Source organism: Narcine bancroftii, chromosome 4, assembly GCF_036971445.1.
Source record: "Narcine bancroftii isolate sNarBan1 chromosome 4, sNarBan1.hap1, whole genome shotgun sequence".
Lineage (NCBI taxonomy): Eukaryota > Metazoa > Chordata > Chondrichthyes > Torpediniformes > Narcinidae > Narcine > Narcine bancroftii.
This window is the reverse complement of record NC_091472.1, coordinates 216601722-216673810: the sequence shown is the minus strand read 5'-3', so window position 1 is coordinate 216673810 and position 72089 is coordinate 216601722. Positions and strand designations below refer to the sequence as shown.

Sequence of the window (72089 nt, the reverse complement as noted above, 5' to 3'; positions counted from 1 at the left end):
ATACAGCATGGTTACAGGCCAGTTCGGCCCACAAGCCCTTTTACACCCAATGGACCAACAACCCCCTGTACATTTTGAATGGTGGGAGGAAACCGGAGGAAAACCACGCAGTCACGGGGAGAATGTACAGAGTTCTTCTGGACAGCGTGGGATTCGAACCCCGGTCCCGATCACTGGTACTGTAAAGGCATTGCGTTACCCGCTACTCCAACTGCGCCATCCACGGGATCTTAATCTCTTTAATTTCATTGTTCTACTTCTCAGATTCTCATTGCAAAGATCTTCATTGTAGACAACCACCACAATTGGCTGCTCTGCACCCACTGCAATTATGTTGCAGCCACCATACCCACAACAGCGCTCTACGCATGCGCGGGCTCCATGAGGGGGCGACAGTGGAAAAACAGGCTTTGGCACAGAGTGTAGGCCATGCAAAAAGCTCCCTCTCCTGTATGTACAAAGTAAGGAGTTTGCTTCACGTTACTCTCAGTCGTCGTCTTGTTATTTCAGCACGTAACAACGAACACCCATCTTCCATTCTGGGGTAGATGCACTTCTCGGGCATTGTGCTTTAAAGCAGGAGTTATTGAACTGTTGGACTTCCTGTTCATCAAAATTCCGTACCCTCTCTCAATTTTGTTCGGAGATGCTGCATGGTAAAAGGTCCTTCTGGCCCATGATCCTTTACCAACATAATGTGGCTAATTAACCTGTTAACCCCATACATGTTTGGAACGTGGGAAGAAATTGGAGCATCTGGTCTTGGGGAGAGCACACAACCTCCTACAGGCAGTGCTGGATTCGAAACCAGGTTACTGGCACTGTAAAAGCGTTGTGCTAACTGCCACAGTCACCACGGCGCCCATTGCTTTGCTTTGCTACCCTTTTCAAGATCTCCTTTATTTCTTCATAAATATTTGCGTATTTCTAAATTCCCTGAACTGACCATCTGAATTATTTAGGTGTACGAGATGGGTAAGATGTGATTTGGTTCAGGGAGATGTGAGACTTTGACAAAAGGGCATGACAAGCTAAATTAAACTTCCAGCATCGTGGCTTTCCCTCTACCATCATCAACCTGGCCCTCACCTGCATATCCTCCATTACCTGCACACCTGCCCTGACACCCTCCACTCCCACACTCAACAAGGACAGGATTCATCTTGTCCTCACCCACCAGCCTCTGCATCCAACACATCCTCTGCCATTTCTGCCGCCTACTACGTGATCCCACAACCAACACGTATCCCCTCTCCTCTTTCCTCCGCCTTCCACAGGGACTGCTCCCTCTGTGACTCCCTTGCCTCTCCTCCCTCCCAACCAATCATCCCCTACTATCATCACCTGTCCCTGTGGCCACTGGAAATGTTCAACTTGCGCCCACGCCTCACCCCTCACCACTATTCAGGGCCCAAACAGTCCTTCCAAGTGAAGCAACATCTCACTTGTGAATCTGCAGGGGTCGTCTACTGCATCTGGTGTCCTCTACATCAGAGAGACTGAGCGTAGACTGGGAGATCACTTTTTGAGCACCTCAGTTCTGTCCGCCACAATAGCGTGGATCTCCCAGAGGCCACCCATTTCAATTCTCCATCCCGTACCCTTTCTGACATGTCTGTCCGTAAATTAGACGAACAACATCTCATCTTCCAACTAAATACCCTCCAGATGACCCTCCAACCCACCCACCCCATCTTCCCTTGTCATCTCTGCATTCCCTGTCTCCTTTCGCACAGACATGATAACTTCTCACCTCGTCCCTTATCACATTCAATTAACACCGTTTGTTGGTCTGGATTCCTCCCCCTATTGTCCGAATTCTGAGACTTTCAGAGATTTCCGGCTTCTGGCTCATTCCACTTATTCCTTGAAGAAGGGCTCAGGCCCGAAACGACAGCAATAGATCTTTGTCTCCTATGGACCCTGAAAAGACCAGCTGAGTTCCTCCAGCCTTTCGGTCTGTTTTTACTACAATCACAGCATCTGCAGATATAAAGGGGAGAATTGTGTCTTCCAACATGAAGGTTGGTGAATCTATTTTAAATTTCGGCTAAATTGGAAATTTTCCCCAGGAGCAATGTCTTTTTCTTTGAAGTATGATATCTCATACCTTTGCAAGGACTCAGCACAAAAGCAATAGACCATGGACTCAGAGCCCATTTTTGCTTATCTGATGTGGTGAGCAGGAAAGATTGTGAATCAAGATTGATGAAGTGTTACAAAGAGATGCACGAATATGTGTCCAGCAAGACTGCCTTTATTGTAATCCACAGCTGAAACATCTTCTGATTTAGTTCCAAGATTTGACTGTTTGCTGTTTCATCATTATCTTGCTCCTTGCCATTTAAATCGATTATCCTTGGTGTTAAAATGGAATAAATTGAATTACTTGGTGATATATCATATTTGCCAGGTGTTCGCTGTGCTTCGGTGTTGGTGAGAAGGCTCTGGGTTCTAGACTAATACCTAGTGAAGCAAAAAATGCCCTGCAGAAGCTTGAACATAAACCAGAAAATGCCGGAAATACTATGAAAAGTCAAAGTTCAGATTTATTTTTAGAGTGCAGACGTGACATCATGTATAACCCTGAGATTATTTTCCCTGCGGGGCAGGGAGAATTTCTACTTATAGGTCATGCTGTACTCAAGAAAAGAGAAAAATCCAAAGAACAAAATCTAAACAAACCAACTATACAATACAAAAAAATTAATATTCAATAATAAATAGCATGGAAAGTAAGAGTCCTTAAATGAGGCCCTGATTAAGTTTGTTGTTGAGGTGTCTGATGGTGGAGGGGAAGCAGCTGTTCCTGAACCTAGTGGTGCAAGTCTTGTGGCACCTGCACCTCTTTCCTGATGGCAACAGCAAGAAAAAAGCACATGCTGGGTGGTGTGGGTCCTTGACAATCGCTGCTGCCCTCCGACGGCAGCGTTCCCCTATGTCTGCATAGCCGGAAATATGGACATCATCTGTGCAGAGAGAAATAATTAATGTTTCACGTCAATGGCTGTTCATCAGAAGAAACGCGAAATGTTAACTCTGTTTATCTCTCCACCGATGCTGACTGCCCCACTGTACATTCCCAGTATCTTTTTTAATTACATCTGGACTGAGTCTTAAGTAAGTGCTGCACTGTCGGAATTTTTATTATTTGGATAAGACTGTTTTCCATGTGAACATGGAAGATATTATGACTCTATCCAAAAGAGCAAGGGATTTCTCCTCAATTAGGCACAAGTTATAGAAACTAAGGGGGCATTCACTAGAATTCAGGGAGGTCTCATCAAGTTTATTGTCAGCTGATTGCACAAGTACAGCCCGACGAAACAGCGTTCTCTGGTCCTCGGTGTAAAACATGCAGACACACAACCAGACATAACACACATACAGCCAAACAATACATCAACAGGACAATTATTCATATATGTAAATAAATATCATTTTCTAAATGTGAACATCTCGGATGGTTAGTGGGAGCAGTTCCTTTGGTTATTCAGGATTCTCACTGCCCATGGGAAGAAGCTGTTCCTCAGCCTGGTGGTATTAGCTTTGATACTCCTGTATCTCTTCCCCGACTGCAGCTGCTGAAAGATGCTGTGTGCGAGGTGGAAGGGGCCCTCGATGATTTTGCATGCCATCTTGAGACAACGATCCCGGTCGATCACGTCAATGGGAGAAGTGAGACCCCAATGATCCTTTCTGCCGCTCTTATGGATGGAGCTCTGATCCATTTCACACTGTGGATGCAGCCAGCCGGTTGTGGTTTTATAGAGAGACATCGAGTTCTGCAGGCCCTTCATGTCAGCAAATTTAGTCCTATTTGCTTGCATTCATCCCATATCCCACTGAACCTTTCCTGACAGTGTATAATGGAATATAAAGAAGCAGAAGATCATGGAATCAATGACACTTCCTAGACCCAATGTGCACCAAGTCTCTGGGCATTCTGTGGAGGTTTAAACTGCGTGGTAATGGCCTCCACCATGGATAGGATGGTGCCATGGATAGAATGCCAGCAGACCCTGTAAACATTTCGCCCATTGGGAGCCTGGTTCAAATGATTCATGCAATTAGGCTAAATTATGAAAAAAGTTGCCATTTTATTAAAGTTTTCAAGATTTTTCAAGAAATTCACAACCCAGATAGACAGAAACTATTTCAAATGGCTAATGTATCTTGACTGATGATCAACACACAGGGATGGATTAAATTGTTGTGGATTGGGACAGCATGACATTGTGGGCTGAATGGCCTATACTGTGGTGTAATATTCTATGTTCTATATAAGAAATCCCCTTTGCTCCTGCCCGGTTCGGGGCCGCCGCCGCCTACCCTTCGCCCGGACCAGGGCCGGGTCCGCCGCTGCTCTCTCTGTCCCCGGACTCGGTCGAGTGAGGCAGGCGGAGGCCCCGATCCGGGCAGAGAGTGGGAGGCGGCGGCCCCAGTCCGGGCACAGAGAGAGCAGCGGCGGCCCCGGCCCCGGTCCGGGCGAAGGGTAGGCGGCGGCGGCCCTGATCCAGGCAGGAGCAAGGGGGAGACGGCGGCCCCGGCCTCGGTTGAGTGAGGCAGGCGGAGGCCCCGATCCAGGCAGAGAGTTGGAGGTGGCGGCCCCAGTCCGGGCACAGGGAGAGCTGTGGCGGCCTCAGCCCTGGTCCGGGCAGTATGGACCGACCTAGGAGGGGAGGCAGACCCCTCCAGCCTGGGTAAGAAACCTGCATAGGAGAAGGCCACTCCGATATAAAACCTACGACCCAAGGACCTCGCTGCCACGTCCCAGCTTGCTTGGCCATGGCACACTAACCATGGGTGTAAAGGGTGGGGCCAGTACTGCGCGCACTGCACTCCACCTAAAAGCTCCTTTGCGCAGGCCCAAGGACAGGTCCACGTCCTCCCCCTCCACGTCCTCCCCCTCAAAAGATGCTCACAAACTCAAGCTAGCATGCTGGAACATCAGAACCATGCTAGACAAGGCTGACAGCCACCGACCTAAACGTCGGTCTGCCCTCATTGCACATGAACTCCTCAGACTTGACATCGACATAGCCGCTCTCAGTGAAGTCCGCCTGGCAGATGTAGGCAGCCTCCAAGAACGCGGCGCGGGCTACACACTCTACTGGTCTGGCAAGCCTTCAGATGAACGACGCCTATCTGGTGTAGGCTTCATGGTCAAGAACTTCATTGCCTCCAAACTCGAAAACCTTCCGACAGGCCACTCGGACCGAATAATGTCCATACGACTCCGCCTTCAAAACAAGCGTTGCATCACCCTCATCAGTGTCTATGCTCCAACCCTCCAGGCGGAACCAGCAGAAAAGGAAAAGTTCTACACTGACCTGCGCAACCTCATCCAAAGCACCCCTACAGCCGACAAGGTTGTCATCCTTGGCGACTTCAACGCTCGCGTCGGCAAAGACTCAGAAACCTGGCCAGGAATCCTGGGCAAGCATGGCGTCGGCAAGTGCAACGACAATGGGCGCCTCCTGTTGGAGCTCTGCGCAGAACAGTGGCTTGTCATTACAAACACCCTTTTTCAGCAGAGGGACAGCCTTAAGACCACCTGGATGCATCCCCGATCCAAACACTGGCACCTCCTGGACTACATCCTGGTGCGAGAAAGTGACAAACGAGATGTGCTCCACACCAGGGTCATGCCCAGCGCGGAATGCCACACTGACCACCGGCTGGTTCGCTGCAAACTCAACCTTCACTTCAAGCCAAAGCCCAGGAACAGTAAAGCCCGCAGAAAGAGGTTCAATGTTGGAAACCTGCAGTCAGACGAAGTGAGAGGAAACTTCCAGGCAAACCTCAAAGCAAAGCTCGACGATGCAACCCACCTCAAGGACCCGTCCCCTGAAACCCTCTGGGATCAGTTGAAGACTACCATACTGCAATCCACTGAAGAGGTACTGGGCTTCTCCTCCAGGAAAAACAAGGACTGGTTCGACAAAAACAGCCAGGAAATCCAGGAGCTGCTGGCAAAGAAGCGAGCTGCCCACCAGGCTCACCTTACAAAGCCGTCCTGTCCAGAGAAGAAACAAGTCTTCCGTCGCGCATGCAGCCATCTTCAGCGCAAACTCCGGGAGATCCAAAATGAGTGGTGGACTAGCCTCGCCATACGAACCCAGCTCAGCGCGGACATTGGCGACTTCAGGGGTTTCTACGAGGCTCTAAAGGCTGTGTACGGCCCCTCACCCCAAGTCCAAAGTCCACCTCAGCGACAAGATCTCCATCCTCAACCGATGGTCAGAACACTTCCAATCTCTTTTCAGTGCCAACCGCTCAGTCCAAGATTCCGCCCTGCTCCAGCTCCCTCAACAGCCCCTAAGGCTAGAGCTGGATGAGGTCCTCACCCAGGATGAGACATATAAGGCAATCGAACAACTGAAAAGTGGCAAAGCAGCAGGTATGGATGGAATCCCCCCAGAGGTCTGGAAGGCTGGCAGCAAAACTCTGCATGCCAAACTGCATGAGTTTTTCAAGCTTTGTTGGGACCAAGGAAAACTGCCTCAGGACCTTCGTGATGCCACCATCATCACCCTGTACAAAAACAAAGGCGAGAAATCAGACTGCTCAAACTACAGGGGAATCACGCTGCTCTCCATTGCAGGCAAAATCTTCGCTAGGATTCTACTAAATAGAATAATACCTAGTGTCGCCGAGATAATTCTCCCAGAATCACAGTGCGGCTTTCGCGCAAACAGAGGAACTACTGACATGGTCTTTGCCCTCAGACAGCTCCAAGAAAAGTGCAGAGAACAAAACAAAGGACTCTACATCACCTTTGTTGACCTCACCAAAGCCTTCGACACCGTGAGCAGGAAAGGGCTTTGGCAAATACTAGAGCGCATCGGATGTCCTCCAAAGTTCCTCAACATGATTATCCAACTGCACGAAAACCAACAAGGTCGGGTCAGATACAGCAATGAGCTCTCTGAACCCTTCTCCATTAACAATGGCATGAAGCAAGGCTGCGTTCTCGCACCAACCCTCTTTTCAATCTTCTTCAGCATGATGCTGAACCAAGCCATGAAAGACCTCAACAATGAAGACGCTGTTTACATCCGGTACCGCACGGATGGCAGTCTCTTCAATCTGAGGTGCCTGCAAGCTCACACCAAGACACAAGAGAAACTTGTCCGTAAACTACTCTTTGCAGACGATTCCGCTTTAGTTGCCCATTCAGAGCCAGCCCTTCAGCGCTTGACGTCCTGCTTTGCGGAAACTGCCAAATTGTTTGGCGTGGAAGTCAGCCTGAAGAAAACTGAGGTCGTCCATCAGCCAGCTCCCCACCATGACTACCAACCCCCCCACATCTCCATCAGGCACACAAAACTCAAAACGGTCAACCAGTTTACCTATCTCGGCTGCACCATTTCATCAGATGCAAGGATCGACAATGAGATAGACAACAGACTCGCCAAGGCAAATAGCACCTTTGGAAGACTACACAACAGAGTCTGGAAAAACAACCAACTGAAAATCCTCACAAAGATAAGCGTATACAGAGCCGTTGTCATACCCACACTCCTGTTCGGCTCCGAATCATGGGTCCTCTACCGGCATCACCTACGGCTCCTAGAACGCTTCCACCAGCGTTGTCTCCGCTCCATCCTCAACATCCATTGGAGCGCTTTCATCCCTAACGTCGAAGTACTCGAGATGGCAGAGGTCGACAGCATCGAGTCCACGCTGCTGAAGATCCAGCTGCGCTGGGTGGGTCACGTCTCCAGAATGGAGGACCATCGCCTTCCCAAGATCGTGTTATATGGCGAGCTCTCCACTGGCCACCGTGACAGAGGTGCACCAAAGAAAAGGTACAAGGACTGCCTAAAGAAATCTCTTGGTGCCTGCCACATTGACCATCGCCAGTGGGCTGATATCACCTCAAACCGTGCATCTTGGCGCCTCACAGTTCGGCGGGCAGCAACCTCCTTTGAAGAAGACCGCAGAGCCCACCTCACTGACAAAAGGCAAAGGAGGAAAAACCCAACACCCAACCCCAACCAACCAATTTCCCCTGCAGCCACTGCAAGTGTGTCTGCCTGTCCCGCATCGGACTTGTCAGCCACAAATGAGCCTGCAGCTGACGTGGACTTTTACCCCCTCCATAAATCTTCGTCCACGAAGCCAAGCCAAAGATATAAGAAATGGAGCCAGGTCCTCTAAAAGGGAAGTTAAGAAAATTTCCACATGCAAAGGGTGGTAAACATTTGAAAATCTAATGATATGTCAGAAGGACTTGACAGATTAGGAGAATGGACATTGGAAGTAACCAATAAAATATAATGTTGGAAAATGTATGGTCATGCAGTTTGGTAGAAAAAATAAATGAGCAAACTATTTTTAAAAGTGGGGGACTGTTTGAATGTTGAAAGGCGTGGGCACAGTGGATGTAGAAAGGTTGTTTCCCATGGTGGGAGCATCTAGGACAAGAGGGCACAATTTCAGGATTTGAGGGCGTCCGCTTAGAAAAGATGTGTTGGAATTTCTTCAGCCAGAGTGTGATGAATCTGTGGAATTTGCTGCCACAGGCAGTTGTGGAGACCAGGTCATTGGGTGTATTTAAGGCAGATATGGACTTGATTAGCCAGGGCACCAAACATTATGGGGAGAAGGGCGGGTAGTGGGGCTGAGTGGGAAAATGGATTATCCCATGATTAAATAGGGGGGAGACTCGATAGGTTGAATGGCCTATTTCTGTTCCTATGCCTTCTGGTCATGGTAGTCAATACAAAGTCCATTGTTAATTGGTTATCAAAAATAATAAAAGATACAAAGGAATATGGAAAATCTACAACAGTGCTGTACTGATCTCCTATTTGATAATTCCCTTAATAATCAGGGCTTAATGTCAGTTCAACCTGTATTTACAACATTGTAACAACTGACTCCACCAAACTTAATGCAATAATTATGCTTTGTGCTTAATATATTTAATAAAAACAAAATAAATTGAAAGATACACCACAGCAAAAGGCCCTTTCAACCCATGAGCCTGTTGCCCCTCCCCCAATGGACCAATTTACCTTCAACTCCCATACGTTTTTGAAGGGTGTGGGGAAACCAGAGCACCTGGAGAAAACCCTCGCAGACACGTAAAACTCCTTACAGACAGCCGAAAACTGAGATATGTGCATCCCACGTGACATCTCATTTCAGAAGGAAGAAACAAACAATGTAAATAGGTGAACATGGCACCCACCAGAGGTGGCCAAACTTGCTTTACCTGAGAGCCACGTATGATAAACTTCAGATGTTTGAGAGCCATGGCAGTCATGTGATCACAAGCCACGCCCGCCAACACCATCATTGTGATTTCCGGCTTATACGGATTCCAGTCTCAGCCAATGTATTTCTGTGAGCCGCGCATTGTATGTCAATGACCCGTGTGTGGCTCGCGAGCTGCAATTTGAACACCCTGGTTTACACAAAAATGCTGGAGAAACTCAGCAAGTCGTACAGTGTTCTTCATGTTGCTAAGATAGAGATACATAACCAACGTTTTGGGACTGAGCTACACCACCTTGAAGGATTCCATGGTCAGGATGTTGAGACTTAGCTAAATGTGATCTCCAGGAAGAGAGCAGGGAATGTGACCAGAATCTCCTAACTGGCATTACAATTTCAGCGATGGCAGCCTTGTACTGTGAATCAAAGAATCAGAACTTATTGTCATTAAATTCAATGTTTTGTGGCAGCATTGTAGTGCAAATTTCATGTTAGAACCATCTTACAACATTACTTCTTCTTTGGCTTGGCTTCGCGAACGAAGATTTATGGAGGGGGTAAAAGTCCACGTCAGCTGCAGGCTCGTTTGTGGCTGACAAGTCCGATGCGGGACAGGCAGACACGCTTGCAGCGGCTGCAGGGGAAAATTGGTTGGTTGGGGTTGGGTGTTGGGTTTTTCCTCCTTTGCCTTTTGTCAGTGAGGTGGGCTCTGCGGTCTTCTTCAAAGGAGGTTGCTGCCCGCCAAACTGTGAGGCGCCAAGATGCACGGTTTGAGGCGATATCAGCCCACTGGCGGTGGTCAATGTGGCAGGCACCAAGAGATTTCTTTAGGCAGTCCTTGTACCTTTTCTTTGGTGCACCTCTGTCACGGTGGCCAGTGGAGAGCTCGCCATATAACACGATCTTGGGAAGGCGATGGTCCTCCATTCTGGAGACGTGACCCATCCAGCGCAGCTGGATCTTCAGCAGCGTGGACTCGATGCTGTCGACCTCTGCCATCTCGAGTACTTCGACGTTAGGGATGAAAGTGCTCCAATGGATGTTGAGGATCCAATGGATGTTGAACATTACTATAAAAACATTTAAATAATACTGCACGAAAAGAAAGGCAGTGTCTTTGGTTTATTGACCATTCAGGAATCTGATGGCAGTGGGGAAGAGGCTGTCCTTGAGTCACTGAGTGCTTGTCCTTAGGCTCCTGGGCATTTTCCCCAATGGTAGCAGAGCGAAGAGGTTGTGTCCTGGGTGATGGGGTTTTTGAGGATAGAGGCTGCTTTTTTAAGACTCTGCCTCATGTAGATGTCCTCAATGGAGTGAAGTCTGGGTGCCTGTGATGTTGCTGGCTGAGTTAACCACCCTCTGCAGTTTATTCTTGTCCTGAGAGTTGGAGCCTCAACACCAGGCAGTAATGTAACCAGCCAGAATTCTCTCCATGGTACACCTAAAGAAGTTTATGAGAGTCTTTGGTGACGTACCAAATCTCCACAGAAACCTCTCAAAGTACAGCCTCTGGCGAGCCTTCTTTGTGATTGTATCAATGTGGAACCTCCAGGGCAGATCCTCGGAGATGTTGACATCCTGGAATTTGAAGTTACTGAGCCATGGATGAGGACTGGGTCATGTTCTCCTGACTTTCTTCTCAAGTCCACAATCATCTCCTTGGTTTTGCTAATGTTGAGTGCAAAGTTGTTGTTGTTACACCATTCAACGATCTGATCGATCTCTCTCCTGTACGTTTCCTCGTGTAATAATCCATTAAAAATTAAACATACATGATATAATTCATCTTTTGTCTGCCATAACACATTGTTCATCGGAACTTGAGCAACTAAGTTACAAGGAAAGGCTGAAAATATTAAATCATTATTCCCTGGATTGTCGGTGAACGAGCAGAGATCTGATAGAGGTATGCAAAACTCTGAGGGTTGTAGATCAAGTAAATGCAAGCAGGCTTTTTCCACTGAGGTTAGGTGAGACAAGAATGAGCTGACATGGGATAAGGGTAGAAGGGGAGATGTTTAAAGGGAATATTAGGTGGAAACATCTTCATGTAGAGACCACTGGGAGTATAGAATGAGCTGCCAGCTGAATTGGTGAATGCAGGCTCAATTATAGCATTTAAGAGAAATATGGACAGGTACATGGATAGAAGGGGAGGTTTGCAGGGATATGGTCTGGGTGCAAGTTGCTGGAACTGGACAGAATAATAGTTCAGCACAGACTAGAAGGGCTGAAGGGCCTATCTCTGTGGTGAGGAGTTCTATTAAAGCCCAATACTAGGTGGGTTGTGACTGCAGATTTTAAAAAGAACCTTGGGTACAAATATCACAAGCTCCATTATGGATTTTTCAAAATTTATTGGAAATAGGTCTGTTGGCAGTTGGCAGATAAAGTTAGGAGTATTTGAAAGATATGTCCAGGGAGCTACAGAGCTTCATGCTAATAGAATAAATGATAATGGATTCTGCACTGAAGGAGAATACGAAAGTACAGCTTCATACGAAATATATATTAAGTAAATACAATGGGTTTCAAAAAGGAAATCCTTGTATAACTGATTTCCCTGAGTCCCTTGAAGCAGATACAAAGGGCAATGCAGTTAATGTAATTTTATTCTGGATTCCAAAACGGTTTCACGAAGGTCCCACAAAACTGGCCAGGTGAATGATCCATGAGCAAGGCGTCAGAGGCCAAACTGCGCACAGCTCACTGGTTTCAAGGTGGAAGGCAGAGAGCAGGGATAAAGCACATATATTCATTCAGGGTGTCAGGAAGATTCCCCCGAGGATCAGTGCTGGGGGGAAGGAAACCATTGATTATATGATTGATTATGACTTGGAATCAAACATGGAACTTGGGGACAGATTAGATGCATGAAGGATGTTCCAGTGAATGGGAGTTCAGGTCCAGGAGCCAAAGGGAAGCCATTTAAGACTGGGATAAGAAGAGATAATGGTTAGCGTTGCAGTTGGAGCAACAGTGTTACAGCGCTAGCGACCTGGCACCGTCTATATGTTCTCTCTGTGTCTGTGTGAGTTTTCTCTGGGCTCTCCGCTTTTCTCCCACCCTTCAAAATATACGGGGGTGGTAGGTCAGTTGGACGTAATTGGGCAGCAAGGGCTCATGGGCCAGAAAGACATGTTACCTTGCTGAAAAAAAAGATGGTGAACCTATGGAATTCTCTACCACAGATGAAGCCAAGTTGCTAAACATGTTGAAGAATATTGAAGGGTGATATGATCATGTCTAAGACTGAGGATTATGGTGAAAGAGAGCTGAGCTGGGTCAAGTGGAATGGGTCAAAAAGCCAACCTGCTTCGACTTTCCATCTTTCTGTAGCAGCAGATGAAAGGGACTGGTCAAGGCTGAGTATGTCATTTGCAAAACAATTAGTGAATGAAGTTCAACCCAGATCATTTCCCATTATGATCTTTTTTTTTTATAGTGAATAGGGTGATTATACATGACTTAGGAAATAAAAATCCACATGAGATAAGGGGCAAAGAATTGCAGAAATACACTCTCTCTCTCTCTCTCTCTCTCTCTCTCCTCTCCCCTTCATTCCCTCTCTCTCCTTCATTCTCTCTCCCTCTCTCTCCTCTTTCCTTTTCTCTCTCACTATCTCTCTCATTCTCTCTCCCTCTCTTTCTGACCCTTATTCTCTCTTCCTGTCTCTATTTTTCTCTCTCTCTCTGTCCCTCATTCTCTCTCCCTCTTTCTCTCTCTGTTCTTCTCTCTTTGTCCCTCTCTCTGTCCTACATTATCTCTCCCACTCTCTCCCTCTCCTTCATTCTCTCTCTCTCCCTCATTCTCCCTCTCTCTCCTTTCCTTTTCTCTCCTTCATTCTCTCTCTCCCTCATCATGTCTCCTAATTATGCTTCTAACCCTCACTAACCCCAATTGGACACTTCCTTAAACATGTTACCAGCTCCATGACGTCTTGCCCACCATGACAGAATGGAGGATGGGGATCGAGGTTGAGTGAACAGCAACCATCAAGTATCGAACAACTTTGCAAAAGGACTATCTGTACTATTGCAAGTCACTTCCTTTGCACTAGTGTCACTGTGAATAATTATTCTGTATTATGTAATTTTACACTCTATTTATTTTTTACCTTTTCTGCTCATGAAAGTCAGAATTTTGTTACATTGTACAATGAGTATGACATTCACCTCATTATTGTTACCATCAATGATTACATTCCCAACCCTCAATGGCTTGATGTCCTTAAATGTTCCAACTCAGCCATCCCCCTACTCTCCCAATCCCCCTTCCTAACATGTCGCACTCCCCCTGCAGGCCTCCAAATTGTGGAGGGCCGTGGCTGTCACTGACCATTACCTAGTTGAAAGACACATCACCTGCCAATCAAGGTTTGGCTCCACCCCACCCTGACCATTGGCCCTTTTAAGTAGCTTTGTACTTGGCCTTGGGGCATTGCTGCAATCAATTAGACCTTGCTGGCACCGAGCCATTGGGTCCCTGTAGATTACCTGAGCTAGACTCCCCAGCCTTCCAGTACTATAAAGGGTGCCATGAGCACTTGTCTCTCTCTTTTTTTGCCATCTTCGAGAGACCTCCCTGCTTCATTCCAGGTTGTGTACCGTGGAACAGCGTTGGAGAAATCATTTGGTAAGGTGAGTATTAATAAAGGGTTGGGAGCATCTTAGTTAGTGTCCAGGGTAGCATAGAGCTGTGCCTGCACTGAGTGAAGGGGTGGCAGGTATTGTATTGTTTCTTTTCCTTGATTGCATGCAACAGCACTGTGTACTCTAGTTCATTGTTTTGTGTGTGTGTGTGTGTGTGTGTGTGTGTGTGTGTGTGTGTGTGTGTGTGTGTGCACGTGCATGTGTGTTTGCATGTATGTGTGTGCGCATGTGCACTTGTGTTTGTGGGCACGTGCCTTATCACTGTTATGATCTTCCCACATGCGTCTTCTGTAAGTAAGGTCATTTACTGTCAGACTGTGTTGAGAGTCCTTACTTTTGAGGCTCCTTGAATCTCTTCCCTCACTCACAACAGCCTCGCCATCCTCAACCCAACAGTCCTCACACTTTTGTAGATTTGTCTGCACCAGTTATTCAAGGGTGGACCTAGCCAAGGAAAGATCGTTGAGTATGTTTGTCATGTAAACAAGATGTCTTCGGTCTTGAACATTGTGTTTCAGAAACAAAGTTTCAACCCATCCTTTAGACCAGCTGTTCTCAACATGAGGCCCTATGCCCGCCCACCACCCCGCCACCCCCCAAACCCTCCCACCCTGGGGATCACAGCACATGGAAGTAAAATGCTGGTTTCATTTTCACCTCATGTAACAAATATTTGTTCTGTTTTTTTTTATATATGTCGAGAAGTGCGGAAGAATCCAAAATGACTGCTTCACAGGGAAGGGGGCCCATAAAGTTTGAACAGAGTCCTGGGAAGGGAGGGTGCATAAGCCAAATAAAAAGGTTAAGAATGGCCGCTTTAGGGTATTTCAAGGCCATTAAGTTGCCTTCCATTTTCCTTGCTTTCTACCTCTGTTAGAATGCTGTGTGAATACGGTTTTGAATATTGGGACTTAATGGTGTTGGAAACGTTGGGACAACGCAAGGAAAATTGAGGGAATACTTCAAAAACTCTCAACGATTCATCTGTCGGGTAAAGATAAATGATTTTCCTCTATTTTCAATGTTTTGATTAATCAAATTCAAATTATATTTACACATTTAAAAATTCTTACACTGGTTTATTTTATGGAGGGATCCAGTCAAGGGGTTTTTCAGGATTAGAAATCAACTGTTCAGGAGCAGAAAAATGTTGACACGAGATTTGTGGAAAACCTGAAATTTTTCTTCAAACTGTTATTGATGCCTGAGGGATGAAAATACAATTTTGGAACTTAAATGTATAGACCTTTAAGCGTTAGCTTCTCAAGAATGTTCCATCATTTAAAAGTTTAACTGTTTTTATCACTGCCAAATCTGTTTCATTTTCACATGCTGAGTGGCAAATAGCAATTCTGATAGAGTGGCTCGGTTCGCACAACACTGTTACAGCGCCCACGACCTGGGTCCGAATCCTACGCTGTCCGTCAGGAGTTTGTTCATTCTCCCCGTGTCTGTGTGGGTTTTCCCCGGGGGCTCCGGTTTCCTCCCACTCTTCAGAATGTACTGGGTTTGTAGGTTAATTGGTATATTTGGGTGGCACAGACTCATGGGCTGAAGGGCCTGTTACCATATGTCTACATGTAAAAAAAAGTTACTCAGTTATCCGTGCATCTGATTTTCATAGCAGGGGAGGAGTCCATTTGGGCAATGGACTTTGTACCAGTTCTCAAAACGTTCCCATTAATCCCAATTTTTGTGCGCATGCCCTCGAACTCCACCCGTTCTCTTACAAGGTCACCATAATAACCATTTACAGCACAGAAACAGGCCAGTTTGGCCCTTCTAGTCCATGCAGAACAACTTCTCCCACCTAGTACACTGGCCCGCACGCAAGACTTTAATGGCTGGAAGTTTTCCATGAGACTCCACGAAGTCTCATGTGAGAGTCTGCCTGTCAGCTGATCGTCCTTGGCCCCGATATATGCGGTTGTCACTGACAACTCGCCTTGTCTGTCTGAGGCCATGGCTATCTGTAACCCAGCTCACAGTCTGAGAATTTCAGAAAGGAGGGAAGCACAAAGGCAATTACGCTGCGGATTGACTGAGCAGAAATGATCAAGGCCTTTGAAGCAGGCGCACTTGAAGCAGGAGGGAAAAGATAAATGTAATCAAAACAGTTTTCCTGTTTGGCATGTTTTGGCGGCATGGTTAGCATAACGCTGTTACAGCACCAGTGACCTGGGTTTGAACCTGGCGCTGTCTTTAAGGAGTATGTACACTCTCCCCGTGACCTGCATGTCTCTTCCCCCTTCACTAAATTTTAAAAATTTAAATTTAAAATGCACCCACATCAAGTTTGAATGATAAATCCTGGCCTTCCTGCCCCTGCCTTCTCCTGAGTGACAACATGCTCACTAGTCTTTTCCTTTGCTTTGGACCCAACCAAGGGCCTAATCCTCTCTTCAATGCTGCATAAACCGCAAGGCTGCTTGAAACAACTCCAGCTGCAGCAGCCCCCTGTTCCATATATGAACAAATGTAATGTCACAGAGTTCAAAGTCGCCGCAACACACTTCTGGCAACGTTGACAGTATTCCGCCCTCTATCCCGTTCAGATAGCACCTCGAATTTAATATTCTCAGTTTACTGTTCAAAATGGTCTCATTTCCCCCCCCCCCCCAGTTGGAACTATTAGCTTTGCAAGCCAGGAGATCGCTGCACGTCGACATTAAACTCAGACCTCTAACACGATTCCTTTTTGCTCACCATCTCACAGCCATGGCTTCAGAAATGACAGCCCTGAAAATCGTGGTGTCACGAACCATGATGAACAGGGAAGGAGGTATGGATTGTCTGTTCGGGCTGAAAAAGCAGTCGGATCTGATCCCATCTTCAGTGCCATTTCTGTGTCCCCCTGCATCTCATCCAACTGATTTATAATGTGACAGTTTTTCCCTTCTCAAACCAACCGCTACTGTCCTCTGAGAGGAAATTCTTTCCTCAGCTCTCCTCTGATTCTTCCACCAATTAATTACTTTAAGCATCATGCTCCTTGGTTTTTTTTGACTGTTATGGAGGGAAATAGATCCTCCTAATGACTGTATCTTGGGCCATGCTTCTCAATTAGATCTTCCCTGTTCCAAACAAAACAACCTCACTGACGCCCCATCAATAATCACAAAAGACGGGGAGGAGTCACGTGATGGAGTAGTGGCCGGACGGTGAACTCCAGCCCTCTCCAGAAAAGTCGGGAAAAACAAAGGAAAACACAAAGGCACAGAAATAAAAGTTAAAGAAAAGTGAGTATAAAGGTGGAAAGAAGATGGCGACAAAAAAAGAAAAATCAAAATCAACGGTAAGAAGAGAGGAAGAGAAGACAACGGAGGAAGAAGGAGAAGGCCTTACCTGTTCGAAGAGGCCCGCTGTGGAGAGAGAAACCCGCTTCCTCAGGACGGTAGAAATTGGACTACAAAAATGGCTCGCTGAGCCGAGTAAAAGTGCGCAACCGCGCATGAAAAAAAACACACCGACGGGAGGGGGGACCAGCTGGGGAGTCGATCTCCACAGCCGGCAATGACAGCTGCAGAACACCTGCAGCAAGAAAAGAACACAGAAGACAATGGAAACAAGAAAGAAGAGAAGAAAAGGGCAACAAAGAAACAACAGATGGCCAACCCAGAGGAAGAAGAAGAGGAAGAGTACAGTGAAATAGAAGAAGAAGGGAAAGGCAAGATAAAGGATATACTTTCTCTTGTTAGAGGATACATGGAGTCATTTAAAGAATGGCAGACACAGGAATTTAATGATTTAAGAAGAAGAATAAACAACACAGAAAAGAAAATGAACAAAATAGATATGACCTTAACAGAAATGGGAAAGAAAATGGACAAGATGGAAGAGCGGGCAGTAGCAGCAGAAATGGAGGTAGAGGACTTAAAAAAGAAATTGGAGGAATCTAATAAAAAAGCGATAGAGACACAAGAACTGTTAGCTCAAAAAATAGATATAATGGAAAATTATAACAGAAGAAATAACATAAAGATAGTGGGCCTTAAGGAAGATGAAGAAGGCAAGAATATGAGGGAGTTTATAAAAGACTGGATCCCTAAGACCCTAGGATGTCCAGAACTACAGCAAGAAATGGAAATAGAAAGGGCACATAGAGCATTGGCCTCTACACCACAACCACAACAAAAACCAAGATCTATTTTAGTAAAATTCCTAAGATATACTACAAGAGAAAGGGTACTGGAGAAGACAATGGAAAAAGTAAGAGAGGGCAACAAGCCACTGGAGTATAAAGGGCAAAAAATCTTCATTTATCCAGATATAAGTTTTGAACTCCTAAAGAAGAGAAAGGAGTTCAATACAGCAAAGGCGATTTTATGGAAGAAAGGGTAAAAATTTATACTAAAGCATCCAGTGGTATTGAAAATATTTATTCCAGGAAAACAAAACAGACTATTCTCGGATCCAGAAGAAGCACGAAAATTTGCAGAACAACTACAAAATTGACGGAGAGATGAAGACGTGTAATGAGAATAAAAATGATCACGATTGATATGCATGTGGGTAAAGAGGTATAAAAGTGTATAGGTATAATATGCATACGTGAATGTATCGGTACTTAGAGGAAAATATAGATAGTATAGACAAGAATTAACAAGGGAAGGTAATGGAATAGAGAGAATAAGGAGGGAATTAAAAGAGTGACCTTTGTTACATATGAAAAGTGAAATCTTTTCTGGGGGGGGCTGGGTGGGGGGGAATAGCGGTCACTGCAAAATCAGTTGATGCTTGCGAGTGAATTCGCAAACCCAAATGGAGAGGGGAGATGTGGTTGTCCGACAAGGGATAAAGGACAACTCAGGAGGGGAAGGGGAGATTGGGGCTAAAGAAGTTATAAATAGGAGAATAAGGAAAAGGTTTGAGGTTTTAGGAATGTTGTCTTATAAAGGGTTTAAAGTAAGAAAACAGAAATGGAAAAGGAGGAAAGGTAATGATGGAAAAACGGAAAGGGAAGATAAACAAAGTATAAAATGGCTACGTTGAACTATATGACTTTAAATATTAATGGAATACATAACCAAATTAAAAGGAAGGAACTGCTAAATTTACTGAAAAAAGAAAAAATTGATATAGCATTTGTCCAAGAAACACACTTAACTGAATTGGAGCACAAGAAATTAAAGAGAGATTGGGTAGGACATGTAACAGCAGCATCGTATAATTCAAAAGCAAGAGGAGTGGCTATATTAATTAGTAAAAATGTGCCATTTAAAATAGAAGAGGAAATAATAGATCCAGCAGGGAGATATGTAATGATAAAATGTCAGATATATTCGGAGTTTTGGAATCTACTTAATGTATATTCACCTAACGAAGAAGATCAAAAGTTTATGCAAGATATCTTTTTGAAGGTAGCTAATACGCAAGGGAACATACTAATAGGAGGGGATTTCAACCTGAATTTGGATTCAAATATGGATAAAACTGGGAAAAAAATTAACAGAAAGAACAAAGTAACCAAATTTATAATTAAATCAATGCAAGAAAGGCAACTTTTGGATATATGGAGGAAACAAAACCCAAAAGAAAAGGAATATTCATATTACTCGGCTAGACATAAAACATACTCAAGAATAGACCTATTTTTGTTATCAGCTAGTATGCAAGATAGAGTAAGAAAAACAGAATATAAAGCTAGAATACTATCGGACCATTCACCCTTAATATTGACAGTAAAGCTAGAGGACATCCCTCCAAGAATGTATAGATGGAGATTAAACCCCATGCTACTTAAAAGGCAGGATTTTAGAGAATTTATTGAAAAACAATTAAAAATGTATTTTGAAATAAATACGGAATCAGTGAAAGATAAGTTTATACTATGGGATGCAATGAAAGCATTCATTAGAGGGCAAATAATAAGTTATGTAACCAAGATGAAGAAGGACTATAATCAGGAAACAGAGCAGTTGGAAAGGGAAATAGTAAATATAGAAAAAAAATTAGCAATGAAGGAAGATACAACTAAAAGAAGAGAATTGGCGGATAAAAAAATAAAATATGAAACATTATAAACATATAAGGTAGAGAAGAATATAATGAAGACAAAACAGAAATATTATGAACTGGGTGAAAAAACGCACAAAATCCTAGCATGGCAGCTTAAGACAGAACAAGCAAAGAAAATGGTATTGGCATCAAGGAAAAAAGACAAACAAATTATATATAATCCAAAAGAAATTAAGGAAAACTTTAGAGAATTCTATGAACAATTATACCGAACTGAAAACGAAGGGAAAGAAGGGAAAATAGATGAATTTTTGACTAAAATTGAACTACCAAAACTACAAATAGAGGAACAAAATAAATTAACAGAACCATTTGGAACAGTAGAAATACAAGAGATAATAAAAAAATTACCAAATAATAAGACACCAGGAGAGGATGGACTCCCAATAGAATTCTACAAAACATTTAAAGACTTATTAATTCCGCCCCTCTTGGATGTAATCAACCAGATTGATGAAACACAAAGCTTACCAGATTCATGTAAAACAGCAATAATTACAGTAATACTAAAACAAGGGAAAGATCCACTCTCACCAGCGTCATATAGACCAATATCTTTACTAAACACAGATTATAAGATAATAGCTAAACTATTAGCAAACAGATTAGCAGAGCAGGTACCAAAAATGGTAAATTTAGACCAAACTGGATTTATCAAAAAAAGACGCACAACAGACAATATTTGTAAATTTATTAACTTAATTCATGCAGTAGAAGGAAATAAAGCACCTGCAGTACCAGTTGCTTTAGACGCAGAGAATGCCTTCGACAGAGTAGAATGGAATTATTTGTTCAAAGTATTGCAAAAATTCAGTTTACCGGAGAAGTATATTAATTGGATTAAAGCATTATATAAGGGACCGTTAGCGAAAGTGACAGTAAATGGACATGTATCAAAACAATTTAACTTAAGCAGGTCAACGCGGCAGGGATGCCCACTATCACCTTTATTGTTTGCGTTAGCTATAGAACCACTAGCAGAATTGATAAGAATAGATAATAATATAAAAGGAATAAAAATAAAAGACAAGGAATATAAAATCAGTCTATTTGCGGACGATGTTATAGTGTACTTAACAGAACCAGAACTATCAATAAAAGAATTATATAAGAAATAGAAGGAATATGGAGAAGTGTCGGGTTACAAGATAAACATAAATAAAAGTGAAGCAATGCCTATGAATATGCGGATTTCTCAAAATTTAAGAAGGAATCTCCATTTAGATGGCAAATGCAGGCAATAAGATACCTAGGTGTACAAATAAACAAAAATCTCGGCCAATTATACAAACTCAATTATTATCCACTAATGAAAAAATTACAGGACGATTTAGAGCATTGGAAAGATCTACCACTAACACTAATAGGAAGGATAAACTGTATTAAAATGAACATTTTTCCAAGGATATTATACTTATTTTAGGCATTGCCAATACAACTGACAGAAAAATTCTTCAAAGAGTTAAAGAAAATAATAAGGAAATTTTTATGGAGAGGGGGGAAACCGAGGATAGCACTGGATAAATTAACAGAAGGGTATAAACAAGGAGGCTTACAATTGCCAAACTTTAAAAATTATTATAGAGCCGCACAATTAAGATACCTATCAGATTTTTATCAAACAAGGGAAAAACCAGACTGGACGAGATTAGAATTAGATAAAATAGGGGAAAAGATACCTGAACACATATTATATAAATGGGATGAAAAATTGGTACAACATAGAACTTCTCCAGTATTACATCATCTACTCAATATTTGGAAGAAGATTCATGTAGAAAGAAATAAAACAAATTATCAATTACCAAAACTAATATTGACGCAAAATAAGTTACTCCCTTTTACAATAGATAACCTTTCCTTTAGAGAATGGGAAAAAAAAGGGATTAAAAGAATAGAGAATTGTTTTTCAGAAAGTAGATTCTTATCCTTTGAACAAATGAGAGATAAGTACAATATAACTGGAGATACAGCGCTGGCATATTACCAACTGAGATCCTACTTGAAAGATAAATTAGGAAGCAATTTGAGTTTGCCAGAGGGATGTAACCTTGAATATGTGATTACAGATACAATGTTAATCAAAAGATTTATAACAAATATGTATATTAAACTGCAAGAAAAAGAGAATGAGGAAACAAATGGTAAAACTAAACAAAAATGGGAACAAGATTTAAATATAAAGATAAAAAAGGAAACATGGGAGAAATTATGTTCTGGAACGATGAGAAATACAATAAATACGAGGCTACGTATGATACAATATAACTGGCTACACAGACTATACATTACACCTCAAAAGTTAAATAAATGGGACCCAACAGTATCTGATAGATGTTTTCGATGTAAAAAAGAAATGGGAACAACAATTCATGCAATCTGGACATGTGAGAAAGTAGAAAACTTTTGGGAAGATCTCAATCAGATATTAAATAAAATAACAGAAAACAATATACCAAAGAATCCAGAGATCTTTCTTCTAAGTAACATAAAAAACAAAGAATTTGGAATTGATTTGGAGGATGCACAAAAAAGATTTGTTAAGATAGCCCTAGCCGTAGCAAAAAAATGTATTATGTCAACCTGGAAATTGGAAGATAATCTGAAAATACAACAATGGTATATAGAAATGAATAAATGTATTCCATTAGAAAAAATTACATATAGTTTAAGAAATAATATTGAAATATTCGAACAAATATGGGAGCCTTACATTAAATACAATAGCGAAAACCTACCGGGGACAATCATTACCTAAGTTGATGGAAGGAGAAGGAAAGAAAAGAATGGACTAAGTAGAATTTCTGGTGTATTTTTGTTGAATGACAACATTATCTGACTGGTTTAATGTAACCTAGATTGTATACCTAAAATGGATGTGGGGGGGGGGGTGGGGGGGTGGCTTGGGAGGGGAGGGGGGGAGAAAAAGTCACTGTATATGTGTGAAAAAGAAAAAGTGTGTAGCATGGCTAATGTGATTTATGGTGTGAAAAATAAAAAATTTAAAAAAAAATCACAAAAGACTGGCATTGTGAAACTGATAGGGCTTTTGTTATCTGGAATGGCCGTCAACCTCATTGACTGATCGAGGTGGAGTGGAATAGGGAGCATGCACAGAGCTAGAGGTAGGATCAGTCTCGGGAGATAGCAGCGGTTTAACACTCCCACCTTATTCATTCGTTGCTCGCAGACTAAACCTCTCAGCTCTGCAACATCCTCATAAATCTACCCCCCCCCCCACCACCCCCCACAATCCAATAGTGCAACCACAACAATGTTCCCGTGATGTGACTGCACTCAAGCCGTAACCTAAATGGAAATGTGTACAGTCCCAGCACAACCTCCCGTCTTTTGTGTTCTTGGCCCAGGCTAATTAAAATATTAATATTACAGGGCCATATAAATACACACACACACACACACACACACACACACACACACACACACACACACACACACACACATGCACTTACACACACACATACACACACACACTCGTGAACGCACGCATGCACCCATACACACACACGACGCCCCAGCCACCTTCCCACTCGATCCCACCCATCCGAACTCCCAACACCTTGAGCGTCACAGGTACTTACTGAGGTCAACAGTTTGACCCATGTAAAAGTGGAACGACCCCCCCCCCCCGCCTCCCAATTTGACCCGAAAATGTGGTGTAAAATGTTGAACGATGGGACAATACGCATTTTATTAAATAATATTCCATAGAATTCCACAGTATAGATTCACATCACAAGTGGGGCAAACGACAAGAAGCTCGGACAGGGTCAAGGATAAAGAAATCATTATAAAAGCTGAGCAAGTGGCAGAGAGATGGAGAAAGGAAATTCTGGAGCCGAGGGCTCCAGCACCTGAACCATTGCTGACAGTGAGTGATTGTTGTGTTTTCTCTCTGGGTGATCTTATCAGTAAGACAAGCCTGCGGGAAGGCAGCAGCAATTTGAAAGCTCCACTATCCTTACTCTCTAATTTTCAACAACAGTGAATAACAAGGAAACTTGAAACCTTCTGAAAAGAAAATTGGCCTTGTGCTGGCTGGCTCCACATCTCATTCTGTAAAATAAAATTATAAAATAATTTTTTTTTACATTCTGATCCAAAAAAATGCCAAACTGTGGCCCATTTGGAAACCTCTCTGTCATCAAAGAAGGTCATTGCTAAATTTTATCTAACATATTTTTGTTGCTACTTAACCAAAAAAATCAAATGGCAGCGACCAGGGAGAACGGGGGGAGAGGAGATACAGCGCTGCTTAGCAGGGTTCAATCACCCATTCTTGATGCCGGTGGCAGCCCACAGTAGCCTGTTGAAGAAGCCGATGGTGTTTTGAAACTAAAATTTTGCAACCGTGGGTCAGCACCCAAGGTGGTGGTGCCGGTGCTCAGAAGCGGCCAAGAAAGGGTTGCAGACTCCGGGGTGGGGGGGGTGGGTGAGCAGCAGACCACCCCAGGGCATCAGAAATGGGGAGAGCCCACCCCATTGAGAAGGTGAAGTGGAGGAGATAACCCGATGGGACGAAGGCTGAGTGACCTGCCCAGCGTGCATGCAACTTGTGGCCGGGATGCCCGCACGGGCTGTGGGGTGTTGGAGATTGGCTCGTGGGAACCAGGTTATCAAAGCCGGGATTCAAGAGGGTGCCGAGGACAAGAAGGTTTCCTGAAGGCCCTCGGGTGCTGAAGACTTCCTGATCATGTCAGAGATTTGGATCTTGGGCTCGGGTCGCAGCTGCAGAGGCTGTGGGAGCGCTGGAGGCGAATCCATGGACACTCAGTAACTCTGAAGGCACTCTCTTTTGCCTCTCTTTCTCTCATACTGTAAATGGCAGTCAGAGGGCAATTTCGTGTAATGTTATATTTTCTGTACCATTACTAGACAGTAAAGGACTCTGGAATCTTGAATATTGAATCTTGAACCAAGTAAATGACACAATTCAGTTAAAGGACGCTTGGCACTTTCAGCAGGCAAGAGCACCCTCTGCTGTATCAGAGCGACTTTACTTCAATTCTTGCATCAGAAATGTGCTTGCCGTCAAGACTAAACAGGGGAGACAATTCAACCCCTCAGTCTGCTTCACTGTTCAATTGGACGGAGGGAGATTGGCGTTATATGCAGGGCATAACATAACAGAACAAGAAATTGGAGTAAGAGTTGGCCATCCGGCCCGTCAAGCCTCCTTCGCTATTCATCTGACCCATGTACTCAGCTCCACCGACTTGCCTGTTCCCCATAACCCTCTCAGTTCACCTACTATACAAAAATCTACCTAACTTTATCTTAAAGATTCACCATTTTCTGGGAGAAGCAGATCTTCCTCATCTCTGTTCCCCCACCCCCCACCCCACCCCCCCCCCCCCCCGCCGTCTTGAGGCAATGCCCCAAATTCCTGTCTCACTTACCAGTGGAAATAACTTTGCTGCCTCTATCTTAACTATTCCTGTCATAACTTTATATCACTCTATTGGACACGCTCTCATTCTTCTGATCCCAGGCATCTCAACCTCTCCTCGTAGGCCTATGGTTGACAAGCTTTGTCTTTCCACTCACGTAGCACCTTAAGTAATCCCTTACGAACTACAGAGTTAGTGCTCTATGGTCACTGTGGTGCAGCAAGCAGGCACAAAACACAGGAAAGACTGTACTACAGGGTTTAATCCACTTGAACTCTGTACACAGTTGTAGTATCTTGATGGCTCCACGAGTGTGACTGGCCCGGGAGGGGCTGGCTCAAGTCTATATAGAGGTTGGTGATTGACAGCCAGCAGGTGGAGTCGGCCTCCCAGGTTGTTTACATGAAGGTACAGAGGTTGCCCCCTGCAATAGGCTGGTGGGCATGTGGCCCAGTGCTGTGGTTGTATCACCACAGTTAGTAAGGGATTACTTAAGGTGGTACGTGAATGGGGAAAAAAGGTTGAGAATCACTGTCATATGGTATCCCCCTCATCTCTGGAATCAACCAGGTGAACCTCCTCTGCCCCACCTCCAAAGCCAGTGTATTCTTCCTCAAATCATGAGACCTAAAATGTATACTGTAATCAAGGTGGAGCTCTTCCTTTTAGATAATCGTACCTTTCCCTGTACCCTGCATCTTGTCTTTGGAACATTACACCTGGCACTCTTTGAATTACTGTAACATTGCAGGTGCTGCTCAACGGGGTTACAATGGGGTTTCATTCTAGCAAACGTCAAAAAAAGTCATGTCGAAAAAGAATACAGGTATACCTTGTATAACGCTGGTGATGCTGTATCAGTCCTCACACTGATCCTGCTGCCCCGCTCTCTCCCGACAGCCCACTATCAGTCCCCACACTGATCACACTGCCCTGCCTTCTCCCGACCGTACTGTCAGTCCCCACCTTGATCCCACTGCCCAGCTCTCTCCCGACAGCACTTTATCAGTCCCCACACTGATCCCACTGGCCAGCTCTCTCCCAACAGCACTTTATCAGTCCCCACACTGATCCGACTGCCTAGCTCTCTCCTGACAGCGCTGTGTCAGTCCCCACACTGATCCCACTGCCTCATTCTTTCCCGACACTGATATATCAGTCCTTTCAACCATTCCGCCTGACGCAATAGAAGTGTTTGACCAAGGAGGCTACAAAGAATTCACCTCAGAGGAATTATCAACATTTATGGGAAAATCAGCGATACTTGTGATGTCCTTACTTTAATGTATCACATGAAAGTCAATAATAAAAGTCACACAAAACTTTGGGAAAATAGTAAGTCAAGCCATCGTAAGTAGGGGAGCACCTGTACATCCTGCACTTCTGCTTCATTATGGGTCTCCCTGCTCCAGTTATGTTCACATTGACTTACCTGGATGGCATGCAGAACAAAGCTTTTTTTTTACTGTACCTCAGTACACATGACAATAACAAAAAAAAGAGCCACAAATGTCAATATATTTTTACTTTAATCTTTGGATACAGTTATTCTTGACTTCCAAAGTTGGATATCTAAATCTCTTTCCTGTCCACAATTTTCAGATTGTCATCATTTAGAAAATTGTTAATTTACTCTTCAGTGCAGAAGGTCTCAAGTTCCCACTTTGAACTCGATCTGTGGTGGCACAGTTCTTTAATTTAACTGCCATTTACACAGCATTGACAATGGTTAACTCGAATCGATAATTCTCCACTCCTTCAAGGGTTGTTACCAGATGAAAAGCTGAGATTGAATGCAGCTCCCCGTGGAGTGTTCCGTATTTCTTTCTGCCAATTGGAAAAAAATTAATTTATTTTTGTACTCTGCCTTCTATTTCTGAGTCAATCCACGTCCAAAGGCAATTCCTAGCTCTCTCATATTTAACAGGGGTTCTGCAGCTCACGGAAAGTCGCCGTGGGGTGCCATTTTTTTCAGCTAAGGAGCTGATTGTTGACCAGGAAGGGAGGTGTACAATCCAGTGATCATTGGGGGGTCAGAGGTGGAGAGGGTGAGCAAATGCAAGTTCTTGGCAGTCGTCATCTCAGAGGATCTTTCCTAGACCCAGCACACCAATGAAGAAAGCACATCGGCGCCTTTACTTCCTCGGGAGTTTGTGGAGCTTTGGCATAACACCGGAAACCCTGGAAATTTCTACAGAGGGGTAGTGGAAAGTGTGCTGACCAGCTGCATCACGGTCTGGCGTGAGGGCGCCAATACCCCTGGGTAGTGGACACAGCCCAGGATGTCACAGGCAAAACCCTTCCCCCGACCCATCGAGAACACCTTCAGGGAACGCTACCATTGAAGAGCTGCAGCGATCATCAAGGATCCACACACTCTTTTCTCGCTGCTGCCATCAGAAAATAGGTATCGGTGCCACAAAACTTGCACCACCAGGTTCAAGAACAGCTGCTCCCCCTCCACCATCAGACTCCTCAATGACAAACACAATCAAGGACTTACTTAAGGACTCATACTACTGCACGTTATTGATTTTTTTAAATTCTCTCTGTATTGTACAGTCGGTTTGTTTACATTTGTTATCTGTTTACAGCTCTTTATTTGTTTCCTTTTGAGTACAGTTTTTTTTTGCACGACCAATAAGGCTTGCCCCCAGGAAAATGAATCTTGGAGTTGTATGTGATGTCAGGTCTGACATACTACTCTGACAAGAAATCTGAATCTGAAATCTCATTTGCTGACGGCACTTTGTGTTATATCTTGATACTTCTCTTTGGGTAAAGAGGTGACCAACAAGCAAACATACTGCCCTGAGAAGGAAGGGTCTGTATCCAGCAGGGAAGGTGGCCCATAATGTATTTATTGACTTGCAACAGTTGTCTTTTTTCTCATTATCACAACATTTCCTCATCATGGAACTCCTTTCACACTAAGCTGTCACACCATAAGCTGTTAGGGAAGCATATAACGTAGAACATCACAGCACTGTACAGATTTAGATTTCTGATTTATTGTCAGAATACATTACCTGATATCACATACATCCCTGAGGTTCCTTTTCTGAGAGAGAATTACCGCATAGTGCAAAAATACTTCTACTCAACGCACATATGTAAAGTAATAAAGATGTGTAAACAAACTGAGGGAATTTTTAAAAATCAATAAAGTGCACAAGTGACAGTCCTTGAATGTGTCCTGATTGAGTTTGTTGTTGAGGGGTCTGATGGTAACTGTTCTTGTACCTGGGGGTACGAGTTTTGTGGCACCTGGACCTCTTTCCTGATGGCAGCAGCGAGAACAGAGCATGCGCTGGGTGGGGTGGATCCTTGCTGTTTGCTGCTGTTCTCCGATGGCAGTGTTCCTTGAAGTACAGGCCTTCGGCCCATGATGTTGTGCTGACCCACATAAACAGCAAAAAAAATGCACTCCTTACCTCATAATCCTCTATTTTTCTTTCATCCATGTACCTTTCTAAGATTCTCTTAAATGTTCCTATTGTTCTAGCCACTGCCATCACACCTGGGAATTATGCGAAAAGTAAAACACAATGCTAGAGAAACCGTGTACTTTAGAAAGCAAAGGTAAAAGAAAATCAAAGATAAAGATTAAAGAAAACTTGCCCCTGAGTCTCCCCTTCTTATGAGCCCAAAGGACTCTAAAACCCAGCAGCAGCAGACATTCACCAAGACAAGTGGTTTTTAAAACAAAATTGTCTTTAATCAACTTTAAACATGAGAACAAAATCAAACCTTAACTTATCTCTATAATTCTTTGGCTTGGCTTCGCGGACGAAGATTTATGGAGGGGTATGTCCACGTCTGCTGCAGGCTCATTGGTGACTGACAAATCCGATGCAGGACAGGCAGGCACGGTTGCAGCGGTTGCAAGGGAAAATTGGTTGATTGGGGTTGGGTGTTGGGTGTTTCCTCCTTTGTCTTTTGTCAGTGAGGTAGGCTCTGCGGTCTTCTTCAAAGGAGGTTGCTGTCCGCCAAACTGTGAGGCGCCAAGATGCACAGTTGGAGGCGATATCAGCCCACTGGCGGTGGTCAATGTGGCAGGCACCAAGAGATTTCTTTAAGCAGTTCTTGTACCTCTTCTTAGGTGCACCTCTGTCTCGGTGGCCAGTGGAGAGCTCACCATATAACACGATTTTGGGAAGGCGATGGTCCTCCATTCTGGAGACGTGACCCACCCAACGCATTTGGGTCTTCAGCAGCATGAATTCGATGCTGTCGGCCTCTGCCAGCTCGAGTACTTCGATGTTGGTGATGAAGTCATTCCAATGAATTTTGAGAATGGAGCGGAGACAGCGCTGATGGAAGCGTTCTAGGAGCCGTAGGTGATGCCGGTAGAGGACCCATGATTCAGAGCCGAACAGGAGCGTGGGTATGACAACGGCTCTTTATGTTTATTGACTTGCAACAGTTGTCTTTTTTCTCCCTCAGACTCAATGAATGTTAAATCTCACTGTGAGGCAGAGTATAAAGCCCTTCAAAAGGTAGTGGACACAGCCCAAGACACCACAGGCAAAACTCTCCCCAACATCGAAAACATCTACAGGGAAACGCTGCCGTCAGAGAGCAGCAGCAATCATCAAGGACTCGGACCTGCCAGCACACGCTCTATTCTTGTTACTGCCATCAGGAAAGAGGTACATGTGCCACAAGACTCGCACCACCAGGTTCAGGAACAGCTTCTACCCCTCCACCATCAGAATCCTCAATGACAATTTCAATCAGGGGCTCATTTAAGCACTTGTAAACTTTATTGATTTTTTAAAATTCCCTCTGTATTGCACACTTTGTTTAAATTCTGATTACACTTCTTTGTTTGTTTACATTTTAGTACAGTTTTTTTTGCACTACCAGTAAGCGGTAATTCTGCCTCACCCGCCAGGATAAAGGATCTCAGGATTGTATGTGATGTCATGAATGTAAATTGGAAAATCTGCTCGTCCCAATGTGCAACATCATGTCCAATGTTCCTTCCACTTAGACTTCAAATTGCAGTGTCCCATCCCTAATCTGTGGCTTTTTCTTCAGAAGACCATGCTTGACGTTTTCTAATTATTTTATCTACCTTTGCCATAAATGCTAAATTTTGCTCATGTATGACTAATGATTTTTTATTTAAAAAGATGGTGGGGGGGTGTTTTATTACAATGACATTAAGTTGAATCTTCAATCTTGAGTGTAGTGCAAGACTGGAAGGAATTTCCTTCATGTAAATTTTGGAAACTTTCGCCTCAGTTTCTGCACAAACTCCAGTCATTGGAGACTAACTTCACTCCTCTTCCTGGCAACTCCCTCAGACTCAATGTTAAATCTCACTGTGAGGCAGGTTTATGACCTCAGAACCTCACCACTAAACACTGGACAATAAACGTTTTCAAGATTTGATTCCCGAGGGGAAAGAAAATGGAGGATTGTGATAGACAACTTCAAGGTGAACACAAAGATCATTTCAGATTTGCTTTATCACGTAGGAAGTTGGAGAAACGTTAAATTAGCTTTTATTGAATTTAGCATGCTTAATTACATAATGACGCTGACATATTGTGTTAGCTCGACTGACCCAAGAATGATTTTGCGTTGATTTTCATTTGTACTCAGCATCTGATGCCTCTCGTGTCAGTGCCCGACAATAGTTGGCCGGCATCGATGGATTCCAGTCGCCCTGATATCACTTTTCCACGGTGGCAATGTTCTGGTGGAACCTTTTACTGTGCTCATCACTGACTGCAAGTGTGAATACAGAGAATTAATTTTCGATGGCATGTTGCATGTCATGGATTTGAATGCTTGAAGTAGACTTAAAATGTGACAGGAAATCACAAAGATAGGTTATATCTAAAAAAAGGTACACGGTAGGAAAATATTAAGGCAATTTTCATGATCAGCAGCCCAAAATCCATAAAATACACCCAAAAGTGTTCAGGAAGCAAATTCTTTGTTCTCCAGTGTAATTGAATTGAATTGTTTATTGCCATATACAGCAGAAAGCTTGGTTTTGCATGAGGAAGCATTCAGGAGGGAGAAAGATCAGCTCATTGAATGGTGTCCCACCAACAGCCTGCACTCAATGTTAGCAAAACCAAGGACATGATCATGGACTTCAGAAAGAAGTCAAGAAAACACGATCCAGTTCTCATCAAGGGCTCAATAATGGACAGGGTCAAGAACTTCAAATGCCCGGGTGTCAACATCTCTGAGGATCTGTCCTGGAGCCTCCATGTCAATTCAATCATGAAGAAAACTCGCCAGCGGCTATACTTTGTGAGGATCCTGAGGAGATTCGGTATGTCATTGAAGACTCTCGAAAACCTCTACAGGTGTACCGTGGAGAGTATTTCGGTGGGTTGCATCACCATCTGGTTCGGAGGTGCCAATGCTCAGGAGGGGAAAATTCTCCAGAGGGATGTTAACTCGGCCTTCGACATTACAGGCACCAGACTTCACTCCATCAAGGACCATCTACACGAGGTGGTGTCTTAAATAAAGCAGCCTCTATCCTCAAAGACTCCCCACCACCCAGGCCAGGCCCTTTTCACTCTGCTACCATCGGGAGCCTGAAGACGAGCCATCCAACAGCATAAGGACAGCTTCTTCCCCGCTGCCATCAGATTCCTGAATAACCAATGAACCAAAGGCACTGCCTTAATTTGATGTTTTGTCCACTATTTTGATTTATTTTTTGTATGGCATTTTATTTGAATATTTGCACTGAGATGTAATAAATTCTGATTCCAATTCTGATTGGTACCCCTCCACCATTAGTTTGTTTACATTCTGATTGTGATAGCCCACACACAGCAGGGAGAACAACCATGGCATATTTTCCTACCATCCTCATCAGTCTTCTGCTTGTTGACTAGTACAGGCTCTTGGTTAATCAGTGCCTTGTTTCTTCATTCTTTCCCTGACCTCAAGTATCTTGTCCTTGTGTCCTCCAATCCTCATCAGTCAGAGACACTTTCGCAGTTCAAAGTCCAAATGTTTCGTCAGAGTACATGAACGATTTCACCAGGGCTGTCACAGACTTTATCAAAACAGCTGTGGATGAGTTTGTGCCCAGAAAGCCAGAAGTTTACAATCCAGTGATCACTGGGGGATCAGAGGTGGAGAGGGTGAGCATATTTAAGTTCTTGGGACTCGCTCTCTCAGAGGATCTTTCCTGGACCCAACACACCAATGAAGAAAGCACGTCAGCGCCTCTACTTCCTCAGGAGTTTGTGGAGGTTTGGTGCAATATCAGAAACTCTGGCAAATTTCTACAGAGGTGTGGTGAAAAGTGTGCTGACTGGCTGCATCACGGTCTGGTATGGGGGACACCAATACCTCTGAGTGTAAAGTCCTGCAAAAGGTAGTGGATATCGCCCTGGACATCACAGGTAAAACCCTCCCCACTATTGAGTACCTCTGTGGGGAGTGCTGCCATTGGAAAGCAGAAACAATCATCTAGGATCCACCCTGCCCAGCACACGCTCTGTTCTCATTGTTGCCATCAGGAAAGAGGTACAGGTGCCCCAAGGCTCACACCACCAGGTTCAGGAACAGCTGCTACCCCTCCACCATCAGTTTGTTTACATTTGTTATTTGTTTACAGTTTGTTTACATTGTGTACAGATTTTTTTTTGCACTTCCAATAAGTGGTAATTCTATCTCGCCTGCAGATAAAAGAATCTCAGGGTTGTATGTGATGTCGTGAATGTACTCTGACAATAAGTCTGTAATGGCATCACATACGGCCCTGAGATCCTTATGCCTGTGGGCCAGGTAGAATTTCACATCACTGTAACTGTACTCAAGAAGAACTTTACTCCCCCAAATCTGGCTTCGTGAACACCCCAGATGCCAATCACTCCATCATTGGGCCCCAAAATGCCCAACACTCTGGAATTTCCATCTTTTAACTTTTATACCTCCTGTCTCATTTATACGATCCTCCTTAAAACTGTCACAACCACCAAACGTTTGATAATCAAGTGTAATAACTCATTTTGCAGTGTGACGCCAAATATTGTTTCCTGCAAATTGCCTTGGGACTTCTTATTGTGGTGAAGTGTCTTTTAAATGCTAAGTATTATTGTTGTTCCTTCATCTTCTGATCTTGTATCGATTTCTCTTTCCTTTTATCTCTGCCATCCATATTTTAGAGCCAGTAAGTGCTGAGGCAGCGGGTCTATTCTGGCTGCGTCAGCACCATTGAAACTGCAGTCAAATCTTTTCCAATCATGCTGACTTTCTTTTTATCTTTCTCATCTTGTTAACTTGAATTATGTCACTCCCCTCCGTGGAGGATGAGAGGTGCTGATTTAACGCAATTGGCTCTGGACTGCAGAGCCAGTCTGGCTGCATCGATGTGTGGAATGGTAGCAGGAACTCGATGCAGAGGATCATTGCATTGGCCGTGAAGCTTGCTGGGCTGAAGATGCTGTGCGCTGGATGGAAGGGTCTTCTTGAGGCCTATTTAGACAGCATCTACAGATGAAAGGGAGGTTTCGGGGATCATTTTGGCTGCTTTAATATTGATCTGACCTGATGCTTTGCAGCTACCATACCTCAAGCTCATGTTGAACATGAGTTACCAAAGCCCGATTGGGAGTGTGGTGGAACATGGTAGTGCAAATGTGGCCTGCCTCCGACTCTGTAACTCCCCTCCCCACAGATTCCCAATAAAGGCTGGTAGACCTAGTCTCCTCCCTCCATACCAGCCTTGGTTCCAGACCAGCAGCATGTTGATATGCCTGATATTTCTGGATAATAAAGCCTTTAATCACTCACTTCGTGCCTGCTTGTGGTTATTGATTGTGCTACAGGGAGCAAGGTCAACAGCAATGGTAAAACAAGGGAGGAATGAGATTTGACTTCCGTCACACTCTCCATCACTTCAGAATGTTCTGGAACACTTGCAGCTAATCAGAGAGATGGATTTTTGAGCAATGGGGTTATGGGGAACACGTGGATAAGTGGCCAGATCAGCCACAATCTTACAGCTCCTGCTCCTGTCTCTTAAGTTCTTATTAAGGACTTCTTGAATGGAGGGCACTGTTCTTTCCACTTTTTAGGCATTCCTGAGAGAACGAGGATGATTTGTTTCCTCTTGGGCATAGAGGCTAGCGCAACACCTTTACGGTGCCAGCGATTGGGACCAGGGTTTGAATCCCGTGCAGTCTGTAAGGAGTTTGTTATGTTCTCCCCTTGTCTGCAAGGGGGCTCCAGTTTCCTCCCACTGTTCGAAACATAAGTTAATTGGGTGTAAATTGGTTGGCGTGGGCTCGTGGGCCGAAAGGGCCTGTTACTGAGCTGTATGTCTAAATTTAAAATTTGGCCTGCTGCGTTTCTCCATCATTGTGTTTTTACTTCAACCACAGTTTCTGCAAACTGTCATGTTTTACTTGCAACTTGTAACATGCACAGTCCTAAATTGTGCTGGCTCGCCATGCGAGGTGAGGTGGAAGTGAAATGGCAGCACTCCCAACCCTCAAGAGAGTTTCTGACGCTGATCCAGAATGTCCATCTTGGTAAGTTTGAAATAGACCTATTTATTCTTAATGCTCTGCATTTCCCTGGCGCTGAAAGAATGGTTCCAGCTGCCTGGTAGATTACGGGTAATGAAGTCAGCCAATGCTCCCGCATTGAGCCGTCGCCGCAAGTTGACTGGGCAGTCCAAGAGTGGCCTGATCAGATGGTGGAGTGACATTCCGGTGAACTCAGGCAGCACTGCACCCCTGCTGCTGCGTCGGGAGTGGGATGGGATGGGTTGGGGGGGGTGGGGCTAGGAGTGAGGCTGATGGCCGTGGCTAGGAGCCAGGCAGTCGGGCATGACGGAGACAGTGGCGTCCCCCTTTAAGATGAGTGATTTTAGCCAATTATCACCTTTAATCAGGGATTATGAATGCAGACTATCCGTGGAATCTGATAGCCGCTCCACAACGATATAAACGATAATGTTTCTCAAAATTCATTGTACATAAATGCAGGGGCCCTTGATAATCTGGGGCCCATTGCATTTGCCACTACATCACTCCAGTCCTGCTTGTGGCTTCGGAGAGGGTGAGACAGAAGGTCATTTTGTTTTAATTGCAGAATTTGCAGGCTGTCTCTCAGGAAATGTCCAAACTATTGACAATAAATGAAAATTAATTATTTGGCTTTTGCATTCATCTGCAGGAGGGTTTTGCTCCCTCTCTTCCTGACTTGTTACCTTGACTTTCTCTCGTCAAGGAGGTCGCAAGAGTGATGGTAGTTTAACAATTTCGAGCTTGATTCAGAAATCACAGAATGACCATATTTGGCACATATATTTTCTGAAGATCAGTGAGTTGCTTTGTAGTAACATTGTCCTTATGTAATAATCAAGTCAGATCCATTCTATCTGTTTGCTTGCTTAATTAAAACCATTAAATATAGAAAAATCAATATTTCTTTTTGTTTGTAAATTTAGATTTAATGTAGACTGAAGCAAGTGTTCCAAGCATATGGTTTGACAGCCGATGATGAAAAATCTTTGAATTGAAATGGGCCTCAACAGCGATTCCCTATTAAGACGTTCGAACAGAATGGAGTTGTTTTTCAGTATGTTCTGCCAGCGGGTTGTAAACGTTCTTGTCTTGCCATCTTATAATACAATGGCTGCAATTTTCAACAACGTAGTTCTTTAAATTCAATCTGCAACAGGCAGGTCTGCTTGCGGCTATTTCCTGAACACAAAAGGCAGCTGAATTACCATGTGTACAGTTTGTTATATTTAATTTTTTAAAAGTAAATTTTGATGTACGCCACGGTATCGGGCCATTTCAGTCCACAAGTCCATGCCACCCAGTTTACACCCCTTTAACCTTCACCCCCGATACGTTCAGTAATAAATAACGCACGAAGTAAGAGGCCTTGTATGAGTGTGGTTGTTCAGGAGACTGATGGTGGAGGGATAGCAACTGATCCTGAACCTGGTGGTGTGAGTTCTGTGGATTTGTCCCCAATGCTCCCGCAGACTCCACAGCCACACTGACTCCAGTTCAAACCACCAGCCAGCTGAACTCCAGATCCAAGCCTCCCACATGATCAGGAAGTGCTCGGTGCCTGAGGCCTTTTAGCACCCCTTCTTGCCCTCAACACCCTTGTGTGCACTGGTATGAGAAGGCAACTTGCCAACATTGTTAAAGATTTATCAGGAATAAAGATAATTCGTAGCACCATAAAGAAGTCGGGGATATCTGATGGATGAGATGGTGATGTATGGGGAGGCTTGTGCAGAACAGTTAATAGGCCTGCTGCCTCACAGCCTCAGTAACCTCTTCCGGGGTTGTTGACGTGGAGTGCTCCTGTTTCCTCCCACAGTGCTAAAGGTTAATTGGCTGCTGTGAATTATACCTTGTGTCTTGGCAGAATCTCGGGGGAGTTGATGGGAATCTGCAGACAATAAATCACATCTATAGTTTGGTAATGGAGAGTTCCTCGGAGTCCACTTAAGAAGTTGACCTATCATGGACGCAAACAGCTCTTGACTTGTTAGGCAGGCGCAACAGGAGCTCTATCGAGAGCATCCTGGCCGGCTGCATCACAGTGTGGTACAGTCGCTGTAGAGCAGGGGTGGCCAACCTTTTAATCTTTAATTTAGACATACAGCACAGTAACAGGCTATTTTGGCCCACAAATCTGTACTGGGGGTGTATGTTAATTGGGCGGCACGGACTCGTGGGCCAAAATGGCCTGTTACCAGGCTGTATGACTAAATTAACAATTAAAAGGTTGGCCATCCCTGCTGTAGAGCATTGGATTGGAGGTCAATCCACAGGACCTCGCCCCCCCCCCCCCCAACCCCATCACCTCTTACCCCATCGTTAAGATTTACCATGATCTTTGTTTAAAAAAGCTCGCAAAATCATTGAGGACCCCGACCATCCCGTACAGAGCATTGTTCCGTTGGGGAGGAGATACAGGAGGATCAGGGCCAGCGCCACTGGATGGAGAAACAGCTTCATCTCACAGGCAGCGAGAATGGTGAATGACCAAAGGAAATGCTCATCCTAACCCTGCGAAACTCTACATCCACTCATCCCCCCCCAGTCCATCCACTAACCCCTCCCCTCAGTCCATCCATTAACCCCTCCCCTCAGTCCATTCACTAACCCCCCCTCAGTACATCCACTAACCCCCCAGTACATCCACTAACCGCCCCCAATCCCGGTCAGTGCCGCCCCTAACCCCCACCCTAGCCACTTTGAATGTGGCGGGGGGACGCTCAGGATGTCGCCTGGAGACCAAGGGAGACCAAAAAGGTTTGGGAACCACTGGTCTAAGCAAAGGGTAGATTCTATCTAGTTTAATGATATGATCTGTGACAACCACAATTAAACCTATATTTCACTGGTTAATCTGAAATAAAAAATAAAAAGAACAAAAAATTTTAAAAAACAATAAAATCTAAAACTAAATCTAAAGCTTCTTGTTTTGGGAGTGCCCCAATTTCGGAAGATTTTGGGAAAGCATTTTCCAAACTTTATCACTGGTTTTTAAGATCAACATGCCCTTTTGTTGCCTTGTTTGGTTTTTCTCGTGAACTGGATCCACCTCCGTCCGCCTCCCAGGAGAACGTTTTAGCTTTTGCCACATTGATAGCCTGACGAGCAATTTTAATGAAATGGAAAGATGGGTACCATCCTCGCTCACACTCCAAATTGCAAACCCCATTGTCTCTCACAAATAGCAATGCGCATTGCCCTGTGATATATGCACCAGCCTATCCTCACCTCTGTTCCGTCACTTCTGCGCACTATTCACCCCCATTCACACTTTCCCCCGCCCATGATTCAATTCAAAAGCCAAACCACCACAGTTCACACAATCCCTGCTCCCGTTGTTCACACCAACTGTGAATTCCGACCGTTCCTGCACACTCCTTCCTATGCTGCCCGTGCGATTTCATTACTGCATAAACCAGGAGGGAGGACCAGAATGGGCTGCCTTCATCTGTGGCACCGTGGTCTGGCTGCAGTACCGAAAGATGTCTGCATGGCGACATGATGGGGTCGTCGGAGGCTGATCCTCATCACTCTTCATTTTAAATTAGAAGGGACTGATCACATCGGGGGGAGGTCACCACTTGAAGATGCAGACCTGAGCAGATTGCTTGTGAAGTGGCGAATATCTTAGTGGAGCTGGATGTTCAATTATTAAGCATTAATGAAACTCAATTGCGTGTTGCATGGAGAGATTATAAATTGTCCTAAACTCATACTTAAAATCAATGACAGATGGAGAGAATTTTGAAATATTGGAACAGGTAAAAAACCTCAGATACCTGTATACTAAATGTAAATAGATCAGTCACAGCTGCAATGCTGTGGATGTCCCAGGGCAGCAGACTGGCTCAAATGGGCAACATGATGGGAGAAAATATCTGGGCTGCAATGCCTTTCATTTATTTTCACTCTTTAATTCATTGTCTAATCCATTAAAGGTATGAAACATTAAAAGAACATGCTGGCCTTGACAGCACAGTGCAGTATCCCACGCAGAGAAAGTTGCTTAAGGTGGATGTCACTTATTTAACTGTTAACGTGTGGTAGTGCACAAGGCCACCAGAGATACTTGGTGACCTTCCACCAATCACATCACATGGTACCGTTACCAAGTAGAAACAGCCTGAATCGCTCAGGATTTGGACCTGATCAAGGACCCAGGTCTGAAATGTTGATTTGCCCTTTATCCAATCCTCATCGAGGGCTCAGAGTGGAGAGGGTCAAGATCTTCAAATTCCTGGGTTTCAACATCTCCGAGGATCTGTCCTGGAGCCTCCACATTGATGCAATCACAAAGAAGGCTCGCTTTGTGAGGTGTCTGAGGAGATTTGGTACATCACCGAAAACTCTTTAAAACTTCTACAGGTGTACTGTGGAGAGCATTCTAGCTGGCTGCATCACTGCCTGGTATGGAGGCTCCAACTCTCAGGTCAAAAATAAACTCCAGAGGGTTGTTAACTCGGCCTGCGACTTCACAGGCATCAGACTCCATTGAGGATGTCTACATGAGCAGGTGTCTTTAAAAAGCAGCCTCTATCCTCAAAGACCCCACCACCCAGGCCATGCCCTCTTCACTCTGCTACCATCAGGGAAGAGGTACAGTAGTCTAAAGATGAGCACTCAGCGGCACAAGGACAGCTTCTTCCCCGCTGCCAACAGATCCCTGAATAATCGATGAACCAAAGACACGGCCTTACTTTTGTGCAGTATTATTTTTATTTTTTTAGAGTATTGTTGTAAGATGCTTATAATATGAATGTTTGCCCTGTGATGCTGCCACAAAACCCCGAATTTCATGACTTGTTCATGACAATAAATTCTGATTCTGATTCTATGGATGTTGCGTGTCCTGCTGAGTTTCTCCAGCACGTTTGTGTATCACCCCTGACCCCACCATCTGCAGACTTTCTTGCTTAACTCAGAATTTTGAACCATCTCCTCCTAGCCTTCTCTGCTATCCAGAGATCACCCCATCTTCCCCAGCCTATCCACATAATTGCAGCCCCAGCAATGATGATAGAACGGTAACATACTTTCAGATCAAGGCCCTGTGCAATTTGGATAGCAGCGCTCCCCAGAGCTGGAAGCTCTTGTTTATCTTGTTACCAGATGTTCTGGTCTGGGATGGACTGTCCAAGTGGAGGTTCCTACCCTGTGTGCCCATGGTGGGGACAGTGATTGTTTAGGATGTTCTGGATGGTATTGAGCTTCTTGATGTCCTTTTGAGATTATATCATGCGTGGAGGGCCTCATCACCACCACTGCCACATAATTACCATTAAACCAGGAGACAAATGTCTGTGGTACAGTGGCACAGATTGTGCACACTGCAAATCAGATACCAAATATCCCACCCAGAGTCCAAAACTACCCCAAGAAAAAATTCTATAAATGAAGCCACCTCCCTCCAGAATGCATCTCTTGACTTGTCCTGTCCTCATCTGTGTGGATAACCTCCTGATTAGTTCACATTTTTTTCCGTAATTCTTCTTTTGGGAGCGGGTAATCCCCTGCATTAAATTTCACCGGCCCTGTTTCACCAGACGCCGTGGCCCAGTTGTCATCGTCCACAAGTCTAGCAGATACAACGGGTAAGAACCAAGAGCAAAGGAAAGCCAACACCAAGGCCACCTCAGCTCCGGCTGCCACGGTGGTGTGGATCTCCCGGAGGGCACCCATTTCAATACTCCATCCTACACCCCTGTCGATGTGTCCGTCCATGGTCTCATGCGCTTCCAGACTGAGACCGTCCGCAAATTGGAGGAACGACACTTTATTTTCCGTCTGGGTACGCTTTAACCGGATGTGATTAATATCGACCTCCAGTTTCCATTAGAATTACCCCCCCCATCTTTTTCCTCCTGTCTCCTTACCTCTTTTTCTCTCTTTCTCCTCCCTATTCCCTCTGTCTCCCTTCGGAGAGCCAAAATCAATTCTCTCCTTTCCTCCTCTCATATCCAATTAACACCATTTGTCTGTTGATCTGGACACCTCCCCCTCCCATTCTTCTCCCTTTAATTTCTCCAGCCTTTAACTCAGACACCTGTCTTTTTTCACTCATACAGGCCTGAAACGATAGTGATACATCTTTACCTCCTATGGACGCTGCAAGACCGGTTGAGTTCCTCTAGCATTTACTGCAATGGAGAACAGCAGAATATAATGCAAACAGCATTGGAGGTCATTGTGATTCATGGAGGTCATCAGTGTCCAGCGAAAGGAGCTGTGGGAAACAAGCCTGCATATGGGAAGCAAGCCTGGGGGCTGAGTCATTAAGACAGATGATTGACAGGTTCTTGATTAGCCAGGGTGTCAGAGGTAATGAGGAGAAAGCTGGATAGGGGGGCTGAGTGGGAAAATGGATTAGCTGATGATTGAATTGGGGGGCAGACTTTATGGGCTGAGTGGCCTATCTCTGCTCCAATGTCTTATGGTCTATATCAGTGGTTCTCAGCCTTTTCCTTCCCACTCACATCCCACTTTAAGTAATTCCTATGCCATCGGTGCTCTGTGATGAGTAAGGGATTGCTTAAGGTGGGATGTGAGTGGGAAGGGAAGGGTGAGAATCACTGCTCTAGACCCAATTGTCACTGAAATATTTTCCTTGAAAAAAATTGTCATTGGCCCATTTCCTTTGGAGTTCTGAAACTGTGCACAAAACGAGTCAATGAGATTTTCAAACTTTTTCTTTCCACCTACATTCCACCTTAAGCAGTCCCTTACTAATCACAGAGCACTGATGGCATAGGGATTACTTAAGGTGGTATGTGAATGGAAAGAAAAAGGTTGAGAACCACTGGTCTTTAGCCTGAACATTCATAGCTCTGTTTTCTGGACCCAATTTCCTCCCAATGCAAGTTAATTTTAATTTTTCTCAAATCTGACCCTTGGACAACTTGTTTTTAATGATCCAAAATTGCCCTCCTCAATCCTTGGTGCCATTATATCTAAGAACCCAATCATTAATCAAACACAACTTGCCTTTAATGCTGACACTCATTTATTTTCGAGGACCTTTCCGTGATCCCAACTAACATTGCTCAGATTATTTATCCATCATGGGCAATGCCATCCCACCAGCTTTCCCCTGAAGATGTGCTTTCTTGAATCTTTGCAGCGCTGTTGGACATGAGATCCTTCAAGTATATCTGTTGGAGGCCGTTTATTGCAATACCACAGAAGCGCTGGATAAACTCAGCAGCGTCCGTAAAGCATAAGCAAAGTTTCAGGCCTCAGGCCTTCGTCAAGTAATGAGCAACAATCAGGCAGGTGCCTGAATAAAAAGGTTTGATGGGGGGGGTGGGGCGCAAGGAGAGGAAGGAGGATTGAGCAGTGGCAGGAGTACAGGCTCACAGGTGGGAGGGTAGAAGGGAAAAATGCAGGGAACTGATAGGGGAGGAGGTAGCTCTCTGATAGGAGAGGGAACCAAAGGGATGGGGAGCTGGAGAAAATGAGCCAGAGGGATAGGGAAAGAGAGAGACTAGAGGAGGGAGTTGATGGAAACTGGAGACGTCTAGGTTGAAGCCGTCTGGTTGGAGAGCATTACGCTTTTCTATTTACGGGTGACCTTGGTTTGGCGGTGCAAGAGGCCATGGACAAATATGTCAGTGAAGGAATGGAGTGAGGAATTGAAGCGCAACACTCTTACCGCACCAGCGACCCGGGTTCGAATCCCACGCTCTCCATAAGGAGTTTGTACATTCTCCCCGTGCCTGCGTGGGGTTTTTCCCCAAGTGCTCCAGTTTCCTCCCACCGTTCCAAAGACGTGCGGGATCAGTAGGTTCACGAGGTGTCAGGGACGAAGATGTTGGCAGAGCCTGGTCAGGGGTGCACATCGAGATACCCTCCTGCTCCTTTAAGCTCATTGAGTTCACTCGAAAATGCATGGTACTGCAGGGTAAAAAGTAAAGTAAAATAAAAATGTGTCTGTTTGTTACAATCCAGAAAAAATGCTTGTCCAAGCCTCTAAAGGGTGCTGGATTATTAGTGTTCTATGGTGTTACTCAATTGGAAGTTCCACGAAAATTCACCTTGTACAGATGGAATGCCGATGCAGAGGCAGCGACCATGCTCTTCCAATCTTCCCAAGTATCTTGGAGGAGTACCAGGCGTTAGAAGGATCCTTGTCCACAGAATTAAAGGGATGCCTTCACAGAGGACTGTAACAGTAATGACCAGAGGGCACCCACTGTGGCCGGTGCTCCCACAGTGGGCTCCTCTGCACCAGAGAGACTGGATGCAGACTGGAAAATCGCTTCACTGAGCACCTTCGCTCTGTCCGCTGTGACAACAGGAACCTCCCAGTTACCTCCTTTTGAGGGGCGCTGGATAAAGTGGCCACTCTCTGTCCACCTTATGGTGGACAAGGTTAGAGAAATTCATGGATGTTACATTCTAAATGACCTTTACCTTTCACTATTCCTTCTCGGATCCAGTTCAAAATGCTTAACTTCCACAATTTGTATTTTAAAGACTTACTTTTGTCCCTTCTCCCATTATTAATTTAGAGACTCATCACACACAGCAAGCCCACGCGTCCGAAACACAACCATGTAACCCATTAATCTACCTACTGCTAATTGGAAGGACAACACTTCGTATTCCATCTGGGCACCCCCTAACCACCTGGCATTAACATCGACCTCAGATTTCCATTGTACCCCCCCCCACCTTTTGTGTCACTTCCCTTCCGCTAAGTCTCTTTCTTTTTCCCTAACTCTCTCTCTCTCTCTCTCTCTCTCTCTCTCTCTCCCTTTCCCTCTGTCTCCTTTCCCCCAGCTCTGCATTCACAGATCCACCCCCTCCCCTGATCAGTTCTCACCTGTCCTCCTATCCACATCCAATGATTACCTTTTGGTCTGTGCCTCCCCCCACCCCCACCTCCGCCTTTCTCTTCTCCCCCAGCCTGCCTGCTATTTCACTCATACCTTGAAGAAGGGCTCAGGCCCGAAATATTAGTTACCTTCCATGGATGCTGAGTGACCTGTTGAGTTCCCCAGCACTTTTGTGCTTTAACCTTCTAACCCTGTATATTTTTGAAGGGAGGAATCCAGAGCAACAGGAGGAAACCCCACTCAGGCATGGAGAGGATGTGAAAGCCCCTTACAGACAGCAGCTGATTCGAACCTGGGTCTCAATGGCGCTGTAATAGTGTTGTGCTAACCGTGTCACTTTAAGAGGAGACAGAAACGTTTTGCATGTGTGCCACGTGTCTACCAGCTGGTTGGGAGATAAATCCACTTCAAGTTTTAAATCGAATCCATACATACATCCCACCCCTATCCTCCTTAAGCCCTTCTCCCCACCCACCATCCCCCTCCATAAAAAGAGGCCTGTCGGTACAACTTATTACATGAGACTGGCTTTTTAAAGAGTGAAGATTTGCAATTAATCAGCAGACATGGAGGTAGCTGACATTTCTGATTGTGCAATCAGAGTTTCAGACGCCCTAAAGTAATTAACAAATGTTCCACTGCTATTTTCCAGTGAAGTAAATCAACCTATAAATCATTTGAAAAGGAAAATCACTTCTCACAGATCAGTCATCGACTTTGTCACAGGTTTAATTTGGGAAATAAACAGTGAATTGTAGAGATCGTCATTGATTCTTCATCATGAATTTTCCCCAAGGTTGCAGTCACTGGGCGAATTCCCTTGGACACTGCCCAGGACATCTCAGGCAAAGCCCTCCCCTCCCTCTCTGTCGGAGAGCAGCAGCAAGGATCCACGCCACCCGGCACATGCCCTGTTCTCGCTGCTGCCGTCGGGAAAGAGGTCTGGGGGCCACAGGATTCACACCATCAGGTTCAGGAACAGCTGCTACCCCTCCACCATCAGACTCCTCAATCAGGGACTCACTTAAGGACTCTTGTGTGATTTTCTTTCCTCTCTGTATGGCAATCAGTTTGTTTACATTTCTATATTTGTTTATATGTGCACATTTGCACAGTTCTGTTTTTGCACTACCAATAAGTGGAAATTCTGTCTCATCCGCAGTAAAAGAATCTCAGGTTTATATGTGATGTCATGTATGTACTCCAACAATAAATCAGAAATCTGGAATCACCAGCAGCATCAAAAATTAAGAAGTTTAGAGGAACTCAGCAGGCCACGCAGCATCCATGGGTAGAAATGGTCAGTCAATGTTTCAGTTTGGGGCTCTTTATCAAGGCGCATTTCTACGCACGGTTGTTGTTGATGTTATTCCTTTTATTGTCATATTTAAATTGTGATATACTTGATGCACACAAAACTTTTGTCCACCAGAGGGCAAACAATTATGTTTTTTACACAGAAATCACATGATATTTCCAGAAGGAAGACCCGCAATTAAGCCGGTTTTGGTCATTTACAAAGCCCGCAATTTTCTAGGGCACAGCAAGCCAAAAAAACAGGCAGGACATGTAACTTGTAGGCATCTAGTGTCACATAAAGCATGCTGTTTTTGATGGCATGCCCACTTTTTCCCCCAAAAAATGGCTCAAAAATATTCCCCTGGTCTTGTATGCGAGGTTGGAATCAGGGTGATAATGGTGAGTAATGCCGACAGTAATGCTATTGGCCGCTGCACTGGTCATTGTTGTGCTAAGAAAGTGTCAGGTCCCTGAGAGGCATGTCTGGACACAAAGGTTTGCAATCAAACAGTACTTTTAACACACAATTAGTAGAAGAGCGTATGAAAATCATAGCGGGAGTAAAACACAATTTATAAACGAGCATGGAAAAATACACACACAATTTATTAAAATATACATGCACAATTTAATAAAACATACACACACAATTTATAAAAGAGCATGGGAAAATACACACACAATTTATAAAAGAGCATGGGAAAATACACGCACAATTTAATAAAACATATGCATAATTTATAAAAGAGCATGGAAAAATACATATACAATTTAATTAAATATACACACACAATTTAATAAAACATGCACACAATTTACAAAAGAGCATGAGAAAATACATTCACAATTTAATAAAACATACACACACAATTTATAAAAGAGTGAGGGGAAATCTAAGTATTAATCTATAGCAGTGGATTTCAAACATTTTCTTTCCACTCATGTACCACCTTAAGTAATTCCTTACTAATCTCCACTACCTATCATTGGGGGCTGGTAGCGGGGTGGAGGGGAGCAGGGCAGTGGGCTTCATACTGTTTAGAATGAGTGCAAACCCACAGACCAGTTCGTTCACAGCACAAGGTGACTCGAGACACCTGGGGGCAGTTGAGAGCAGGGCGGTGGGAACAGTGTGGGGACTGGTCTTTATCACAATGCCACTCCCTAACACTAATCTCCTCTCCCTTAATATCTGAAGGTTTGTCAGTGACCGTCCTGAATACATCAGTAACTGACCATTCACAACCTCCTTCTGTAGAGTTCCCTTTGATACATACTTTTGATCTTATTCATGAATGATCAAGCCCTATTTTGAAAGACCAACAGCCACCAACTTCTGACTGGTCAAAACCGTGAATTATGTGCTTATGAATTAAATTATCTCTCATTCTCCTCCCAGCAACACATAAATGCTTCACCTGCTTAACAAAATGTGTCAAATCAGTGATGTACTGGGAATGATACCTGCTAGGATCTAACTCCAAAGCTGTAGAGTGAGGAACGATAGGCTTTACTGTCCTTTAGACTTGTAGATGGCCTGATTCCAAGTGATCATTTGAGGACAGGGAGAGGGAGGTCAACCTTTATTCCAGGGTCACAAGGGGAGGAGTTACGAGGGAGTGAGTCATCAGCGGGGGATGGGCAAGCTACCCATTGACACTCACATATTTGTATCACCACAATACCTTTCCAGGTTGGTGCTGGACTCAGCCACACTTTGTGATTGCCCTCGCCTCTCTGCATGAGTGGCATACAGCAACAGAAAGCACCAGTGGACCGCTGGGAGAGAGCGGGACAGCAGTCTGTCAGGAGAGAGTGGGAAATATTACAGTACACATATACATCCTTGCCCAAAATGGTGCCAGAATGCTGGATTTGCCTTTTACACAGCCAGTGTTCTGGGAATTTTATTCGGCCTGCTGCTGGTAAAAAGCTGGGACTGGAATGACATCCCCCCTGCCCCCACCCCATTCCATCTCAGTGCTTTTTAGTCAGCAGGCATTCTGTTAAAAAGGTGCAAATATTCTGGAATCCAAGAGCCGTGTAGAAAGCATAAATTAGTCACCATGAGCATTTCCCGGTCGCCTGAACCATGAGAGCAGGGGAAGCAAAAGAGGGTTCCTTCAGAGACACCGAGTGTCCGTGGATTCGCCTCCTGCGCTCCCGCAGCTTCTGCCACCCCACAGACTCCAATTTGATTCACCGGCCACCTGAGCTCCAGATCCAAACTTACACCATGGTCAGGAAGCCGTCAGTGTCCAAGGGACTTCAGGAGCCCTTCTTGCTCTTGGCATCCTGTTGAATCCCAGTTCCATGAGTCAGTTGCCAGTAGCCCGCACCCTGGTGTGAGAAACAGAAGTACCTTCACAGAATTCGCTCGAGACAAAAATTGAGAACAAAGAACATTTATTGTACAATAGTGCAAAGTTGGGTGCTTCCCCTTACCCTGGGAATACACACACATACTGGGGCTCACCCAACTTTTATACAGTTCATTTCAATGTAGAGGTACCCTCCCCCCCTTAACATTCTTCTGCCTCCTGGATTGGTTTGGCATTTGGTAATTCTGTCTGCCTACGTGCAGTTTCTGTAAACTTGAAAGACCATGGGGTATCCTGTCTGGGTCCCATCATGTCATTGTCCTTATTCACACATATCAACCCCCAGGACTTACTAATTCTATATGCAGAACTTGCTCATTCTTTCTATCACTATAAGACCCTTATTCTATTATACTTGCGTAACCCTTCCTCACACTCTTATCGGAATTCATCCTTATCGGAATTCATCCCTACTCAGCACTTACTTAACTTCCTCTAATCTAGTCTAGTATTCCTTATTTCATTCATACTAGCTTTACTTCCTATATTCTATTATCTCTCACACTGGTTTGAGTCCTTCTACCGCAGGTCCCCACCAGCGTGGGTCCTTCAGCCGCTGAGCCTCTCACTGGTCCTCTGCCATGTGGATGGGGTCCTGTAGGGTCGTCTCCTCTGCTTCCCCTTCTCAACAGGGGGCGTGTTCCCAGTTTCCGGTGCCCTGTCTTGTGAGTTCCTCCAGGAAATCTTTGTTTGCTTGACATTTCAGCATCTGCAGTTTTTGTGTTTCTTAGGAATTTGGCCTTTATTAATGTGGAAATCACCCAGCACTTGTATTGAGTGAAGGTGGTCTAAGGATGGTTTGATTTGCTTCATCATTGGGCCTCAGGTGAAACATTTCTGATCTCCCTGCACAGCCTTTCCCCAGTAATTACCAGTTAAATGCTACGGAGAATTGGGACTCATGGATAACAGGAGAGATGCCCTCTTCACAATGTAAATGATAATTAAAACATCCACCATCTCAAAGTCACAAATCAAAGAAGTTAAATTGTTGGTATTTCAATTTTTTTTCATATTTAGACAGTAACAGGCCCTTCGATCCCATGAGGCTATGTCACCCGAATACAGGCAGTCCTCGGGTTACGAACGAGATTCGTTCCTCAATCTGTCTTCAATGGATGGGACCAAGGACAGCAATGTCTGTGTAGGCATGGTGAAAGGAATTAAAATGGTTAGCTTGAATCTGAGGACTGAACACAAGGGAGTCGCCCAGACTGTGTTTGATCTCACCGATGCTGAGGACGGCTGCACCTATGGCAGCAGATTAAGTTGGATGCGAGCCAAAATTCTGCCTCACCAGGAAGGTCTCCTTCCTGGATGGAGGTGAGTGGTGGCGGGTGGGGGGGAGGAGAGTGGGGTTGTCATGACAAGTTCTGCATCTGCCACGCTTGCAGCAGGAATTGCCTTAAGGGGTGGAAGGGTGGGCGCGGAGGGAAGAATGGGCCAGGGAGTCTCAGAGAGAGCCATCCCTGTCAAGAGTGGAAATGGGTGGGAAGGGGGAGATCTGTTCCTCTCTTCACATGAATGTAGAGCGGAACATTCTAGCATAGTGCAGGCTTTACACTCCACAATGTCGTACTGACACATATAAACCTATCAACCTAATTTGAAACATCAAAAGCTCTTCAAAATCTTAACAACTCAGCTGAATTGAATTTGTGCTTATCATTGCTTTGTAAGTCTTGAATATTAAACCACATAACATCAATGTCAGCATCAATGTGAAGATGAAAAATCTCAAACCTTCTACTGCATGAGAATGAGACATGAATTTTGATTGAAAGTTGAAGATCTGTTGACGCTCACCAAATCACCCTGTCCCATGAGATACTTTGCCCTGTAAAATGGGGTTAATTTACTAGGCTGACGACCCAGATACAGGACTATTTGAAATGGCTGAACCGGACAAGCCCGGTCAAAATCCGCCCAGGTCCCAGACTTACCTCGGAGGTGGTTGGGGACCCCGTAAAACTTTCCCAGCTGTCCTCCTCCACCTATTTGAAAGGGGAAATGGCTCACCCAGTTACTTGGAGCTTTAAACAGAAAGAACACCGGGAATAGGGGATTCCCTGTGGTCACTCACCACATCATCGCAGAGGCTGGATCCCCCTTAAATTGCTGGGTTTGCTGATTTAACAGGTAGGTTAGGCTGCTATTTGAAAGGTGCAGGAGGCCCACATTACCCAGTAATCTCACCCAGGTCTCAGGGGGGCTATCAGGATGCTGCAATTTGCTGACTTTGGTCTGATCCAATCTATATTTCATCATATGCCTACCTAAATAAACCCAAGTGATTGAAACTGGTTCATTACACAAAAGTCAAGTCACGTTTATTTGTTGTTCATCCCATAAACCTTGCAGTGAAAACGAGGTAGCGCTTTTCCAGAATGTGGAACTGGTTATTTACATGGTTAAATTACCTCAGAAACTTATTTATAAATAACATATCGTAAATAACATATTACTTATAACTATCACGTTAGCCCTGTGTCCACATAGTTCAGAAGCCTCACGACCTGGGGGATAAAGCTGTCTTGTAATCATATTTGTAATCATGAGGGCCAGAATGGTCCGGGACCTCTTCATGGAGGGCAGGAGGGAGAATAGATTGCGGGAGGGGTGTGTGGAGTCCTTCATGATGTTTATGGTTTTCCTCAAACAACGGCTGTTATAAATGTCCTCATGGCAGGGAGAGATACTCCAATAATCCCCTCAGCAGCCTTTACTGTCCACTGCAGGGACTTACATTCTGAGATGTGCTGGAGAAACTCAGCAGGTCACGCAGCATCCTTCAGAAGTAAAATAGAACCAATGTTTTGGGTCTGTGCCTTTTGTCAGGTATCTAAAAAACCTGCTCAGTTTCCCCAGCATGGTGGTTTTACTATATGAAAAAGCAGACAGTCATCTGAGGGAGGGGGAAAGAGGAGAGGAGGGAGGAAGAGGCAGGGGGAGGAGCACAGGCTCACAGTTAAGGTGTTAGTGGAGGCAAGTAGCCAGGAGGGATACATAGCTGTGGAAGGAAGCCTGGGAATCGTGGGGTGCTTCTCCCAGCCACAGAAGTAGCATGTCGGGGGCTCACCGGCGCCAGCAGCCATAGTCAGGTTGGTACGCGGGGCGGTCTGCGATCTCGCATCCCCAGATGGCCGCACCCGCGTTCCTCATGTGGTGGCCGCGTTATCGGACATGAATGAGTCCACTTTGCAGAGGGCTACTTCTAGGGTTTTAGCCAGTTCGATGGCTTCCTGCAGCTTCAGCTCACCCTGCTCTAGCAGTTGCTGGTGAATGTAATCTGATCTGATGGCTGCTGTACAGGCATCTCGGATCAGCTCCTCCGTGCACTCTTCTGCTGATACGGCCTTGCAGGCATAGGCCCGTCCGAAGTCTGGCAGGACTCGAAGTTAATCCTCGATCAATTCTCTGGATTGTTGCTTATGCATGGCTGGGACATGCCTGGCATAGACTTCATTCACCTGGTCCAGGTACTGGCCTTTCAGAATGTCCATTGCTTTGGTGAATGTCTCACAGTCTCTGACCATCTGATCAAATGTGATGCCCAACCCATGAGAACAGTAAGTGTAGTTTGTCTACATCAGATTGGACGATTGTGGTGGAGGCCCTGCAGAAACACACTGAAGCAGTGCAGTCAGAGTTTGAACTTGTCAGATACTTCCAATGATCACGGGTCGATTTCCAGCCGCTCTGATCACAGCAAAAGATTATGGTAATAACTCCAAAGTTACCTGATTTTTCAGGGATTCTAGTAGGCGGTTGTTGTAAGTGAGCATAGAAGATGCCCAGCTCATTGGGTAATGAAGCATCACAGCCATCTATAGTGTTCGCCCTCGCTCTGTAGGCTGTAATGGTCTGCACTCCCAGCCCTAGCTGGCATGGATCTGTCTCTGTCTCCAGTTTCCTCCGGAATTTCCACTTTGCTTCAGAGATGGCTTTCCACAGGTCGTACCTGGACTTGTAGAGATCCCAAAACCCAGCCTTAAACACCCTTATTCTCGCCTGATAGGCTTTTATTACCATAAACTGATGGCACGTCTCATGTTGCTGACCCGAGACCCGAGCTTCTTCTGAACGAAGGGTTATGGCGTTGCCGCCTTTTATTAAGGGAATCAAGGGGGAGGAGCCGCAGGTAGAATCAGCAAGGGGCGGGCCAGCCATACACACACAAGCAGTATTAACAGTGGCTCCACCACACTCCCATAAAGGGCTGGATGGCTTGGAGTTTGTCAAAAAGTGTTCAGGAAAATTACTGGAACATATTCAAGAGCTCATCCATAGACTTGAATTAATGTGGAACAGCTGTCACCAACCTCATCAAGGCCTGCGTGGACGAGTGTGAGCCCACGCACAAATACTGGGTGTTCCCCAACCAGAACCCCTGGACGAATCAGAGAATCTGCAACCTGCTGAGGGCGAGAACAAGGGTGTTTAAGGCTGGGGATTGGAATCTCTACAAGTCCAGATATGACCTGTGAAGTTTGGGATGTGTTACATTCCCTTCCTCCACCTTATGCTCCTCCTATGCCGGCTCCTATCTTTCCCCCCCTCCTATGCTCTACTCTTCTGTATCTTCCCCTCCTCCCCCACAGCTAAAGAAAGGAGAAGAAAGTAGGGGTGGAATGATGACCCTTCACAAAGTACTCATTACCACCTCTATTGACAAGAGAGAGAGGCGACTTTAATTCAGAGCAGTGTGAGACCCTCCGGGAAGAAAGGGCAGAACCCTTTGATTCATTTCCCAGAGAGCAGGAATCTAGACATTATAAAGGAGAGGATAAGCCAGAAATTAACTGGATGAGACCCTTACGGGAAGTTCCCATGGGAGGGGGTCTCAGTTTCGTAAATGTGCCCCTGACTAGTACGGAGGTGCATAATTTTAAGAGAGAATGCCCAATAAACAGAAAGGAAAGGCTAAGATTTTGATGCAGGCAGTCAAGGAAGTCGTTGAGGGACAGCATGGAAAGGGTAGGGGCTGTGCGCCAGCTCCTGGACATTGGGAGGAGCTCCGGAAGTGGGAGAGTAGAGACCAGAGCAGGGGCAGGGTCGAGGGGAATTCCGGGGATGACGACCATTCCCGGGACCTCGTGGTAATCCCGGTAGGAATTGGGAAACAGGAGCATTAGTTTGCTACCATTGTAAAAAGGAGGGACATTTTAAGAGAGAATGCCCAATGCAAGCCAGGGAGACATGTTGGAATATAGGGGTTAATTAATCGTGGGGAGTGTGTGGAGTGTGTGCTTATGTACTGTTCAGTTTGTGTGCATGGATCCAGTACTATGTGGCAGTTTAATGTTTATCTCATGGTGGAGGGAAAGAGTAATGTAAGGGGCAGCCACAGTATGTAGCAAAGTTGGCTGATTACAGTAGGTTTAGAATTGCCTGCTCCCCAAATACAAAAGAGAGGATATGTATGAAACAATTTAGTAGGAATTTTAAGGCAAAAGGAGGTGTTGATTAGCACAAACAAAAAGAATCCTGACAGAGACTGTCAGAAACAAAGAGAATGGAATCAGTAAGAAGCTAAGACAGAAGGAGGTGTTTAGTAGAACAGAAGAATATGGCCAGATGAGAACAAAGAAATAATTAGAAATATCTGGGGTATGAATTGATTTCTGATCAAAACAACAGGATATTCTGACCTTGAGGATTAAAAAAGATGGGAGCTCTACACCCCAGATAACTGCAGAGCAGGAAATTACTTGTGATAAATCTTATACAAGAAATCTAGCAAAGGAAGCCAACTTTTGTTCTGTATGATAAGGTTGAGCTATATAAACTGTAGAGACTGGACAGTAGGAGTCAGTCTTGGGGAATAGCTCACTGTGCAGGTGACCTATGAACTAACGACTGAACCAGAGCTCTCTTAAGCTTTATTCTTATGCTGTGTAATAAACGGATTCTCCTATCACTTCATTTAACGAACACGCTGGACTCAGATGACACATAGACTAAATTAAGGGTAGGGTAAAGCCAGAGTCAGACAGATGGAAGCAGATTATGAATAGGGGAGGTCACAGTTCTCAGTCAATACACACCGTGGGGCTGCACGGAGAACCATTGGTAAATTTAAGCATAGGACCCCACAGTGACAAGATGACCTTTTGAGTAGATTCTGGGGCAGCCCGGACTAGTACCTTACAACCACCCGAGGGTGTTAAGATAGAGGGGACAGTGATGATTTCGGGAGTAGGAGGAAGAGATTTTACGGTCCCTGTATTAAGAGATGTAAGAATACAAATGGGGGAAAAGATAATAACAGAGGATATTTTACTAGTTCCCCAAGCTAGAGTTTGTTTGTTAGGACGAGATTTACAGGACCAATTGGCTATCGGCACCAGACCACAGGAATCACGTATTAGGGTTCAATTGTATGTATTAAGCGAGGAAGATCGAGAACTAATAAATCCTGGAGTATGGGCAGAAAGAGGCAATAGAGAAGTGTTAGATATTCCTACCCTGCAAGTTACTTTAAAAGATTCTGAACAAGTAATTAGACGAAAACAGTATCCAATTCCTATGGCTGGCCGAAAGGGGCTGCAGCCAATAATTGACCAGTTGGTGAAAGATGGTATACTCGAACCTTGTATGTCACCTTTTAATACCCCAATTTTACCTGTCCAAAAACCAGACGGTACCTATCGATTAGTGCAGGACTTGAGGGAGCTGAACAAAATTATTCTCACCCGTCACCCGGTTGTACCTAATCCCTATATGATAATGGGTAAAATCGATCCCCATAGTAAATGGTTTAGTGTGATTGACCTCAAAGATGCTTTCTGGACCTGTCCGTTAGCAACAGAGAGCAGAGACATGTTTGCCTTTGAATGGGAAAATCCTTTTACTGGACGCAAGAATCAATATCGGTGGACGGTCCTTCCCCAGGGCTTTACAGAATCACCAAATTTATTCGGTCAGGTCTTAGAACAAATACTAGATGAGGCTCCTCGGAGAGAGAATTGTCAATATGTTGATGATTTGTTAATTACGAGAAAAACTTACAAATTAGTTAAACAGTACATTGTTGAACTTTTGAATTTTCTGGAGAATAAGGGTCTCAGGGTGAGTGAATCCAAATTACAATTTGTTTAATCAGAAGTTAAATACATAGGTCATCTGGTAAGTCAGGGAACTAGGAAAATAAGTCCAGAGAGGATACGTGGTATATTACAGATCCCCCCCCCCAGAATGCCCAAGAACTTAGGAAATTCCTTGGTTTAGTGGGATACTGTAGAATCTGGATTGAAAATTATTCTAGCCTGGTCAGATTTCTCTATGATAAACTCACGATTCTAGGGGGCAAAGCTGTTGTCTGGACAGAGGAAGAGATTAAAGATTTTAACGGTGAAACAGTGCCTTATTAGTGCCCCAGTGTTGGCTTTACCCAACCTAAATAAGCCATTTGACCTATATACCAATGCGAAAGGAGGTGTAGCCACCGGAGTACTAACACAAGAGAGGGCAGGCTGTAGACAGCCAGTTGCTTTTCTGTCAAAAGTTTTAGACCCTGTTTGTCGTGGTTGGCCAGAGTGTGTGCAAGCCATTGCAGCCACTGCTATTTTAGATGAAGGACGAAAGATTATGTTTAGTGCCCCGATGATAATTCACACCCCTCACACAGTCCGCAATATTCTCTTACAGCGTGCTGGAAGGTGACTCACAGACTTTAGAATTTTAAAATATGAAGCGATCCTAATGGATAGGGATGATTTGACCCTGATTACGAATAAAGAACACAATCCAGCAGCTTTCTTGGTTTCTCCAAATTCTGACAATTCCATAAATGAGTTAGAGCATGTATGTTTAGAGGTAATAGATTTACAGACCAAAATTAGAGAGGATTTAAGTGATGAGCCTTTACAGGAGGGTGAAAGGTGGTTTATTGATGGATCTTCTCGTTGCATTGATGGCACTCGCTATAGCGGGTATAGTGTAGTGGATGGGAAAGAAGGAGTGGTGATTGAAGCCGGTCACCTTCTCGGTCATTGGTCCGTACAATCTTGTGAATTGTATGCCCTCTGTAGAGCTCTCCAGGGTCTAGAGAACAAGGTGGGCACGATCTACACAGACTCAGAGTATGCTTTTGGTGTAGTGCACATCTCTGGGGAGATCTGGAAAGAGCGGGGAATGATAACTGGAAAAGGACAAAAGTTGATCCATGAAAACTTAATTGTCCAATCTCTAGATGCTCTTACATTACCTGAGGAAATAGCTGTAGTTCATGTACGGAGCCATCAAAGTGGTGACAGTCCTGAAGCACAGGGGAATAGACAGGCAGATGCAGCTGCCAAACAGGCTGCGCTCACGGAGAAAATAGACATGCAGCTGTTACTGCCCACCCCTGGAGTATCCTATTCATTCTATTAAACTTGGTGATTGGGTATATGTAAAAGCATGGCAAGATCACCAACTAAAACCTGTCTGGGATGGCCCCTATTGTGTACTTTTGATTACAGACACTGCAGTGCGAACTAAAGAAAAGGGGTGGACTCAAATACAACGAATTAAACAAGCTGCTGATCCACGGACTAAAGACATTGATAATCTACCCTCCACCGGGCATGCTGTCCTTCATCCTTCTGATCTGAAAGTTACATTACGCCGGGAAAAAGTGCTGTAATGGTGTTTTTACCATTTACTGTATTGTTTACTTGTTGGTTCCCCGTTTTTGGGACATCCCTAAATTACTCACGATGTATTAAGTCCTCCTGGAATAGGGGCAGCAGAGGTGACAATTATTTACCTTTAGAATGTAGACAGGGCATAGATATAAAGTATAGGATCCCAACATGACCAGGGGAACAGAACGGCTCTAGAGGAGTAGATTTGATTTGTATTTTGGCCTCTACAGGTATTAAAGAGAGGAGTTTTAAAGGGATAGCACAAAGGAGATGGTGGGACAAAGACAGACAGAATGGTAGTCAGGATTGTACATGTGGCAGAGATAGAGTTAATACATATGCTAATGTTCACAGACAGGCTGCAACTCACAGGCTCAGTTACTTATGCTAATGTTCGCAGACAAGCTGCAACTCACAGGTTAAGTGACAAGAAACACCCCTCCCCAACTTGGTCTCCTGTAAAGCATCCTTTACGTCACACAGACATTCGGAATGTTAAAAAAACCACCACTGTAAGGGGAGTTCCAGCTGTAAACGAAGTAAGCTGCTCCAGAATACTAAAGCTGCTTGGCATTTAAATCATTTAATCAGACTCCAGGCAGCCTTGGAGATCATCACTGAACAGATAGCAATGGCCCTGAATTTAGGGGCTGAAGAAAAACGACAGATACGAGCCACAGTTCAACAAAACCGCCTGGCTCTCGATTACTCGTTGGCTGCTGAAGGCAGCGTTTGTGAAAGACTGGTTAAGGACAATGCTCACAACGGTCAGGCGGTTAAAGACACTTCTTCAGGATGTGATAGTACAGATCTATCACCAGTGTACATAGTGTATATAGTTACTGTATCTAGACTGTGCTTACAGCAATTGGCTGAGAGCTAAGCCACACCTATTGTCTGGGCCTTAAAGGGTTGTGTCCCTAGCCAGGTCAGATCATTCCGGACTGGTCGGCCACCTGTGAAGAGCTCTGGTCTTTTGCTAATAAAAGCCTTGGTTTGGATCAACAAGTCTTTGGTTCTTTCGACGAACTCTACAATTTTATTAGCAAAAGAATTTTTTTGAAAGGGATGGAGCATTTAACTCGGCCAGAAAAACTTGATATCGACCCACAGTCAGCTACAGCCTTCAAAGCCTTTAACTTCTGGCTGCTGAACTTTGAAAACTTCCTGAGACTCATTGAGGTGGAGGAGGATAACCAGCGTCTAACAGCATTGCTGTCTATGGTGTCCTTGAGAGTCTACGAGAACATCCAGGATGAGACCACTTACACCGCAGCCATAAAGGTACTGAAAGGACTGTATGATCAACCGGTGAACAGAGTTCATGCCCGGCTCGTGCTTGCGTCGAGGAAGCAACAGCCCGGCGAGTCCAGCAGGGCATATTTACAAGTATTAAAGGCATTGGGCAAGGACTGTAACTGTGTGGACAAAACTGCTGCCGAGATCACAAATGATCTCGTCCGGGATGCCTATGTGGCCGGGCTCAGATCGAATGAAGTGAGCTGCGCCTGCTCGAACAAGGGGTAGAAAAACTAGAGGACGTGGCCCGGATTGCAATCACAATGGAGGATGCAGCCTTAAAGTCCACCGAGCTCTCTAGGGACTGGACCCCTCGTTCTGATGTGAGTAGAGTGCCCTTCTACCCTACCACGCCCCGAGATACTGACGGCCTGTCGGCTGCTGCTACCCTTCCCCGTGCGAACCCAAAATGTTATTTCTGCGGGAGGGACAAGCACAGCAGGTCCCAGTGCCCAGCAAGAAAAGCCAGATGCCAGAAGTGCCTGAAAAAGGGCCACTTTGCTGCAGTCTGTAGGTCTAAAATGGCCGCCAGCAAACACAGTGCCTCGTGTGAAGCCCAATCGCCACTATCCCATTCAAACTCTTCTTCCCCAGAGCTCTCGTCCAATGAGAGCAAGGGGTCCCCTGCACAGCAACGCCTGACGTCACGGAGACGCCGAACCCGGAAGGGGCAGCCCACCCTCGCAACCATGGTGTTGGCCCGCCTCTCGCCCCCGTGCGGAACACTTGACGCTACCGCCGCTGCTGCCACCGCCACAGACACCGCCGGGGCCGACGCTACCGCCGCTACTGCCGCCGCCACAGACACCCCCGGGGCCGACGCTAACGCCGCTGCTACCGCCGCCGCAGCCACCCCCGCGGCCAACCTGGTGCTCACCCTAGCGTCCATCGCCGACGACCGCCAGGGCCCGACCGCCGTGACCAACGACCTACCCACCGCCAATCGCGAGCAACCACTTACCATTCACCCGCCAACGCCGCCACAACAGCACTTCCGGGAGGTCCTCCAACCTGCTCCTCGAGTGTTGACTACGTCATCCCGTGGCGTGACGTCATCCCATTGCGTGACGTCATCGCGCAAAACTCCCCTGTCAACTGCTTCAATAACACTAAACCAGCAATGCTCTCATCCCCTCACCAGAGCAATGGAACTGATTAAAGTATATGGACACTACACCAATTGCTTATTTGACTCTGGGTCAACTGACAGTTTTATCCAGCCAGATCTGGCTCTCCATTGGGGACTTGACATTATCCCCACTACCCAGAGGATCTCATTAGTGACGAGGTCGCACTCGACTGGGATAAAGGGGTATTGCATCGCCACGCTGGAAGTACAGGGCGTAACGGTCACCCACTTCAAATTATTCGTCCTTCCCCAATTGTGCGCCCCAGTGTTGCTGGGATTAGACTTCCAGTGTCAGTTCCAAACGGTGTCCCTACACTTTGGGGGACCACACGCCCCCCCTCTCGGTCTGCCATCGCCCCACCCCCGAAGCACCCGAGCAACCCGCCCCTGTGCCCCAGGGCCAATCCTGCGGCCTTTCCACACTCCGGATTGCCCCGCCAGCACTCTGGCCTGGAAGCCTGTGGCCACCAAAAGTCGGCAATATAGTTACGAAAACAGGCAATTCATTAGGAGTGAGGTGCGTAGATTGCTGGATGAGGGCATCATCGAACCCAGTTCAAGCCCCTGGAGAGCCCAGGTGGTGGTTGTCAAGAATGGGGAAAAACTACGGATGGTGGTTGACTATAGCCAGACCATTAACCGCTTCACGCTCCTGGATGCGTACCCCCTGCCACGCATCACGGATGTGGTGAACCAGATCGCCCAATACCGCATTTTCTCCACTATTGACCTACGTTCGGCCTACCACCAGCTCCCGATCCGCTGCGAGGACCGACCATTCACGGCCTTTGAAGCGAATGGGCGGCTATATCAATTTCTCAGGGTACCATTCGGGGTCACGAATGGTGTCGCGGTCTTCCAGCGGGAAATGGACAGGTTGGTGGACCAGAATGGGCTAACCACTACCTTCCCGTATCTGGACAATATCACCATCTGCGGCCACGACATGCAGGACCACGACGCCAACCTAGACAAATTTCTTCAAACTGCCCGTCGGCTGAACCTGACTTACAATTTGGACAAGTATGTCTTCCGGACCACACGACTCGCTATTCTAGGTTGTGTGGTGGAGAACGGGATAGTCATGCCAGATCCTGACCGCATGCGTCCCCTAATGGACTTACCCCCCCCCCACATACCCAGAAAGCTCTCAAACATTGCCTGGGCCTTTTCTCGTATTACGCCCAATGTGTTTCACACTACGCCGACAAGGCACGTTCTCTTATCAAGACCACCTCCTTTCCCCTCTCGACCGAAGCCACAGCGGCTTTCGATCGAATCAAATCCGACATCGCTGCTGCAACGCTGCACGCGATCGATGAGTCTGTCCCGTTTCAAGTTGAGAGCGATGCATCCGACTTCGCCCTGGCAGCCACCTTGAACCAGGCTGGTCGGCCTGTAGCCTTCTTCTCCAGAACCCTCCAGGGTCCGGAGAGTAGACACTCCTCGATCGAGAAGGAGGCCCAGGCCATAGTTGAAGCGGTGTGTCGTTGGAGACATTACCTCGCTGGGAGGCGCTTTACACTGTTGACTGATCAACGCGCAGTCTCCTTCATGTTCAGCAACACCCAGCGTGGTAAGATAAAAAAACGACAAAATCGCCAGATGGAGAATCGAACTCTCCACCTTTAACTATGACATCCTGTACTGGCCTGGTAAGCTCAACGACTCGCCTGACGCGCTCTCCAGGGGGACGTGCGCCAGCATACAGATGGACAGACTACGGAAACTCCATGAGGCGCTCTGTCATCCAGGGGTCACTAGGTTTGCTCACTTTGTCAAGGCGCGCAACTTACCCTACACAGTCGAGGAGATCCGCTCCATGACCCGAGCCTGTTCGGTGTGCGCTGAATGCAAGCCCCACTTCTTCAATCCGGATAACTCCCACGTTATCAAAGCCACCCGCCCCTTCGAGCGTCTTAGCGTAGACTTTAAGGGGCCCCTACCGTCGACTAACCGTAATACCTACATCCTTACAGCCATCGACGAGTACTCCCGCTTCCCATTTGCTGTGGCCTGCCCAGACACCACTGCCACCTCAGTGATACAGGCCCTTCACAGTATTTTCACCATCTTCGGGTACCCCAATTCCATCCACAGTGATAGGGGGTCCTCATTCATGAGTGCAGAGCTGCGACAGTACCTTCTGGAGTGTGGTATCGCTTCAAGCAGGACCACGAGCTATAACCCATGCGGTAACGGCCAGGTCGAGAGGGAGAATGCCACCATATGGAGAGCGGTTACACTGGCTCTCCGCTCTAAAGGACTCCCCACCTCTCACTGGCAGGAGGTTCTCACTAGTGCCTTACACTCCATCCGCTCCCTCCTAAGTACTGCAACAAATGCCACCCCCCACGAAAGGATGTTCCTTTTCCCGAGGAAATCCGAATCAGGAACCACTGTACTGGCATGGCTCACCGTCCCTGGCCCTGTCCTTTTGCGACGCCACGTCCGGCACTCAAAGAAGGACCCCTTGGTCGACCGAGTGACTCTACTCCACGCGAACCCACATTACGCCTACGTTGAGTTCCCAGACGGGCGGGAGGACACTGTTTCGGTGCGGGACCTAGCTCAGGACGCGGTAGACCCAGCAAACCCCCCAACCCAACCTTCCCCAACTCTTTATTCTCCAGGCCCCGTGCCGCAACAGAAGGACCAACAGCACCCCAATGACCCGGGCCACCCTGCCGACAACATGACTGGGGAATTGAGCGACGGAACAGTCGCACCCGACGAGCCCACTGGCGACACTGCTCCAGAGACCCCAATCCCGGCACTACGGCGGTCACGCCGGATGGTCAAACCCCCTGACCGCCACAGTCCTTGACCTACCCCTTCCTCTCATTCTCTCCCTCTTTTTTTTCCCAGGGTCAGTTCTCCAAGAAGGGGTGAATGTGATAGTACAGATCTATCACCAATGTACATAGTGTATATAGTTACTGTATCTAGACTGTGCTTACAGCGATTGGCTGAGAGCTAAGCCACACCTATTGTCTGGGCCTTAAAGGGTTGTGTCCCTAGCCAGGTCGGATCAATCCGGACTGGTCGGCCACCTGTGAAGAGCTCCGGTCTTTTGCTAATAAAAGCCTTGGTTTGGATCAACAAGTCTTTGGTTCTTTCGACGAGCTCTACACAGGAGTTCGAAATTCTTCCCATGCCCAGGTTCAGACGGGGCAACCTTGGTCCGGTGTGGGATGAACTAGACTTTTTATTGGTAACTGGAGTCTGATACCCATAGCCCTTATAGCAGCTGGACTCGCTATTCTGGCCATTATGGTGCTCCCCTGCCTAAAGACGTGTGCAGTGTTTAATTCAATGGGCCCTTTGGCAGGTCACTACAACCCAAATGATATATGCTTCCCAAACTCCGTCTGATGATGCTGAGGCCGCAGTTCGTTTACTCACTCGCTGGGAAAGGGACCAAGCTTAACGGAACACTACCGAATGGGGATTTACTAAGTGTAGCTAAAGAAAATGGGTGGATTGTAAGGGATACTGGAATGTGAGGAGTCAAGCAAGTGCTCATTAGAAATGAAGTATTATGGGTTAAATCAGGGTGAAGGGATGCTAGAATGGGAGGAAGAGTTATAAAAGTATAATAAAATAAGGATCTTCAAAACAGGATAGCAAGTAAATAGCTTTAGGAAGTCTTGGGGATTGATTAATGAGTAAAGAACAAAGACATGATATTTCCTGGCTAACAAGTTTGCAGGAAGGCACATAAACTGATAAGAAGTTAGAATCCACTGGGCAGAATTACCTAATGCTAAACCAATCCAGGAGGCAGAAGAATGTTAGGGGGAAAGTATCTCTGTACTGAAATGAAATGTATAAAAGTTGGGTCAGCCTCAGTATCTGTGTGTATTCCCAGGGTAAGGGGAAGCATCCAACTTTGCATTGTTGTAATAGTATAATAAAAGTTCTTTGTTCTCAATTTTTGTCTTGAGCAAATTCTATGAAGGTACTTCTGTTTCTCACATACCTAAGTAAAGATCTGGACCCGCTGTAATTCCCCTATCGTCACAATCACTCCACAGCAGATGCAATATCACTGGCTTTCCACTCAACTCTGGATCATCTCAAAAACAGCAATTCATACATACGGCTGATCCTCATCGACTACAGCTCGGCCTTCAATACCAGTATTCCCTCAGTGCTGGTCAAGAAGCTGCAAACTCTGGGCCTCTGTACCCCCCTCTGCAACTGGATCCTTGACTTTCTCATCAGAAGACCGTAGTCAGTACGAATTGGAAACAACATTTCCTCCTCACTGATCATCAACACAGGCCACCCCCCAAGGATGCATGCTTAGCCCACTGCTTTACTCATTATACACTCATGACTGTGGCCAGGCACAATTCCAATGCCACCTACAAGTTTGCCGATGCCACCACAGTTGTTGGCAGAATCACAAACGGCAATGAGGAAGTGTACAGGAGGGAGATGGATCAGCTCGAATGGTGTAATGACAACTGCTTTGTGCTCAACGTCAGCAAAACCAAGGAACGATTGTATATTTCAGGCTGAAGTCAGGGGAATACGACCCAGTCCTCATCGAGGGCTCAGTAGCGGAGAGAGTGAAGAACTTTAATTCCAACATCTCCGAGGATCTGTCCTCTAGCCTCTACGTTGATGCAATCACAAAGATGGCTCACCAGAGGTTTTACTTTGTGAGGTGTCTGAGACAGTTTGGTATGTCAATGAAAACTCTCGTAAACTTCTGCAGGTGTACCGTGGAGAGCATTCTGGCTGGTTGCATCACTGCCTGGTACGGAGGCACCAACTCTCAGGATAAGAATAATCTCCAGAGGGTTGTTAACTATGCCTGCGACTTCACAGGCACCAGACGTCACTCCATCGAGGACGTCTACAAATACGGTGTCTTAATAAAGCAGCCTCTATCCTCAAAGACCCTCACCACCCAGGCCATGCCCTCTTCACTCTGCTACCATCAGGGAAAATGTACAGGTGTCTAAAGACGAGCACTCAGTGGTTCAAGGACAGCTTCTTCCCCATTGCCATCAGATTCCTGAATAACCAGTGAACCAAAGACACTGCCTTACTTTTCGTTCACTATTATTGTTTTTTTTATATATATAGTTATTTTGTAAGATGGTTATAATACGAATGTTTGCACTATGATACTCCCTCAAAATTCTGAATTTCATGACTTCTTGTAATGAAAGATTTAAACTGTGTTTTTACTTCTGCAGCTGCAAGGCTGAGAACCTGTTCGGAATCAGCAGACATAATCTAAATTCCACCATGAGCCCAGGATGCATATTTAGTAAACACCCACCATGGGGCCCAGGATGCAGTTGAATTGAATAATTTACACTTATAAGGCCCAGAGCAGTTTACATTTGTTGGTCGCAGACTGTCAGGAGACCTTGAAGATAATTAAACCATATTGTTCAAAGAGATAGGATTTGAGGTAAACAACTTTTGGGGTGATATGAGCCATGGTCCCACTGCTGAAGTGAGAGACTCTCCAAGAGGTGGCCACATCTCTCAGCAAGAGGAAGATAATAAACCAAATATGAAATATGCATCCTGGGCTCATGATGGAATTTAGATTATGTCTGCTGATTCTGAACAGGTTCTCAGCCTTGCAGCTGCAGAAGTAAAAACACAGTTTAAATCTTTCATTACATTCCACCCCTTGGTTACAGGCTGTCAGACACAAGACTTAACAAGCATAAGAGTACAGAAGGAGCGAAAAAGAGAAACTAAAACTATGATAATCACAAAAATAAACAATTCGAGCAACCAATGGAGAATATTGTGGTCCAATCCCCCAAATATACCATTTAACCATGAAAAAGGATTCAAACTATCCTTGTGGGCCACAATACCCAGACACTGAAGCTCACGAACAGATTTTGAAACATACTTAACAATATCAGATATATTAGTGGATACATCGGGCCGTGTCCCCCACGGGGAACATGCTTGGAATGTCCTCGACATTACAAATCCAATTGCTGGCATCAAAGCAGCAGCTAAGCCAGATCAGCAGGAGCAAAAGATGGAGGACATGGAACAGAGAAGCCTGACAATATGTCACTCACGATGCCGTAAGCGTTCAGTGTTTAAACAAAATAAATCATCCTGCCCCTCAATAGCTACCCACCAAGTGTTACCCTGGGCAGGTGTCACTATTTCCCCTTTTACAGGAGGGCCACTACCTGATGGTGCCACCCATACCTTTTGTCCGACATTCTCTGGCTTGGGAATGGGGGGCAATGACTGTTTTTCCTCTGGAATAGGCTGTAGTTCAGAAGCGTGAAGAAGTCGGTGGAAAGGTGTACCTCCCTTCAAAGGGCGATGATTCAAATTGTCGACTGCCTGCTGCAGCACATGGCACCACCCCTTCAGGGTCCCCAGTGGTGTTAACAAACGAATTTGTTCCTTCAGTAAGCCATTCATTCGTTCAACTAACCCGGCAGCCTGTGGGTAATAAGAAATATGGGCCAGCAATTGGACCCATAAAATACTGTTGTCAGCTGCCCAATCACAGATTGCCTTCCCGGAGAAGTGTGAGCCATTATCAGACTGAATTTCTTCTGGTACATCATAACAAGAAATTAAATGGTTTAGTCCTTGGATAGTGCTAGCTTGGTCAGCCGTCTTGGTGGGAAAAGCAAAAAACCAGGCCCAAAACGGTGTCAACCATTACTAGGATGTAACATTTACCCATGCAGTCTGGCATAGCGAGCTCCCCATCTTATTCGGCCATACGGACCAGGAGGAATGGTGCAGAACTTCACAAACTGACATGCTGGGCATGTACGCATGACCATGCCTATGCGGACATCGTCCTGATGGATGGGTAAGGCATGTGTACGGGCCCACGTAGCCAATCCCTTCTCCCCCAAATGGCCACTCTGTTCGTGTGCCCATTGAGCCAGGGGGGCGGTATCGGCACGGCTGATAGTGGCAAGCTGATCTGCTACCTCATTCAATGCAAAGTTGGGTGCTTTTGCCAATCAGGCATCCATACCACTAGTCCATTAGCCACAGCCCAGGAATCAGTAAACAAGCGAAGAGGGTGATCATGGGGGTCTAGTGGTAAAGTGACCACCTTCAACTCAGCATACTGACTGGAGCCACCATCCCCCTCCTCCAATAAATGAGTTTCTGACCTGGGATGGTAAGCCACTGCCTTCCACTTCTGCTTTCCTTGCACCCAACGGCTGCTACCATCAGTAAACCAGGCATCCTCTTGTTCTGCTGGAGTGAGCGAATCATATGGTTTACCCCACTGAACTGGTGAAGGGGGTAGGGTTCAAGATGGGTTCAACATCCTCATGACAAGACAGAAGATCAGCTACCTGTTTGTGTATCCGGCCCACCCCTTCAGGCCCTCTGGTTGCATGACTCTGAATATACCACTTCCATTTAACAATAGAAAACTGCTGAGCCCGCCCGATTTTTAGATTAGCATCATTAGCCAGGACCCAGTTCATTATTGGAAGTGCAGGTCGTAATTGAACATCTGCATCGCCTGTCATTCTTTCAGTCTCCAGCAGGGCCCAGTAACAGGCTAGTAACTGTTGTTCAAAAGCAGAATAACGAGTGGCAGCCTCAGGCATGGTACGTGACCAGAATCCCAGTGGGACTCGGCGGCCCTCTTGTTTCTGCCAGATGCTCCAGGATGCCACTTCATCAGTAACGGAGACCTGTAGTTTGTAGGGGGTATCTGGGTTGCGGGGAGCAATGGGCAGGGCCTGAAGAATAGCCTGCTTGGCGGACTGGAATGCCCTTTCCTGATCGTCACCCCATACAAAGTCTGTTTTCTTTCGGTTTACCTTATATAGAGGACGTAAAAGCAATGCCAAGTGTGGAATATGGCGTCGCCAGTATCCCAGTAACCCCAGGAAACGCTGGGTCTCTTTTTTGTTAGTAGGAGTGGCCAAGACTGCGATCTTATTGCGAACTTTATCGGGAACCACTCTGTTCGTGTGCCCATTGAGCCAGGGGGGTGGTATCGGCACGGCTGATAGTGGCAAGCTGATCTGCTACCCCATTATGTTGTGCCATGTTCGTTATCGCATTGGTATGGGCGTAAATGTGATATACGGTTATCTCACAATGATGGGAAGCATCCCACAACAGCTGCCACAACTGTTTGCCCCATACTGGGCGGTCATGTATCAATGAGTCGTTCTGCCTTCTCCAGCATGCCACTGAATTCCAAGGAAGATAACTGTCTGGGACAGGCCCTGTACCTTGGTGGGGTTAATGGCCCACCCTCTGCATCAGGGTATCTTGGACACTCTCCATACCTTCCTGTACCATCTCTTCCATGGCCCTTTGGATCATCACATCATGAATATAATGGTGAATTGAGAGGGAAGGCGATACCGTCACCATCTCCAAATCACGAGAAATTAGGCTGTGGCAAATAGTGGGAGAGTATACATAGCCCTGAGGGAGGCGGGTGAAGGTATACTGGTGCCCCTTCCAGGTAAAGGCGAACTGATCCTGTGAGACCTCGTCTATAAGAATACTGAAGGCATTAGCGAGATCAATGACAGCATACCATGTTCCTGAGTTCCCAGTAGCAATGTTTTCAATAAGGGTAACAATGTCCGGAACTGCCGAAGGCAGTGGTGGGGCATGTTTGTTCAAAAAACGATAGTCAACTGTCATTCTCCAGGAGCCATCCGGCTTCTGGACCAGCCAAAAAGAGCTATTAAAGTGCGACGTTGCGGGCCTCACTACCCCTTCTTCTTGCAGAGCATCGATGGTGGCAGTAATGTCTTCCTGCCCCCCAGGTAGGCAATATTGTGGAATCCATACTGGTGTTGGGGGGGGTGGAGGCACCATCACAGGATCCCACTTAGCCCGACCCACCACTAGTCTTAGTAATAGTCCGAATTCCAAATGCAAATCCCCCTTGGCTAGTATTAAGGGCCGTACCGGCCAACATATTAATACCCAGGATACACTCGTCAGTGGCAGCCACCAGGGCATGTAACCATATAGGGGAAGGGCCATCATCCACCGTAGTGTGGACTTTTATTTCCTTCGCCAGGGTGATCACTCCTCCCATCCCCTCTATTTGAAATGTTGGTCCAGTCCAGATGTCAGGGTTACCCGGAATCACCGAGTGCTCTGCACCGGTATCGACCAAGGTCAAATATTGGCGGTCATTACCCCCACCCCAATGGACTGTTAACGGAATGTAGGGCCGTGGGTCCCCGTGTATCCGCCGTATCTCAATGGAGTAGACACGGGGGCCCTGCCCACACCCTTATGCTTTGGTAGGGTTCGGGAGCTTCCAGGCCCACATGGCACTATTATCCATAAGAGCCTTTTTAACCATTTGTTGTATCTCATCACGGATAACTGGAGCAAGAGAACCTGGCTCAGTGGGAGCAGCAGTGGGAGCAGAAGGCACAGCTGGGCCAGGAGGACTCAGCAGCTGGGGATGATGTTCCCCTGCCTTCCTCTTATAAAGGGCATAAAGGACCGCAGTAGGTTTCCCATCAATATCACTTTTAGGTACGCCCAACTTTAACAAGGTTAGAAAAAGGTCCTTTCTTGTCGGTCCGTTATTAGCAGTAGCCCCTCTCTTTTCATCCTGCTTATCTGATTTAACCTGGGCTGTACGTGAGTGGATTTTACCTCCCAATTCTAATTCTCTAAGCCCAGATAAGGCGTGCACCGCCTCAGACACAGGGTGTCCAATTAGCGGACTAGTTACAGACAGAACCAGTCCCCGTACAGTGGGTTGGGCGGAACGAACCAATCTGGTATGCATTCCGGCCGTGAATATCTCTTCATCAGGGCTCCCCGCATGTACCCACAGCCTCAAACGCCCTGCATACAAGGCAGAGGCCAGGGCCTGCTGACGAATTACTGCTATACCCTCCTCTGGGGTGCCCCAATTGTTCTGTAAATGTAAATCCTAATCTACTGGTAACGGGTATACTCGTAGCAGGGCATCCTCTAGAGTGGCAAGTAAGTAATCCACCTCTTTCCCTCTACCCCACAGCTCAGCAATGACCCGGGTATCAGTAGTCGATGTTCCTAATCCCAACAATTCCTCAGGGGTTAAATATACATTACCCCCTCCTTGCTCCCAAACACGCAGGAGCCAGGCTGCCAGAGTTTCTCCTGCCTTTTGCTTAAATCGATCTCCAATGGCAACCAGCTCTTTTATAGAGAAGTCACGGATCATTGACTGCTCTTGACCTCTGCTCCCACTTTGGCCCACAGGGTCCTTTACCCAATGGACGGGACGAGGCCCAGGCCTTCCCAGAGAGGGGGTGGGCCATTGAACATAAGCAAGGGTTTGAGTATTTTCCCCTGGGTCCTCTTGGGAGATCGGGGTATCTATCCCTTCAATCTCTACCCTTACATCATCCCCCCTTCCGTCTGTTTGGGAAGTCTGCTGCCTTATGGGACGGGCGTGAATAGCAGGTGGAGAGGGCAGTATGTTAAGCACATGCTGAGGAGTATCTGCATTATTACCATTGTCATTCCAGATATTCCCGTCCCAATCATCAATTACATCAGGATCGTCGCCATTCCTTATCATGGCATGAATACGATGTGGATCGGGTTCTACTCCATGCCTTTCTTTATCTGCACAGAGCTGCTGCCAGAGCTTAATATTACGGCAGATCATTTGGACATGCTTATCCTCCCATTCTTTGGCTCAGTCCTGACTGGTGCAAACAATCTCACTCATCATGGAACAGGGTTGTCACAGGGCTTCTAGCTCCTCCTCTAATTGCTCTCTCTTATGCTGAGATTCTACTTCTCACTGAACTGATTCTGCTTCACGCTGAACAGAGTGGCGTAAGGCTGTGGCCAGCAACTGTTGGAATCTAGGGGTTAAAACATTATGAAAGAAATGATTAATTAATAAGTGTATATTTACTGCATGGTTCAGGGGAAAAGAGGAATGTGATTAAGTGGTAATCACAGCATGGAGCAAAGTTGGCTAAGCAAAATGGTCTGCTCCCAAATACAGGGAGAGGAAATGCATAAAACGATTTAGGAGGAATGCTCAAACTGAAGGAGGTGGTGAATAGCACAGGAGACACAGGCCAGACCAGAACAAAGAATGGCCTGCAAGAAACAAAGGGAATGGAAAACCAGTCTAGGAGGAAGATTAAGGCAGGAGGAGGCCAGCAGAGAACAGCAGAAATTGGCCAGACAGGAACAGAATGGTGATTAGAAATATCTGGGGATGAATTAATTTCTGATCAACACAACAGGATAGTCTGGCCTGGAGGATTAAGATGGGAGTGCTACACCCCAGATATCTGCAAAACAGGAGATGACTTGTGATAACCCTTATGCAAAAAGATCTAGCAAAGGAAGACAACTTTTGTTCTGTATGATAATGAAATCTAGCAAAGGAAGCCAACTTTTGTTCTGTATGACAAGGTTGATCTATATAAACTGAGCCAACTGGACAATAGGGGTCAGTCTTGGGGAGTAGCTCACTGTGCAGGTGACCTATGAACTAATGAGTGACCCAGAGCTCTGTTAAGTTTTATTCTTGTGCTGTGTAATAAATTGACTGTTGAACCGAATACCTTCTCCTATCACTTCATTCAAAGAACACACTGGACTCAGACTACACATAGACTAAATTAAGAGTAAGGTAAAGCCAGAGTCCGACAATTTGGTGACCCCGACGTGATGAAGATGGAGAAGTGACGGAAGAAAAAGATACGAAACACCGGTCGATTGTGGTGTGGTGATAACAACAAGTAACCATCCTACAAAGGGAGGTAAGCAGACGCCTGTTTTAACGAAGTTCTGCTATTGGCAACGATAAATTGTGTGTTGTCACTACTCTGCAAAAGCCCTCGTTAAAGCCCAAGAATAAAACAAAAGGGGGTTGGAGTCCCCCTAGTAGAACGGGGTTGGAGTCCCTTGTAGTAAAAGGGGGTTGGAGTCCCCCTAGTAGAACGGGGTTGGAGTCCCCTGTAGTAAAAGGGGGTTGGAGTCCTCCTAGTAGAACGGGGTTGGAGTCCCCTGTAGTAAAAAGGGGGTTGGAGTCCTCCTAGTAGAACGGGGTTGGAATCCCCTGTAGAAAAAAGGGGGTTGGAGTCCTCCTAGTAGAACGGGGTTGGAATCCCCTGTAGCGATCTCGAGAGATAGGGTTAGACACTTGGCCAATTAGAATAAGGTGTATGGTGATGGGTATTTGCTTCTATAGTGTGTAATAAGTATTTGATTAAGGATCGTGTACCATAGTAGTGTATAATCAGTATCTGTATAAGGTGTATTGTTTTATAGTTATTTGCTTCTATAGTGGATAAGTATCTGTTTAGGAATCGTCTAGTGTATCATAATAGTTTATAATAAGTATTTGTTTAAGGATCGTGTGTAGTGTGCCGCTGGTGTTCATAATAACGTGGGAAGGGACGAAGTAAATTGCAGGGTGTCAAAATCTTACCAGGGGAGAGACCCAGTGAAGTACGAAGTCTAAAGGGTTAAAAATCGGAACAGAGATGGAAGGAGTAAATAGGGATGTAGGGCAAGAGCTCGGGGAAGACAGAGGAGTTCCCCCATCTGTAAACCGACAGTGGGAAAAAACAAGGAATCAATTACTGGGAGGATTACCGAAGGGAGAGGAGGTACAATCTATTGCATGGTACGAACAGATATGGAAAGAGCTGCAGAGTCAGGGGAAGGTACCACGAGGGTTTGAAAAAATCTGGCTGGTACTGTACTCAGGAGAAGCTGAGAGGGAAGCAGCCAAGGAGGTACAGGAACATGAGGCAAAGGGACAAGGATCTATATGGAATAGAAGAAGGCTTAAACAACAGAGAGAAGTGAAGGAATAGAGAAGGGCAGATTTACACAATATGACATTGGCTTGCATGGCTGTGGAAGCGAACCTTCAACATGATATTAAAAAGGGACCCCCTATCATAAAGGAGAATACGGGGGAGGTTAAGCCGTCAGCCCCGCTATATCCAAAGTTACCAGAGACATTGCCATCACCTTATCCTATTGCCCAGATGCCAGTGATGCAGATAAATGAAGGAATAGTGAATGTCATTGAATTAGCAGGTCACGAACTCCAGGAGGCGAAGGAGAGACTTAAGAGAGTTATGCAGGAAAGGGTGGAGGAAATGAAGGAATTAACAAAGGAAATACAGAATGATGTATGTAAAGTGAGGGAAACTAGTATGCGACTGGAAAAAACAAATGAGAGAGAGCAAGAACAGACACTTGAGAATGCCTTCTCGGTAGGAATGTCAGAGGATCACACCACCCCCACTCCTCACAATAGACAAAAGGAGTCAGAGGATGAGGAGATCTCGACTTTTTTGAGTCAGTGTAAGGAGAGTTGGACGAATAAACCAGGAGTACACCCAGCCACAGATCCCTTGCAGACTACACTCTTTAGGGCTGCAGTAACGAGCGGACTGCCAGCTGTAGTTAGGGAAGCGTTAGAGAATAACCCTGATATTCGTGGCTGCTCGAGTGAGCAATGGGAAAAACATTTGACCCATCACATGAAACGTTACAGGGCTAAGCAAAAGGAGGACAAACAAACTACGGAGTCGGCACAAGTGCAACTCCTTAAGCTTCAATTGGAAGAGGCTAGGAAAAAGGCAAACAAGGCAAAAAAGATTTCCTCAAAGGGTGCGAACCAGATGATTCAGCAGCCACCGCAGCCACCACAAGGGAATAATATGAGTTG

The 72089-nt window shown here is 45.7% G+C and overlaps 1 long non-coding RNA gene across 1 annotated transcript; it reads left to right on the top strand.

Moving 5' to 3' along the window:
- The first annotated feature begins 32351 nt into the window (after positions 1–32351).
- On the top strand, positions 32352–36070 carry LOC138760044 (uncharacterized). Its single transcript, XR_011355352.1, has 3 exons — positions 32352–32436; positions 34684–34833; positions 35757–36070. It is a non-coding gene; the product is annotated as an uncharacterized lncRNA (long non-coding RNA).
- Positions 36071–72089: the final 36019 nt, after the last annotated feature.